Source organism: Phragmites australis, chromosome 5, assembly GCF_958298935.1.
Source record: "Phragmites australis chromosome 5, lpPhrAust1.1, whole genome shotgun sequence".
Classification (NCBI taxonomy): domain Eukaryota; kingdom Viridiplantae; phylum Streptophyta; class Magnoliopsida; order Poales; family Poaceae; genus Phragmites; species Phragmites australis.
In genome coordinates this window covers 15,046,645-15,118,733 of record NC_084925.1, presented here as the reverse complement: position 1 = coordinate 15,118,733, position 72,089 = coordinate 15,046,645, and the positions used below count along the sequence as shown (strand labels likewise).

The window sequence follows — 72,089 nt, the reverse complement described above, 5'->3', positions numbered from 1 at the left end:
GAGGAGGAGGGTGAGGACTTAGGTAAATTCAGGCTAGGGTTTTGGCAACCATTTATATATGCAAGTCATTAGTGATGGGGTATATCTGTGATGGGTTATATAGGCAGGTCATTAGTGATGGGTCATAGTTTTCACCCATCACTAATGAATAAGTCATTGGTCACTAATGACTTAGTCATTAGTGATGCATATTAGTGATCCAGATTTGACAGGTGGGCCCGACCAATTTTTCAAACGCTAGACGATCTGCTAATGATGAGAAAGAACTATGGATAGAACGCCAGACTAAAGTCCAAGAGGATGTGATAAATAGCCAATTTGAAGATACGAGCGCCAGATGATCTGGTGTTTGCCAGAGTTGAACGCCAGACCATTTTGGGAAGAACACTGAGATATGCACATCGGATAATTTGATGATGAGAAAAATGAACTCATCGGACAATTGCATAGAGGTAATAGAAAGACTGAAGGATCTCTAAATGCCAGATGTTTCACTGTATCTCCTTTATAAATTTATCTACAATTGCATAAATACATAATCATTCATAAAAATTCATCTAAATTCATAAAAATTCTTACAAATTCCTACAAATTCATAAAAATTTGTCACAAGTAATCTAAATTATATTCATCACAATACGATAACAAGTTATTGATGGGTGTCATAGATTCAAACTTAGGGCATCAGTCAACATGAAATTCATACTTGACTGAATATTACAAATATTACCAATTTGAGGTTACATGCATCATTTGGTCTGTAATCATTGTTTCTGTGCTTTCTTGACATGGATCCCTTCGTTATGGTCAGAACGCCTGTATGGAGTCTTCTTGTTCTATGCAACCTGTGGCATGATTGCAGTAGCAAAAGGAGGTATTTCATCAAAATCATGTTTTCAACTCCGACAATCCATCTTTTCCTGGCGAGAACCACATGAAGTTTCTTATCTGCCATGTAAGTCACATAAAACACCTGGGCAACTTGTTTAGCGAGTACAAAAGGTTTGTCCTTATATTTAACTAGTTTGAGATTAACGCTAGTGAATCTATCCTTGTATTTCGTAATGCCCTTTGTCCCATGTACCCAACAACATCGAAACAGGGGTACCTTGAATACCAAGTAATCTAGATGCCAGATCTCCTCTATCTGACCGTAGTATGTGCTCCTGTGCATGTTGTTATCATAAGCATCTATATGGACACCACTATACTGGTACGTGTTTTTTTGATCTTAGGCAACTGTGTAAAATGTATAACCTTTTATATCATAACCTTGATATGTTGTAATTATGTATATAGGGCTCACTGCTAGTTTCCCGATCAAATCGCTTGTAGGAATACTTGATTGATTGAGTCGATCTTGAAACCAAGTGTTGAACCTTTGCATATGTTGCTTTGCAAGCCAAGCTTGGGTCGCCCTAGATTCTCTTGAAGAAGCAACTGCTTGTGCTCATCAATATGGGGACACTTCGCTCATTTGTTGCAACACGAGAAAATGAGCTTGGTTGTATGCCTTTGGCTCAGGAGCAATTGCATGTTTCTCCAGAATGCCTTGACCTGCGAGCCTGCCCTCATGGCAAGAATGAGGCACACCAATTTGCTTATTTGGGTCCGTGCAATTAACACACCACTCCACTACCTCCTCTATAGAGTAACCCTACGTGATGCAACCCTTAGGCAAAGCTCGATTCTTTATGTATGACTTTAGTACGCCCATGAATCTCTCATATGGATATATTTGATTCAGGAACACAGGGCCAAAGAAATAAATCTCCTTCATAAGGTGAGCTGTGAGATGGACTATGATATCAAAAAAGGATGGTAGGAAATACATCTCGAGAAGACATAGAGTCTTGAAGTGTCATTTTTCTAGCTTGGCTAACACTTTAGGATCGAGTACCTTCTGACCAATTGCATTGAAGAAAAAGCACAGACTCGTGATAGCCTCTCAAACACAATTTGGTAACATGTTTCTAATTACAACTTTAATCATCTATGTCAACATCACATGGAAATCATGAGTCTTCATGCCGCCAACCATTTTTAGCTCTTTCACCGAAACAAGTCTTCTAATGTTGGTCGAGTAACCGGAGGAAACTTTCACACCCTGCAAGAACTCACGAAATTCTTTTTTCTCCTTCTTGGATAGGTGATGCAAGATGGAGGTAGGAATTTCCTTTATCCGTATCCTTAGCATGAAGCCCCAGCCATAAGCCCATTTCTTCAAGGTTAGCTCGTGCATTTTCATGATCCTTTGTTTTCCCCTTCATGTTGAGCATTGTACCAAGGAGACTGTTGCAGATATTCTTCTCTACATGCACGAGGTCAATAGAGTGGCGAATGTCTAAGCATTTTCTATAATCAAGCTCCTAGAAAATTGATTTCTTGTTCCACATTCCATTTTCATCACTCGTGGAGGATCGCTTCACTTGCCAAGGACAACATTGATATCCTTAACCTTATCATAAACATCTAGTCTGCTGAAATGGTTTGGACGTGACGTTCTCCCTTGTGCCATCAAACTGAGACTTCATTATCCGGTATGGGTGGTTCGTGGGAAGGAAACATCAATACCACATGTACACTATTTTCTTTGACTCGTTCAACCACATACTCTCATGTCATCTAAGCATTGGGGGCAAGTTTCACCTTTTCTTTTACTCTTCCCTGAAGTGCCGGTAGATCATTGATGGTGAAGAATAATATGGCATATACGGTGAAGTATTCTCGGTTGTAATAATCCCAAACCTCAATGCCTTCAGACCAGAGTGCTTTAAGATCATCTATCAAAGGCCTGAGGTACACATCAATGTCGTTGCCAGGTTTCCTTGGATTAGAAATTAAGGTCGATAATATAATGTATTTTCACTTTTTCCAAAGCCAATGTGGAAGGTTGTACATAGACAGTACAACAGGCCATGTGCTATGTGAGGTACTTATGTTACCCAATGGATTCATACCATCTGTGCTCATAGCAAACCTAATATTTCTTAATTCTTCAGCGAACCAATTGAATGTGGAATCAATGGTTCACCACTGAGCTAAATTTGCAGGATAATGTATCATTGCATCATTCTTACGACCCTCCTTATGCCATCGCAGCAATAGGGACTTCTTTTCGTTCATGAACAAACGCTTCAAATGGGGAAGTACAAAGAAATACCATATCACCTTCCTAGGAGTCCCTTTTCTCTTCCTTCCTTCCTCCATGTCGCCACCATTATTTCTACGTAAATGGGGCATTAATCCAGGTCTACATACTCTCTACGAAACAGGACAGATCCTCCTTATATGCATGTATTTTTCTATTTCTAATCCTAAAGGACAAATTATCTTCTTCGCATCATAGACGGTCTTGGGCACCTTGTTCCCCTCTGGTAGCAGGTCCTTTATCAGAAGCAATAATGCTTTGATAAAATGGTGTCTTCAAGTCTCGCACCAATTTCTGAAATTTAGCAAACTCACCATCACTATACTCATCATGCCCCTCAATGTCGTGCACTATTTGGTCCATATTCTCCACAAAATCCACATAGTCATCATTGAATCCTAATATGTTTGCATCCCTGAAATAATTATCCATATCATCGGCCGGCGGGAGTCCTTGATTCATACTGTCATCCGAGAGGACCTGATCCATTTCCCTTCCATTAAGGCCTTCCTTGTTGTGTTTGTTCCAAATGTGATATCTCTGTTTCAATCTATTCCTTAACAAGTGATCGTACACATTGTCAGGTTTTGGGAACTTCTTCTTATTCTTGCAATCACAACATGGACACCTCAGTACCGTTTTACCTTGACCTTCCATATCCGTCATCGCGCACTCATGAAAGACTTCACCCCGCGCTCATGTACTCGCTACAAGTACAACAATCAAGGTACATCAAGGTACATCCAACTTTGATCCGTCATCTACAAATTGAAAAATATTCATTATTAATAGAAACGACATAATGCATGCAATTAAATAAGTATAAAAATTCTAACTAAATTAAGCCAATTTTTTATCTAAGGCGAAGGATCCTAGCTAGCTACTTTCTACATAGGGAAAGATAGGTCATAATCTCATTCGAGGATATGTGGCCCGGATAGGTTTCTATGCTCTTGTATAGTTCTAGAGAAAATTTCGGCAATATCTCTCCACTGTTCTCCAAATACACGTCTTAACAACGAGCCAAGAGGGTGTGTATACAGAGAACAATAGGGAGATGACATTGAAATTCTCTCTAGAACCATCTAAGAGCGCAGAAACCAACTACTCAGGCCACATATACTCGAACTGTCTAAAGTTTGTGTAAATTCGGAGCATCTTCTTAGAAATATGATGAGTTTCCAAGTCATATTTATAATCAAACACTACCAAATGGGAGAAGTAGGTTACGTAAACTGGGTTCACTTTTAGGAATATAATTAACATAATTACACCATAAACATATAAAGATTTGCACCTAATAGCACAATAATAGCAATATACTTTCATTTTTAGGAATATAATAGGACCATAATTACACCATAAAGATATCAAGATTCTATTCAAAGCCTACAATCTAGGAAATAGGAGCAAGAGGAGGAGGAAAGGGGATGCAAACCTTCAAAGACCAAGGTGTACAATCCACGTGTATCCTAGAATCCACCATATATGAGAAAGAGGAGGAGGAGAGGGGGGAGGCAAACCATCAAAGGCCAAGGGATAATCCCAAATTCAAATCACCAAGATTTGGTTGGTCCGTAACAGAATCGCCAAAAAAATCACCCCATTGCCAAGCAGCCGATGGATAGACACTGTATAGTCGTACTGCTTGGTGCAGTAAATATCACTCATTAGTGACAGGTGAAAAGGACACCCATCCCTAATGACTACATCATTAGTAATGACACTGATCTCGACCAGTCAAAAAATAACACATTAGTGACGGGTGACAACTATGACCCATCACTAATCACTTTTATATTAGTGAAGGGTGTCCTCTTTTACCCATCATTAATGAGTATCCCCGGCTATGAATTAACCGCTTGAGGTCACATTTAGTGACGTGTGCCCTCTCTATCTATCACTAATAATGTAGTCATTAGTGACCCGTCACTACTATTTTTAGTAACAGGGTCATTCCCTCGCTAGCACTAATGACATCTCGTTAGCGACGGGTCTTGACCAGGTCTTAGCCTAGGCCACACATTAGTGATGTGTCATCGCTGGACCTATCACTAATAGTGCATTAGTGACGGATTCTGGTCGGTCGTCACTAATGATGTGTCTCCTTTGATGATTTCTTACATGGCGACAAACACTTTTGAAAAGGCTTTGTTTGAACATTTCATATGGGATATTTTTTCTCGAACACATAGGAGAATTGTGTATCCTTGTATTAAAGAGAGAAGGAACAAATACAAGCACCCCTCAGGGGTAACTCATACACACATACCAACACATCTCAGTTCCTTAACTAAACATAAGCACCACAGAAAGTAAACACAACCAACTGCACTACCCGACCTAGAGCACGCCATCCAGGCTATCTGGCCAGAGGGTTCTCAACAAGGTTTGTTGTTGTACAATGTTTATTCACAAATACGCTTGACTTAATTGTACATTAAGTTACTGGCTGAAGGCTTGTTTGTTTGGTTTATCATGAGATTTTGTATGTTTTCCTAAAGTAACATGCCGAAGTACTTTTCTCTCTGTATACACTACACAGTGTTTCTTTCCATTAGGTTATCTACAAAATTCACAAGACAAAAATGCTACGTACAAGAAATTATGGGCCTGCTTTCTTTGTGGCCCTGAGCGAGTGCTCACATCGCACACTCCCACGGACAGCCCTGCTTTAGCCGGATGACTGTCTGTTGCTATGAAATAAAAGAAGTCGTATTACCTTAGAACGTCAAGCGCTAATGTCGTCGAGGAACACGAATGCATGCGCTATAACACCGCAGGTCATTGTTAAGTGTCAATGGTCCATATGTTTAACACCCTAGGGCCGCCAAAAAACCTGGAATGCCACTAAACTACGCAACCTACAACTTGCCATAATAAAAAAAAATGGCAGCATCTCCTCTATAAAAAAAATAAGCATCGCGGAAGTATTAACACAGATAAACAAGATATGCAGAATATCACAATAACGGATAGAAACATCCTAACATGAACCCAAAGGAAAATATTAAGTTTAACTTCACCACCACACTTTAAACTTCACACGTACGACTCTAAGGACTAAACTTTATTTATTATTACAGCACAATGATAAAAAGAATATAGGCATGAAGTGCAAAACGTGCTGCTACATTCCCATCCCTTCACGACATGCATCAAATACCTAGAAGGAGTAATGCAAGGGTGAGACATAAAATCCCAGCAAGCAAACTTATTTTGACAAATTATTTAAACCACAAGTTGATTAACCATCGATTTAATACAGTTTTCTCAAGACATAAGACATGTTAGGATAGTATTAACAACATTAAAGAATAACTTCAAATAAAGATCACAACCACATGTGTAACTTTATATCCACAATAACATATAAATGTTATTAATTTCCAAGAATGCATATGAATGCAATGATATGTCTTCTTTTACATCGCATCTCTCCTTGGGCAACGTACGATGTGACCGGTACAGTCGTAATCTTTACGATATAACTTCCAATGCATATGCAAATGCAAGTGCATATGGTAGAAATATGCTGCAATTGCATTAAAATATACTACCAATAATACTTCAACTTCATCCTCAAGTGAAATAACAATATAGCTCACAAGAATTGTAGCAACGTAAGGATGGATATAAGTCTATGATTAAACATGCTTAAACATAAAGCATAACATAAAGTTCAGATCACCGTTAAATTGACATGATTCTGAAATAAAGGTGTAGGAGATGAAAATAACAAGTCAAAACGGTAGCAACAACATAGCTACGTTTACTTGCCTTCTACCGACGATAATAGCCAACTTCAAGTGTGAGACGAAGAACCACCACCTAAACATAACCATAACTCAGCACCCACACTCCTCATAACATGCAAATACATAAAACAAAGCGCTCCTACGCCCGAAACCCTCAATCAAGACATATCGACCAAAAACAGCACACATGCATTAGTTTGACAGGAGCAGCAGTACTTATCTTTTTTGTAACTATTTTTCTACCACAGATATAATAGCAAAAGAATACATTTTCAGAAACTAAAGAACAAGGGCTACAACTTTCGTTGAGACGACACAATTTTCTCATGCCTCTAAGGTCTCCTAAATGACATAGCAAAACAGCCATAGAAACCTGTCGTTAATTTCAGACAGCGGCCACCCAAACTTGTTTATCTCCAGAAATACGCAACAAAAATTTCTAAACTTTTGTGGACATGTAGATCATAACACAAGCTTCAACTTTTGTATAATTTTGATCTACAGAAAATATCATTATCATGGCCTAATCGAGCTCTGAACATTCAATACTGAAATTTGTCAATTGATCGATTGCAGAAAATTCAGAATAGCAGAACCGGAGCTATATCAAACGAAAAATTTCATACTACACACCATTGGAAAGATTAACAAATCCTCTACAACTTCCTAGTTATTCTGAAAAATTGGTTTGGCCTCTAAGATGCCCAAAGACGGAATAGATCTATTACTGTTCAGAATCTCGCCAGAATCTGACAGCCAAATTTAAAACTTCATATCTGCTAATCTACGCGGCCAACAATTCTGAAATTTCACTGGTAGCTAGTTTTAGAAGTTAGCTAAAACTTTCTAGTTGATTACTTCCACAGAAAAAATCATCTAGGTCACCGAAACATCAAGAACACGCACACTGCTCAATCTGCCTGCGCGTAGAACACTCAGTTCGACCCCAAACCACAAATTCCCCTAACCAAAACCTCTCAAACCAAGATCTACCGGCTATAATCATCAACCAAAACATGAAGAACAGCAGGAGAATTATTACCTTAGGGCACCACAGCAAGAAAACTCTAAAATCCCCTAGCTCCAAACCTCCTCTTCCCCTCTTCTCCTTGATTTCCTTGCTGCCCTTCCCTTCCCCTTCTTCTCCTCTTTCTTTCTCTTCTCTCTACTGCACAAGAGCAACAGCAGGGGGGGTGGCGGCATAGAAGAGGGATGGCTAGGGTTTGGCAGGGTGGAGGGGGGAAAGAAGGGGGGCGTATGGGCCTTTGGGGGAGGGGCTTGGCTAACCGGCCCAAGCCCAAGTTGGCTCAGCCCACTCTCATGGTTAAAGCTTCTCTATTTTAAAAGAAATGCACTGCTGTAATTTTGCCTCACTTTTCTCTTTTCTTTCCCGGTGAGAGCGATTCAATACCCAAAAAACCGGAAACGACGACTTCCAATTTCCTTCCAAAATTTTAGGGCATTACATTCTCCCCTCCTTTAAAGAATTCGTCCCCGAATTCAGCTATACTACGACCGCTACGGAAAAGAAACATACCAACTTAAACCAAAACTTGAAATTGACCTTCCTTGAAGAGCGCTGGATACCTCTTACGCATTTGCTCCTCGAGTTCCCAAGTAGCTTCACGTTCCGACTGATTAGTCCATAAAACCTTCACATATTTGATCATCCTCCTCCTCATGACTCGTTCTGACGTGTCCAAGATACGCATTGGGCGACACTCAACAGACAAGTCCTGCTGTACTCTGATAGGCTCAAGATTAATCTTATGCTCTGGATCCCGCAGATACTTCCTCAACATGGATACATGGAAGACATTATGCACACCACTCATAGAATCTGGTAACTGTAGACGGTAAGCCAAACTACCAACTCGAGCCATGATGACAAAAGGTCCAATGTACCTCGGGCTAAGCTTCCCTGTAGTGCCAAATCGAACAACACCCTTTGTGGGCGATATTCTGAGGAGAACCTGGTCACCTACCACAAACTCCAGCTCACGTCTCCTCACATCTGCATAACTCTTCTATCGGCTCTAAGCGGCCAACATGTTCTATCGTATTTCCCGCACTTTCTTGGCAGTCTGTTGAACGATCTCAGGACCAAGCACAGCCCTCTCACCAGACGAATCCCAACACAGGGGGGAAACACACTTCCTACCATACAAAGCCTCATATGGAGCCATCTTAATGCTAGCATGATAACTATTATTATAGGCAAACTCCACCAAAGCAAGGTGATCCTCCCAACTGCCCTTCCAAGAAAGGACACAAGCATGTAGCATATCCTCCAAGGTCTGAATGGTCCGCTCGGATTGCCCATCTGTCTGAGGATAGAAAGCGGTACTCAAAGAAAGCTTAGTGCCCATAGCACTCTAAAGGCTCTGCCAGAACTTTGATACAAACTTAGTGTCTCGATCTGATACAATCGACTTAGGCACGCCATGCAACCTCACCACTTCCTTGATATACAAGGGAACTAAATCCTGAGCTGAACTCGTCGTCTTCATAGGAATGAAATGCGTGGACTTAGTGAGCCTGTCCACAACAACCCATATGCCATCCCTACCACGAGGTGATCGAGGTAAACCAACCACAAAGTCCATAGTGATATGCTCCCATTTCCACTCGGGAACCTCTAAAGACTGAAGCAACCCCGCAGGCCTCTTATGCTCAGCCTTTACCTGTTGACATACCCCACAAGCTGCCACATACTCGGCAATATCAACCTTCATCCTTTTCCACCAGAAGCTCCACTTTAGATCTCTGTACATCTTAGTCTCACCAGGATGAATTGTATATGGAGTTCGATGAGCCTCTCTCAAGATGTCCATCTTCACATCATCTGGACGGTGCTACTAGAATGTGAAGCTGAAGAAGAAGACACTGGCTCCCAACGCACCTTCCCATTGGGATTCTTCCTACAGACCACGTCCTTGTGATCCATGCCACAGATAGAACACCTGCCGGTCCATTGACACTTCACACGACGGTGCGTGTCGCCACACCGAAAGCACACCAGCCCCATGCCAGGCTTGGGAACAGCCCGGTACTGAGGTGCGCTCCCTCCTAAAGCACTGGAATGAGAAGACTTGCCGCGGTATGGCTGGTGACGCTGGAACTTCCCCTTCTTGTGAATAGGGCCACCAGAATGGCCCTTCCTATCGCTCTGACCGCGAGACTGCTCATCACCTGAAGACTTCTGCACGTCAGCAGTGTACACCTGCTGCATCTCCACACCTAAAGCCTGTTCCACTGTAGTGCAGAAGTCAACCACTGGAAAAGCACCCAACACTTGGCGGATCGAATGCTTAAAACCTTGACGAAAGTGTTTTGCCTTCTCTACCTCATCATGCGCCACGTGTGGGATGAAGCGGACAATCTGATTGAAGCCCACTTCATACTTCGCATCTGACTTCTTATCCTGCATATAGGCATTCAGATCAATCTTCATCCTATCTAGGAAAGTCACCGGGTAGATCCTCCTCTCAAACTGCCTGACAAACTCGTGCCAGAACAACGGGCCATGTGCAGCTGTGCGAGCTGACTGCACACCCTTCCACCATATTTGAGCCTCCCCTTTCAGCAGTTGTACCCCGTAACGAACACGATCGTGAGCCAACACATCAAAAGCCTCCATCTTGTCCTCCACATACGACAGCCAATCAGCAGCATGAACCGGAGTACCACTGCCGTCAAAACTGTCTAGCTTCATGCCAACCCACTGCATGAGAGAAACACCGCTGACAGGACCATATGCAATAGGAGCAGTGCCAGAAGTAGCGCCTGTAGGGGCACCAGCAGCAGAGGCAGCCTGCCTCAACGTCCTCAACTCGTCCTGCATTGCCCGCATCGTGGCTACTAGCTCAACCTGGCCATCACCATCTGTTGTAGCCGGAGCACGCCTCTTAGGTGGCATAACTACTGCCACCAAATAAAACAAACAACACAAACATCCATTTCAAGTAATTAAGCATAAGCACTAGACAGAGCAAAACATAACATGATAGGAGCAAAGATATGCAAACCCTTACCCAACCTACATGTGCAAGTGTGTCAAACTAAGCCTTATTTCACCTAGAATCCAAAGCCTAGGCTCTGCTACCAACTTTAACACCCCAGGGCCGCCAAAAAACCTGGGATGCCACTAAACTACGCAACCTACAACTTGCCATAATAAAAAAAATAGCAGCATCTCCTCTATAAAAAAAAATAAGCATCGCGGAAGTATTAATACAGATAAACAAGATATGCAGAATATCACAATAACGGATAGAAACATCCTAACATGAACCCAAAGGAAAATATTAAGTTTAACTTCACCACCACACTTTAAACTTCACACATACGACTCTAAGGACTAAACTTTATTTATTATTACAGCACAATGATAAAAAGAATATAGGCATAAAGTGCAAAACGTGCTGCTACATTCCCATCCCTTCACGACATTCATCAAATACCTGGAAGGAGTAATACAAGGGTGAGATATAAAATCTCAGCAAGGAAACTTGTTTTGACAAGTTATTTAAACCACAAGTTGATTAAGCATCGATTTAATACAGTTTTCTCAAGACATAAGACATATTAGGATAGTATTAACAACATTAAAGAATAACTCCAAATAAAGATCACAACCACATGTGTAACTTCATATCCACAATAACATATAAATGTTATTAATCTCCAAAGATGCATATGAATGCAATGATATGTCTTCTTTTACATCGTACCCCTCCTCGGGCAACGTACGATGTGTACCGGTACAGTCGTGATCTTTACGACATAACTTCCAATGCATATGCAAATGCAAATGCACATGGTAGAATATGCTGCAATTGCATTAGAGTATACTACCAATAATACTTCAACTTCATCCTCAAGTCAAATAACAATATAGCTCACAAGAATTGTAGCAACGTAAAGATGGATATAAGTCTATGATTAAACATGCTTAAACATAAAGCATAACATAAAGTTCAGATCACCGTTAAATTGACATGGTTTTGAAATAAAGGTGTAGGTGATGAATATAACAAGTCAAAACGGTAGCAACAACATAGCTACGTTTACTTGCCTTCTACCGACGATAATGGCCAACTTCAAGTGTGAGACGAAGAACCACCACCTAAACATAACCATAACTCAGCACCCACACTCCTCATAACATGCAAATACATAAAACAAAGCACTCCTACGCCCGAAACCCTCTATCAAGACATATCGACCAAAAACAGCACACACGCATTAGTTTGACAGGAGCAGCAGTACTTATCTTTTTTGTAACTATTTTTCTACCACAGATATAATAGAAAAATAATACATTTTCGGAAACTACAGAACAAGGGCTACAACTTTCGTTGAGACGACACAATTTTCTCATGCCTCTAAGGTTGTTAATTTCAGACAGCGGCCACCCAAACTTGTTTATCTCCAGAAATACGTAACAAAAAATTCTAAACTTTTGTGAACATGTAGATCATCACACAAGCTTCAACTTTTATATAATTTTGATCTACAGAAAATATCATTATCATGGCCTAATCGAGCTCTGAACATTCAATACTGAAATCTGTCAATTGATCGATTGCAGAAAATTCAGAATAGCAGAACCGGAGCTATATCAAACGAAAAATTTCATACTACACACCATTGGAAATATTAACAAATCCTCTACAACTTCCTAGTTATTCTGAAAAACTGGTTTGGCCTCTAAGATGCCCAAAGACGGAATAGATCTATTACTGTTCAGAATCTCGCCAGAATCTGACAGCCAAATTTAAAACTTCATATCTGCTAATCTACACGGCCACAAATTCGGAAATTTCACTGGTAGCTAGGTTTCGAAGTTAGCTACAACTTTTTAGTTTATCACTTCTACAGGAAAAATCATCTATGTCACGAAACATCAAGAACACGCACACTGCTCAATCTGCCTGCGCGCAGAACACTCAGTTCGACCCCAAACCACAAATTCCCCAAACCAAAACCTCTCAAACCAAGATCTACCAGCCATAATCATCAACCAAAACATGAAGAACAGCAGGGGAATTGTTACCTTAGGGCACCACAGCAAGAAAACTCAAAAATCCCCTAGCTCGAAACCTCCTCTTCCCCTCTTCTCCTTGATTTCCTTGCTGCCCTTCCCTTCCCCTTCTTCTCCTCTTTCTTTCTCTTCTCTCTACTGCACAAGAGCAACAGCAGGGGGGTGGCGGCATAGAAGAGGGATGGCTAGGGTTTGGCGGGGTGGACTGGGAAAAGAAGGGGGCGCATGGGCCTTTGGGGGAGGGGCTGGGCTAACCGGCCCAAGCCCAGGTTGGCTCAGCCCACTCTCATGGTTAAAGCTTCTCTATTTTAAAAGAAATGCACTGCTGCAATTTTGCCTCACTTTCTTCTCTTTTCTTTCCCGGCGAGAGCGATTCAATACCAAAAAACCGGAAACGACGACTTCCAATTTTCTCCAAAATTTTAGGGCATTACAATATGGGCATCAAAGCATTTTTCACTACTACAAAATAGGTCAACAGCGCTGATTCCAAAACCTCATCGGTATCGGTTTTGGAATAGACACTGTGTAAACGGAACTGATGAGGACAGACTAGCAGTGCCGGGCTTACAACTGACACTGATGAGGTTTTACAGAAAAAAAAGAAAAAAGTCTAGGCAAACGAGCCAACTCGATGCATGGAGTCGAGCCTCCTGTCGACCCCACATGACGGACCTCATTTGTCCGTTAAAATCGGGTGTAACATGGTGTGAGTTGGAAGAGTTCTAAACAAGAAATATTTGCTGATTCAACGATGAAGGCCACGTACATAGCAACTTCTGAAGCTACGAAAAAAAATTGGATCAAAAAATTTATTTCTCAGTTGGGTGGTCTCTACTGCTTCTAGTCCAATAGACCTGTATTGTGATAATAGTGGAGCTATTCCACAAGCCAAGGAGCCTAGGTCATATTAGAAGTCCAAGCACATACTACGACGCTATCACCTTATCTAAGAGATCATAGATAGAGGTGATGTAAAGATATGCATGATGCACACAGATTCGAATATTGTTGATGCGGTTACAAAGCCTCTCTCACAGCCCAAGCACGAGGTGCACATGAGCTCTATGAGTATTAGATACTTCCATGATTAACTCTAGTGCATGTGAGAGATTGTATCACACCTATGTTTATGTGCTTTTGAATAATCGTTTATTTGGTTCTTTGTATAGTTATCATTTACATTGATCAGCAAGTATGTGACTTGTTTGTGAAACTCTTTGTTTTATTATGATGTTGTTCTAAATGATCTCTAATATCATATCATTATATGAGAAAATAATGATTTTGCATATTAACTGATAGATGATCATGTTTCACAGATCATACCTATGGAGATATCAAATCAACAATGTGAACACATGTTAGAGAACATGGTGTTGGATTGACCCACATTGAGACACTGGTAGGAAATGGTGTACCTTCAGGATACTTAGACCTGACATTGTTATTGATTCCCAGAATGTGTAGTAGGATGTGAGCGATCAAGATGGAATTTGCCCCTCCTAAAATTCCCCTCCTAGCATGGGATGTGAGCGATCAAGATGGAATTTGCCCCTCCTAGATAATAGGAGAGATATCTCTGGCCCCTCAGTGTGGATGGATTAAGAAAGTTCACGGCCATACCAATATGATTAAAGAGTTTATCACGAGATAGTAATCACAAAAAGAACGAGTGAATGGTCGAGCTATCACAAGGATGACATGTATCTTGCCTTGAGCTTGACTGATGTCATGAGGCAAAGGGATTAGTGTATGTGTGTATCAAGATTCTGCTGATATGATCTTTATGTATGTTTGGGAGTCAATATGTGCTAGGTGTCGCTATTGACTTGTGGTTCAGAAAGGGTTTTTGGGTCATGGCCATTCACACATGAACCTAAAGGGTCACTGCTTAACGAGTTGGAACATTGAGTTATTTGCATGATTGACTCTAGTGCAACTGGGAGATTATTGGTGATATGCCCTAGAGGAATCATCAATTCAGATTAGATCCGTACGTGGGCTTAATTGGATTCTAATCCATGAGGGATAAGAGTCATAATGGGCCACTAGAGTGAAAGGCCCATTAGCGTGCTCTATATAAGAGGAGGCAGGGGCCATGAGCGTATGGATTCTGCCACCCTAAAACCCTTGCTACCACATCTTCCCAACCTCCCTATGAAACCCTAGCTGGATGCGGTGCTAGCACAGCAGTGTACAGCGTTCCATCCGTGTATGTGTGGATACCGTGGAGGCACTGCTTCCGTTGTTGTGGGGCTGATTGAGGAGTGCAACACACATGCTCAGAGCTGGTCGAGGAAATACAACGCACCCACTCGGAGCTGGTCAAGGAGCGCGACGCACCCGATCAGAGTGCGAAGCATCTGCTCGGAGCTGATCGAAGGGTTGTCTCCTTTACATTGACGTGTACAACGTTGGATCAATCTACTCTAACTCTTCTTCTGCTATGCTGAACATCTAGTGGTAAAGATCTATGATCTTCTTCTAGCATAGTTTCCTAGTCAAATGCAGTGGAAAATTTTGTTTTATTCTAGCGTAACCTACCCGTTCCCTAACAGCTCAACCTGTAGAATTCAGTGTCCATCGTGCTACTTCCCAAGAAGGCCGATGTTCTACAGGTAAAGGATTATCAACCAATTAATCTTACATACAAGTTCGCTAAACTGGTAACCAAGATCTTGGCCAATTGCCTACTCCATGGCTACCTTCGATGGTTTCTGGAAACCAGAGTGCCTTCATCCTTGGGCGCTGCATCTGTGACAACTTCCTATGGGTAGAAAAAGTTGAGGCTACTACTAAAGCTTGACATAACAAAAGTTGTCGACTCCGTCTCCTGGCCTTTCTTGTTGGAGGTTCTCCAACATTTGGGATTTGACTGGCGATGATGCGACCTCTTTTGCAAATTGTTGCCTTCCTGCACCATGTTGGTTCTCCTACATGGTCAACCAGGCAAGGTTACTGAGCACTGTAGGGGACTTCGTCAGTGGGATCTAGTGTCACTGATGCTTTTCATCTTGATCATGGACATCTAGAATGCTCTGTTCACAAAGGAAAGTGAGGAAAGCCTACTCCAACCCTAGCCTCTAGAGACATTGGGCACCATGTTTCTGTATAACCCAGGTTAACTCGGGTACTTCTAAAAAGCCTATATCTGAAAATCCTATATTTGAAAAGGCTACTTCTGAAAAGTCTACATCTAAAAAGGCTAGTTCTGAAAATGCTACTTCTGAAAAGGCTACATCTAAAAAGGCTAGTTCTGAAAAACCTAATTATGAAAAGCCTACATCTGAGAAGGCTACGTCTTAAAAGGCTAGTGCTGAAAGGCTCCTTCTGAAAAGTCTAGGTCTGAAAAGGCTATGACTCAAAAGGATAGGTTTGAAAAGGGAAGTGATGAGAATGCTAATTCTAAAAAGTTTAGGCCTGAAATTGGAGTACGTATAATGTGACCAGTTTTAATAGAAGCTATCAATTTTTTTTATCACGGTTGGATGTGTGTGGGTAACACAAAGTTGGCGGTAATATTACATTGATGCCGATAAGAAAAATTCTTCTATAGGTGGACCGGGGATGTCTCCCCCTTCATTGACATGTCGCTTCACGCTCCGCCTCTTATTGTCGGTGTAGGAGTGCTTCATGCCTTTGTAGGTGTTCCTCAAGCCTTTGAAGTTCGACCTCCTACCTCCTTATAATGTCCTGTCAGAAATGATTTTTCTCCTCATGCCTCTAAAGTTTCTTGGTCTATCATTTATGTTCTTGTTTGCAGCATTGATGTTCTTGTTGCCGCTCATGCTGTGCCTCCTGCCTTAGCTGTGTTTCCTCCATCCTAATCTCGTACTTACATTTTGTTACACCCTCTCTGATATAGCTCCCACAGTATGGAGGTCTGATAAGGTCGATCCATTCCTTGAAACTACAAGACTTAGGATAACAAACTCGAAGTTAAAAGTGATGTACTGAAGTTATAATTAGGAGCTGTGGACGAAGGCAAAGAGAGAGACATACCATGAGATCGTCGTCAAGCTTAAGACACATAAAGAACTGCCTACCAAAAGTCTAGACCTTGAAAGACGTCGACATTCGAGCTCGATCGCCACACCTACACAATGGACGCTCGTGCCATTGTGTCAATCTCATAGGGTGGTTCCTCCTGGAATCCATGATGACCTATTTCGAGGTGGCAGGAAAAGACAATTATTATCACATTCTGAAAAGGCTATGTCTGAAAATGGAGTACATGTTTTATTATCACAGTTGCATGTGTGCATGTAACACAAATATTACATCATAGTAAAAGGACGTGTGCTACTTGAACACATCTATAAAAGGCTCATGTCTCTAGAAACTGAAGCCACATCAATAAATGGAGGGTAGGGCCAGGAGGGGGCGAGGAAGAAGGGGGGTGGGTAGGCCAACGGTAAGATGGGAGGGTTTGTTTGGTCCAACTGTGTATGAGGAGTCTTTGTAGAACTTTCCTTTGTAGTATAGGAGTGATTTTTCCCTCTAAGTCGCCTAAGGATGTATGAGCTCCCGAAAGAGCCATGGCCCAAGTGCACCATTCAAATGTACGATGGGAGCTTTCATGGGGGGCATTGGTTCTTCCGATGTCCTCTTGGTAGGGTGAGAACTATATCACCATGACCGTCTATGTCATTTTTTCTGTAGGCCTTCGACAATGACCCCGACAACTGTCAGTACACTAGATGAGTCGATCCTCCTGTTCTACAGCATATCCAAGATTACATGCACCACCTGTGAGTCCAAATCTTTTACTTGCAGAGGGAGGTTGATAATATGCCAAGTCTTCTTGTAATACACCTAGAGGACACTTAAGTATGCATCGATTCGTGGTGCACCTACCCATGCCACACTAGGGATGGTCCTCCTCCACCTTGTGCTCCTGCTCCTCCTCCACGAACGTAATATAGTGCTGGAGATTATTGGGACTCAGGTTCCTCCTCACAATTCACTCTAAGTCAATACAACTAGAAGCAATGTTAGGACGGCATTGTAATTTGTATATCGTCCCATCGATGTTTGGGCTTTTTACATTCCCTAATGCATGTTAGGCGAAACTCTGGTATACCACTACGGGTATTGCATATGCCATTGTATGTTCAGTTGACGTGTTTATTATCATTATTATGGAATGATCGTGGTACGATAATATGGTCCAAATAGAATCACAAAACAAAAAATGGTACATTAAAGGTATTATAACAATAACAATAACATAGTAGCATGAAGGAAGTATCAATACACTAGCACTACCATAATACCATAACACCAATAAAAACATAAGACCATAAAACTAACAATAACCTAGTAGCTTATAGATTACGTCCCCTCTTCTGGATGACCCCTTAGTCACATCGGCCATCGGGACCCTACCCCTTTGCGCTCCCATCTGGTCAGCTTAGTACATCAGCGGGTCCAATGGCACAATTATCCACTAGGTTGTGCATCAGGTGGTGGAGTGGTGTAGCTGTCCGGGGAGGGTTGTGTCCCCGTAAGTGGTGCGCGGGGTAGCTAAGACGCACCAAGCTCGTCACTTTCTCCGAAGATGCACGAGTACCTAGGGACTTGAGTACCCTCCCTAGTGAGCAACTCCATGTAGATACCATGTGTCTCTACGTCCTATAGATCATCGATCTCTACACATGGAACAACAAAGATAACATGTTATCACCGATAAAGTGTTACTTACATAACAATTGATTATGCATGAAGGTAGTATCGTACCCGAGCTGAGGATGCAAGAAATCAAAAGACTCGGGTCCATGCCAGAAGGCTGCCATGGACGATGTGACACTATAGTGGGGGTCACTAGTGCCAGACAAAGAATGCCTAACCCAGGCACCACTATGGGTCAGTGGCCCCGGAGAAGGACTACCTTGCCGAGGGGCCACTGTAGTAGTGCTGAGTAGTCAGGGTGAAAGACAGCCTTGATGGCTCAGCGGCGAAGGTCGAACATACCGGTGGGTGCTACAGCTCGGCGAACATCATAGGCAGGTGTGCCGGGAGAGGAGCGGAAGCTCGTGCTCCCATCTCAACCTGCAGTAGAGTGCCCAGAACACCTTGTTCACCTACCAGATAATCTGGTCTAACAGCGCGCTCACCTCATTCCTAGTGACCTCGAGGCCACTGTTGATCTGGTGCTTGGTCACTTGTGCCTTGACCTCAACCTCGTGCAAAATGTCCCTCTACAAAAAGTTTCATTGCATTACTTAAATTTTTTATAGCAACAAGTGTAGTAAATGAGGAGTCACGTAGTATTGTACGTACCTCAAGCAAATGAGCCTAGTCCCTTTGCGTCAGATATGTGTCACGAACATTAGGGACGTACCGCGGAAACTCAGTCGGTGTGTATGTGACCTGGGTGCACATCCTAGCCATGAACTAGGACAAGTACTCTATGTACGCCTACTCAGAGTGTGATCGTTCCTCGTCAATGATGTTCTCGATAGCATGATCCCATTTATCAACCAACATCTACACATGATTCGCAAACGTGATCGTGCTATGAGCCCCCTACATGTAAACCCAAAAAAACATAAAGAAATGAGTTAACGTGTTGCACTGTGTAAAATCAAAAGATAAGTATATTGTTACGCACTTGTGTATGTTAGCAGGCACCGTCCTAGTCATCAAAAGCAGGAACGGCTGGAACTTCCCAAACTATCATATCACGTGATGCGGTGAGTATTCCTCGATGTAGATGTCGCTGACAAGGGCGCACCGTGTGAGCCAGTACTCCCGGTCCCGTAAGCACAGCACTGAAAGTCCAAGCGGAGCGCATCGATGCACGTCCTCCTCCATGTACGGCCTCCAGCAGACGTCGTTCACCATCACCTCATCAATTGATGAACGAAGTCCAAGTATGCACGGTGTGTCTGCACACTAGACCAAGATGGTTGTGGAACCAAACTAACTTAGACAAATAACGAAAGAAAGTAATGAACATATATGTGCAAAGTTCAAAGCTCTTACCGTCCGTCTACACCACAACTATCCCATTGTCGGGCCTATGCCGTCCAAAGGGAACTAGTAGACACTATGGTCTACAATGTGCATGCCAATGGTTATGAACTCGTAGGACCACATTTGAAGCAGCAGGGGACACCCAGTGAAAATGTTGTTGTCATCCATCTTCGTTCATGCATTGCACATGCCATGGTACATTCCAGCTAGCACTGCAAAAGCCCAGTTGTATTGCGGGACCTCCCCCAGGTCGGCATCTGTCACCTCTCTAGCATAGGGGATCATGCTCCTCTAGATCGTGCTTTTGTGGGTCTCGATGAACATGACCCACCTGAACAACCACATGAGGTACGCCTCCAAGTGGCGCGACATGTTGTCGTCGCCTAGTAATGGGTGGATGTTGTCCGCCTGTCAAAAAAAGGAGCAATTACAAATATCTTCATTCATTAGTAATATACAGGATATGACAAAATAGTACAAGACATACGTACCACAAACTGAACAAGAAAGGCCTTTGTTGGTCCATGCTTCTTGGTCCTTGGAAGATGGGGTTAGGTTGTCCCTCCGTTGAAAGACGGAGAAGAATCTGAGTAGCTCATCGCACCATGCCATGCCCACGTCCATAGCCCCAACAATGGCACCCACACAAAGCAAATCCATCAGGAGTGAGACATCATCGAGTGTGAAATGTGTGCGTCTCAAGATGCCACCTGTCAACAAGGGCCGTGAGCAAGGCCCGATTGTAGCTGAACTCTGTGTCCCCCTCCAAGCCCCCAACCAATGCATCCACCTCCACCATCCGACACAGTAGAAGTAGCCCAGTAGCACACAACCTGCAAACATAACAAAGTTAGTGAAAAATATGGAAAACAATTCGTATGCAATGTTACATTGAAATTGTACAGACCTCGGGATCCAGCATGCATCAACCCTCATGACCTCTTCCTGCACACGTGGTCGTAGTACCGGGAGCTCCTCAGCCTGCATCATGATGCGGTACGAATGATGCCTAAGGTCAAGTTGTGGGTGAAGCAGCTCCAGCTCCATACCTACTTACTACACAAGTTATTTATAGTTTTATAAGGAACCAAACACAGAGTAAGAAGTAAGCATCTAGCATATATATAACATAATTGATTGTACAAAGCGTACACAAATATGTTAATGAATACCAACTTAGCAATCTCAATACTGCAACAGTAAACTACAATGTTGTGTACATGAATATCCATCACAACATGAATTACACCATATAACTCGACGAAGCCGATGATCAATGACCATGAGGACATCTCTCATTTGTAGCTAAGCCGAAAGGACCTGCTTCCGTGGGGTTAACACTTGGGACACTAATGATGCATTTCTTGTAAGTGTGCCCGGTTCCGTCATTACGTGACGCCTGGTTTTTGCTTCGTCCATATCATTACGGAGCCTCGTAGTCCTGCGCCATCCCTTCTTGTGCTTCATCTTCTCAGGATCGGGGATGAAAACACAATTGGGCACAAGTTCCTTCATGAAAGATCCATAAATCATGAAACCATAGACCCCATGGTTCCAGGTGTTGAACAGAGTTTTCTTCTTAAAGTAGTCATAGACGTACCTCCGAGTCCTCATCCCGGTCAAAGAATACGCGGCAATCACATATAAGCATGGCTTGTAACAGGTGTAAACGCACCTGTCATCAAAGATGGTGCACTCTTGGATAACTCTCCCACACTTGCCCTCCCCCCTCCTTCCTTTATCCCCCTACATAGAACTTTGTATGTGTGCTGTGCAATTCCCACGATCTTCACCTGGTGCATCTTTGTCTTCTCTGTTTTGTCTTCTATGCACGTAGTCATCTTCGTCCCATAAATCATATAAGCATCATTTAGCCCCGTGGCACGCTATTGTATAGAGTTCCCTGAAATATTTGCACCTCCCTTGAAGTATGAACTCTACAATCCCCACAAGCGATAACCCCCTCACACCTTTCATCACCCAGTTGTAAATCTCTGCTAAATTTGTAGTCATAATTCCGTACCTAGCCCTATTTGTGTCGTAGAGCAGAGCCCACTTCTCCTTCATCTCATTCTTAATCCACTCACTAAATGACCTGGTAGATAACCCGGTGTAGTGAAAATGGCCCTATTAGGCCATGACTGTGATTTTGGTGATTAATGACAACATATTCAATGGGACTAACATGTTTGTGAAGAATATATGTTAGTAGGTCTCATGGATGCAATACATGAAGAAGCCACCGCAGCCGGAACAAAGTTGGACTGAATTGGACAAGTCCCAGGAAGATTTGCCTCACCGGATAGTTCGGTGCTCTGGGTGTTGAATTCATTGGAGCATATTTGATAAATGGGAGAGAGGGCTGAAGATCTCACCAAATGGTCCGGTGTTTGAGCAGAGTGCTCACCAGAGCATTCCTTCTAGAGAGGATGCATCTGTTGAAGAAGAGGATGAACTCACCGGATAGTCCAGTGATCAGAGGAATACACACCGAAGCATTTCTACTAGAGAAGGATGCAGACGTTGAAGATCAAAGGTTCAACCCTTCGGATTGTCTGCTGTGGATGGAACGAACATCGGACAATACACCGGACGCAAAAGAGGTAGAACGAAGTTCAAGGCATCAGATGGTCTAGTGATGGAAGCTATCTACACTAGAGCATTATTTCCAGAGAGGGTTGCAGAGGCTCGGCTGGCTGAAGATAACTCACCGGATGGTCCGGTAATGATGTGATGTGCACTGAAGAATACACCAAAGCAATTTACTCAGAGAAGAAGTTGGCTCGGATGGCTAAGGGTATACTCACCAGAAAGTCTGGTGACGAAGAATAAGTATCCACCAGAGTGTCTGGTGTTCACAGAGGCTTAAGTAGGGGTTCCAACAGCTAGTTTGTAAGAGTGTACTCACCGGATGATCTGGTGTTAGTACTATTGTTCTCACCAGATCATCCGGTGTTAACAACTTTTCTGAGACGTTGGGTTAACAGCTAGTGCGCGGGTTTGAGGCTATAAATACCCCTCCACTCAGTTATTTGAGGTTGCTAGAGTCCAGAGAAGTCCTTATACACCTAAGAAGACATCCAAGCCACAAAAGTACTTAAAATGATCATTCAAGGCGATTAAGCACATCATTAGAGAGTGATTAGTGCTTATAGGCCTAAAGAGTATGTTGCAGGTGATTGTTACCTAGAGAGTGGATCAAAGAGTGATCCAAGCGTGTACCTCTTGGTACGCTGATGCCTTGGATTCTTGGTGACTCACCGGCAACTTGACCCAGAGTTGCTCAAGCTTGTTGACCCTCCGACTTGGTGTGAAGCAATGACGAGAAGCATGTATGGGGATGCGGAGACCCTTACTTTGGTGGCTCAAGTTCCGATGTAATTGCGATGGTGAGGAACCAGAAGACAGGATAGTGGTGAGAACATGCCTTGGTGGCTTGGTGGCTCCTTTTGTGGAGGCCTTATCTTTGTGATTTGGTGGCTCAAGAGCCGTGACCGGGTGCCGACCGGGAGCATATTCTTTGTGGATCTCCAACGTGGACTAGGGGTGGCATTCATGATATCAATACCACAGGGTAAATATCTTTATGCTGAGTTTGCTCTCTCTAACTTATTTACGTTTTAGCATTTACTTACTTGCAATTTACCTTCTAAGATAGGTTGGAAGCTCTTTTATTGGTAAAGTAGACACACTAGATAAGTTTAGAACACATTTAGATAGAAATTGATATAGATTTATCTTGTGTTATTTTTGGAGCCGAAATAGTTCTAGTTGTCCTAATTCACCACCCTCTTAGGTCATCACTAATCCCACAATTGGTATCAGAGCCTTGTGCTCTTGATAGGCTTAACATCCTAGAGTTGTGACGTCTGAGGTTGGGATGGATTCCCATAATGCTTCACTTTTTTATGGTACAAACTTCCCCTGGTGGAAAATTCTAATGACTTGTTATTTGCAAGCCCGAGGGTTAGATGTTTGGAGAGTAACCGAGGAAGGGATGAGGCAACGCATCACCAACAAGGAGAGCAATTAGATGCATTGGCAAAGATCATCCTTTTATCATCTATATGTGTTTATTCATTTAATCATATTTATTCTCTCACCAATGCACATGATATTTGGACTAGTCTAATTGAAATATATTAAGACACAAAGGATGTGCGCAATAAAAATTATCATGTGCTTGTTACTAAGCTTAATAGCATTAAGCAACTACCCCATGGAAGTGCTAATGATATGTATTCTCGTTTGAATATGCTTGTTAATGAGATCGATGGGTTAGGTTTGACATAAATTGAAGATGATCAGGTGGTGAGAAAAATACTTCAAGCTCTTCTTCCAAATTACAAGTTGATCATCTCCATCATCTATGACAACAACGACATCAAGAAGATGACTCCAAGTCGAGCGCTCGGCAAGATCACCACCCACGAGATGACCATAAATATGGAGGTGGAAGATTCTACCTCATCTAACACCAAGAACCTTGCTCTCATAAGCAAGCAAGCTCAATGCCAACACATGAAGGCAAGGATGAGGAGACAAGAGCAAGAGTCAAGCTCAAGTGAAGGTGATGGAGATAAAGATGAAGAAAGCGACGAAGAGGATGATCAGAGCACATCAAGTGATGAAGAAATTGATGCCAAGATGGCCAAGCTCTTCCCAAAATTGGAGAGGAACATGAAGAGGATCAATGCCAAGGTTGATCATCCAATATCCATTCAAGACTTGGTCAAAACAAATGCTCACATCAAGAAAGAGAAGAAGACCAAGATCAAGAAGAGGGAGACAAGGGGAAGAGCCAAAACATTCACAAGCATAGGGAGATGGGTGAGTGATGATGAAGATTCAAGCTCAAGCGATGGAAACCTCACCATCCACTCCTCCAAGAAAAGCTCTTCGTCATGTTCATCATCACACAAGTAGTTTTGCAAGCCATCTCAGAAGTGCCTTACAGCCAAAGGTATGGATAGCGATATAAGTGATGATGAATCCGATGAGGATTCTCCCTCCTATGATGAATTTCTTCATTTGATCAATGAGCAACAAAGGGCCCTTAAGAAACAATCTAAAGAGGTTAAGAAATTCAATGCATTTAATGACATTCATGCCAACTTTGTTTCTAATTATGAACAATTATTGTGCAAATTCAATTTGCTAAACAAGGAGCATGAAGAGCTTAAGGCCAAATTTGAGTGCATTGAATCTCAAACTAAGGTCTCTTTGAAGCAATCTACTTCTCTTTTTAATTACAATCCTAAGGTTGTGATAATTTATATGCTTTATCTAGCTCATTCCTTTGCAATGAGATTTGTGTTGAGAATGTCTTTGTAGAACAATCTAAAGAACTCATTGCACAAGAGAATGATGAACCTCAAGGAGGACTTGGCGAGATTGAAAGGCAAAGGACATGTCCAACCTCCTCATGATAACCACGCTTTTATGGTGAAGAAGCTTGCGGGTCAACCGTAACACGCTTCAAATGCCATCAAGAAGGCCACAAGTCCTTCCAATGCAAGCAAGTGAAGAAGGAGACCAAGGAGAAGAAGAAGATGGAGAACCCCAACAAGATCTCCAACCTCTACACTAAGCTCAACTACAAGGTCAAGACCAAGAGCAACCACTATAAGCTCAAGAAGAAGAACAATGGCAAGGTAGTTGCACACATGGTTGAGAGAAAGGACCGGAGGCGGAACCAACTCATTTGGGTGCCCAAGGAAATCATCATCAACATGAAGGGACCCCAATTTGTTTGGGTTCTAAAAAAGACTTGAAGCCCAAAGTGGCTTGGGGGATTTGGAGGCTTGGCTTACAAGATGGAGTGAAGATTCACGCAAAAAAAGAGCAAAGTGTACAAGATGAGCGCATTGATAAAGATCATGATCATCACATACCTAAATTCTCATCCAAAGGTAAAAGAGGTAATGAAAGCTAGTTGCAAAATCCTTTCATTCGACGTATCTCATTTACCTTGACTAGAATTGCATATGCTTATTTAAATATATTGCAATGCCTAGTATATATTTTCATATGGTAGGTTATTTGTGTTTCTCTCTAATCCATGAGCAACCTACATCGTTTATTAGTTGTAGGTTTCTTATATGGCACTAGTTTTACATTTGATATCTTTATATGCCATCATCCAATGTATAGGATAAATCCTCAATTTTATCAATAACAAGTGTATATATCTCACAAGTATTCAACACTTGTATGCACACATTTAGGAGTAGTCTTTCCTATAGGTTGTGATTTTGAGACTAACATGTGTTGCTAGTGATATGTTTTATAGTCTCATGGAGCAATCAACATGTCCCCGGAGATATGCAATGATAAGGCTTCAATTGGTATCATTGTCAAATCTTGTGTTCATTTAAGCTACCTCCATGCATAATATAGCTTAAACTTCCTATCTTGACATATTGTTTAGTTGTGCATATGTTTCTTTCTCATCATATGTATGCACACATATAGAGGGATTTTAGATTATAGTCTGCGAGTTTCATGAATTTTGATCCATGTGCTTTCATTTCAAGTGGTATTCCTTCATTTTGCATCATTTTATTGGATCATGATTTGTGAATCTCTCTCCCTTGTGCTCTAATGCTTTTTCCCTTGAGTTCAACATGTGTTTATAGCTATTTTTGGGTTATTATGTACAAAGGGGGAGAAGTTTGATGACCAAAGCAAGATGCAAGTTGCAAGATGAACAATATGGGGAGATTGTAGCAACAAGGAATGTCGAAGTTGACAAATAGGGAGGAGAAGAAGAATCTCTTGCATTGGTCGATCAAGGGAGAAAGTGGCAATGGAGAAAGGGAGAGCCACAACAAAGGACGACAAAGTGGTAAGAATATGCATCCAAGTAATGTGGTAAGACTTTGTGCTCATTTATGATCTTTACAGTTGGTATCATTTATTATTTCACTTTCTTTAGTTGTGTTGTCATCAATTACCAAAAAGGGGGAGATTGTAGCGAAAATGGCCCTATTAGGCCATGATTGTGATTTCAGTGATTAATGCCAATATAGTCAATGGGACTAACATGTTTGTAAAGAATATATGTTAGTAGGTCTCATGGATGCAATACATGAAGAAGCCACCGCAGCCATAACAAAGTTGGACTGAATTGGATAAGTCCCAGGAAGATTTGCCTCACCGGATAGTCTGGTGCTCTGGGTGTTGAACTCACTAGAGTATATTTGAAAAATGGGAGAGAGGCTTGAAGACCTCACCGGATGGTCCGGTGTTTGAGTAGAGTGCTCAACAAAGCATTCCTTCGAGAGAGGATGCATCTGTTGAAGAAGAAGGATCAACCCACTGGATAGTCTGGTGATTAGAGGAATATACACATCAGAGCATTTCTAAAGATCGAAGTTTTAACCCATCGGATGGTCCTGTGTGGATGGAATGAACATCGAACAATACACCAGATAATGAACAGTGTAAAGAGGTAGAATGAAGTTCAAGGCATCAGATGGTCCGGTGATGGAGACTGTGTACACTGGAGCATTATTTCCAGAGAGGGTTTCAGAGGCTCGGCTGGCTGAAGATAACTCACCCGATGATCTGGTGATGAGGTGATGTGCACTGGAGAATACACCAGAGCAATTTACTCAGACAAGAAGTTGGCTCGGATGGCTAAGGGTATACTCACCGGAAAGTTCGGTGATGAAGAATAAGTATACACCGGAGTGTCCGATGTTCATAGAGGCTTGAATGGGGGTTCCAACGGCTATTTTGTGAGAGTATACTCACTAGATGATCCAGTGTTAGTACTATTGTTCTCACCAGATCATCCGGTGTTAACAACTTTTCTGAGTTGTTGGGTTGTGCAGGTTTGTGATTAGCCCATGATTCCTTCAGATACGATCAATACTATTAATATTCCTTAAATCATGCGAGGTCCAATTACAAGAGTACGTGCGCGATAATTAAACCAACAGGTGAACTCATTCCTTGCTGTTCATGCTTCCTTGGATGGATTACTACTAAATTCTTGTGATATTTTATTGCTTAGGAACGTTGGAGAAGCACCACAATCTTACCCGGACATCACCCCTCAAAGGCCAAGTCTACTCAGACTTGAGGCTGAGCTCTCATGGTCAAAGTCGTGTTCATGGTCATGGTCATGGTCGAGTCTCAGGACAACACGTCAGTAAAACGGGCATAACTCTCTCATACGAATTCCATTTTAGGCGATCTTGGACATTCCGAAAAGCTTATGACGATACCTTTCCTATGGATTTATGCTTGACCAAATATTCCTTATAGTTTAGTTATATTCAAAGAAATAATGTGATGCTTCATTATTTTGGACTCTGTTGGGTCTTGTAATCGTGTCGGGATCGTAGTCCAGGTTATGCACGCCTCTTTCCACGGTTGCACAACCCTAAATTGACCTCCTAACGTCCTCCTATATATGGACAATAGCCATCATAGTTTAGGTTTAGGTTTAGCTTAGATTATTCTATTTTAGACAATTTTGCCATTTATTGGTTTGCTGAACTCCAACTCGAGTACTTCATTGGTAATTAGCAATATTCATATTGCATGTACCTATTCTTGCTTGTGTTCTCGATTCACTTGCAGGAAAAGCCTCCTTGGTAAGGTCAACCACGTATTGGCACAGTTGATAACCACAGAATAGTTGTGTAGTGGTTGCGAGGGTTCTCGCTCTGTTCCGGTCAGAGCCTTTGGATCATCAACGTCAAAACTCCACCAATCGACTTATTATATTATCTTCGGAACATCAAGCAAACGCACATCAGTTTGAGGCTATAAATACCCTTCCACTCAGTTATTTGAGGTTGCTGGAATCCAAAGAAGTCCTTATACACCTGAGAAGACATCCAAGCCACCAAAGTACTTAAAGTGATCATCCAAGGCGATTAAGTACATCATTAGAGAGTGATTAGTGTTTATAGGCCTAGAGAGAGTGTTGCTAGGCAATTGTTGCCTAGAGAGAGTGTTGCTAGGCAATTGTTGCCTAGAGAGTGGATCAAGGAGTGATCCAAGCTTGTATCTCTTGGTACGCCGACGCCTTGGAGTCTTGGTGACTCGTCGGCAACTTGAGCCGGAGTTGCACAAGCTTGTTGACCCTCCGACTTGGTGTGGAGCGGTGACGAGAAGCATGTAGGGTGATGCAGAGACCCTTGCCTTGGTGGCTCAAACTCCAGAGTATGCACGGCGGTGTGGAACCAAAAGAAAGGCTAGTGGTGAAACCTTGCCTTGGTGGCTTAGTGGCTCATCCGGGTGGAGGTCTTGTCTTTGTGACTTGGTGGCTCAAGAGCTATGACGGGGTGCCGATCGGGAGCATATCCTTTATGGAGCTCCAACATGGACTAGGGGTGGCATTCATGCCCTTGATACCACGGAATAAACATCCTTGCACTGAGTTTGTTCTCTCTAACTTATTTACGTTTCCGCATTTACTTACTTGCAATTTACCTTCTTAGATAGATTGCAAGTGCTTTGATCGGTAGAGTAGACACACTAGATAAACCTAGAGTACATTTAGATAGAAATTGATATAGGTTTATCTTGTGTTGTTTTTGGAGACAAAATAGTTCTAAGTGTCCTAATTCACCCCCCCCCCCCTCTTACGATGTTACCGATCCCTCACACCCAGTCCTCCGCGTTATGCCAGCTTCATTATGTAGGTACTCAAGAGGTATTAGTTCATCCTTTAGTCCCCTCATGGGTCTTCCTGCACGCTCATGTGTTTGCTTCTTCATCAACTCATCCAGTGTCTTCCAAAGCACATCAAACTTCCACTGCTGGTTCTGACCTTACAACCTCTTGAATATGTTCATGAGGTTTCTATTCTTGAATTAGCGGAAGAAGTTTGCTCCCAAATGCCTCATGCACCACCTACTTTCCAGATCTGGCCACACAGGTCCTATCATGCCATCGTCCATTCCATTTTATAGATCCTGAATTACTGCGAACATCCTAGCATGCTAGTCATGTATAAGTCACATGTTTGGTCAAGCATCAACAATTATAATCCTGGTATGGTACAAGAACTAATACCAACTGGTGGTGTTCTCACTCTCCACAAATGCAAAGGCCAACAGCAAAACTTGGTTGTTCCCATCAACCCCAATAACAGTCAGGATCTATCTCTTGTACTTGCTGATAAGGAAAGTATCGTAGATGCATAGGATAGGCCGACAATGATTGAAAGCTTTGATATATGCTTCTAATGCAAAGAAGCATCGCTTCTAGATATACTTGTCAGGTTTGAAAAATAATGAGTACTTATCAATGTCATAATACGCCCTCAGGTTCCTTCAAGCAATAGTCTCCAGCAAGTGTGGAAGATTGTAATATCACGCTTCATAGGTCCCGAACCTCATCTCAATTGCCTTCATCTTTGCCCTCCATGCCTTGTTGTAGCTGATAGTGTACTTGTACTTCTCCTCAATTTGTATGATTATGGACCATGGTTCATAGTTTAGGTTGTTCACAGCCTAGGCATACATCACATTGACGACAAAGCCTGAGGTGATGTTCATATGGCTAGGCTCAAGTTCATCCATCGTGCAAGTGTGGTAGACCATAATCGACACCTCCCAATACTCAACCCACTTCCCCTTGAAGTCGTGCATCTATCACGGGTAAGCCTCTTTCACGCACTTGACATCATATTCCTTCTTACTTGACTTGACAACATAAAACTATCATCGAAGCGATGTTGCCCTTGAGTCACAACATCCTTCATCGTCTAACTGGTAGGATACCTGGCACCCTCACTGACTTCATTCTACGTATACTCCTAGGGCAACTGATTCCCGTCATTGACCATAAGGTTGTTAAAATTGGGATTGTTCCCGTTCGCGAGAATAGGAGCATTGTACTCATCATCCGAGATATCATACTCTGGAGATTCGTGAGTCTCAAGATCATCCTACTCCATCTGTTCAATTAGAGAAGAGATTTGTTCCTCCTCGTCTACCTTGCCGATCGGATCAGTAGGATAATTCGATGAATGTGCAAAATCCAGATCACCCTCCTCCTCTGCGTACCCCTAGCCTGCATCTCCCCAACTACCTCCTTATTCTTCCATAGCAGAAGCAACATAGAAGGTCAACCTGTGTGCACAATATCATGCAGGTACCTCTTCCACACTACATCTTCCCTGAGCAGTACACCTCTCGGTAAACACCATCTCTCACTCAGTTGCCCACAATGCTAATGGTCAGCTCTTGAATCTCGGGGTCTATTTTGAAATGCCACATCAACTAGGCATACAAGTGTCTGACACTTTTGTGCATAGGTCTGGAGATACACTTGTCCATTGACTAAAATACAAACAATACTACCCCTTCTGGACCATATAATGTTTCACTGTTCCCATAAAAAATGCTAAACAAACATAGATCCGACATACCTGCAACCATCGATAAATACCCTAACATTATTGCGATAGAACAGAAATAATTATGTAAAATGTCTAAATACTACATCTAATTGCTAAAATATGCGTACAAATAAGATCTAGTTGTTAAACTATGTCTAACCCTAATTATAAATATAGATCTATATTCTAATCTATGCCTGGTAGTTATCCTACCGGTTTTATAAATAAAAAAATCCTAGATCTAACCTTCGACCTATGTCAAAACCTAGCACTAGTGGCTATCCTACTATGTTTGTAAAAAAACAGAGAAAACAAACATACCTCTTTACTTCAGCATGGCTTCACTGCAAATCTTTTTTTTTCCCTCCCCTCTCCTCTCCTCACTCTCCTCTCTCTCTCTCTCTCTCTCTCTCTCTCTATCTCTCTCTCTCTCTCTCTCATCTGAATTCGAAGCAAATAGGGGCGCTGATGTCGGCAGGGCCATACCAGATGAATTATATGCCCAAAAAACCTCGCCCACTGTTCGAACAAGACCTTTTGGGTGGACTACGAATGCAGCAATGAAGAACTCTCCCGTTCAGTGGGCAAGACCTTGAGGAAAACCATTTAATAAGCTCTTACTGCATGGTCCCACAAGGTCTTGCCCATTCAACAGGATGAACGGGTGATGGTAGCCTATTCATGTCATTTCTTGGAACGGATGTGTAGTCTTCCAAATATATATATATAGACACACACACTAGCAGCAAGCCAACGCGTTACTGCAGGCGATGGCCCGATGATGGAAGAACTGTATTAGGTCAATAATATATTTTAGCGCAGCATACATATTCAATTGGAGGTGTGTGTCCTGGTAAATGGTTATAGATATAGAATAAAAAAGTATGCATATATCCCAAGCACAAACGGAATGTAATGACGAACCCTTAGAATGCTTTTAGGTTCATCAAGCAACCAATATGGCCACTCAAAAGTATGCAAAAGGAAAGAAGAAAAAGAAAAAGGTACCTACCATTATAGATCCGGCTTATTTTTTTCCCATGACCACGTTATTCTGAAACACAATACTAATATAGGTACTTTGTACACTGAACAAAAGACCAAAAGCATAGCTTTGAGATTTAAAAGGCAAAAGGGAATAACCTAAAGAAATGCTAAGGAAAAAAGGTCAACATGGCCAAAGAAACCAACAATCAAGCCGTTTCTTCCACTATTCTAGTCTTGCTGAATAGGCAGAACATCTGTAAGTGGTGAAGCCACCAATAGCTAGATACAAATATGCAGGTGGAATCATAAAAGAAAAACACAGCTACGGTACAGATATACAGTGATGCAGTTTCAATAGCAGCGGAGACGCCATGGATAGAGTGATAAGAGATAAATATTGGGTACACGTGGAAAATATCAGCGAACTAGGTTGGCCCCATGGTAGTGGCGATTGTCTCTAAAATATTAAGGCTCAAATCAATAATAGTATACAAACCTTGGAGACTAAGGAGTATTTGTGTTAAAGCATCATGGAGACCATTGTTTGTATATCACAATTTGCATATAAAACAATTCTTATAGAGAAAAATAGCTGGAAAAAAACATTTGCTTATAACAATTCTTTTTGCACTTTGTGTATGTAGTCTGAATGAAATAAGTTGTCAAGAATAAAAACTGCATTGAAGTTCATATCAACACAGTTCAAATCTGATATAATCATTATCTTCAAATATAGGTATTTTGCAGGCCGCAATATTATGCAACAAATGGTAAAACTCCATCAAGGCAGGGAAAGATACCAAAACAACATAATGGCAGTACTTAGAGAAATTATATGAGGTGTACGGGGAGGAGGCAAATGAATAACATGCAGGTTAAAAAGCTGTCCATCATTCTTAACATGATCTACATGCTTGTATGAACTATGTGACATGTATGCTTGTATGAGGTCTTGGTATGGAATGTTGCAACACAGGACTATGAAAGTTGAGCAAAGGACAATCAAATAGCAAGAAGTACGATAGAAATATGTATTTATAAACTTTTGTAGGATGGAAAAACTTGCCATCAATGCATCGGGTCCTTGTATTGTTGTTAGGAACTATATAAATGCACTAGGTACTAACAGTTGTGAAGGATATGATGCATTTGTAGAGTGGAGCCTATAACAATGCGAAGTTACACAGAATCAAATGAAAAAAAATAGTAATGGGGAGGACATAACCTTAATGAAGAAAAATAACATGGAAAAGGCACAACACTGAAAAAAATGGATATAGAAAGGATAGAGAGCTAGATAATGGCGATGGCATGTAGCAGGTAATGTGTGAGGTATGGGTGCATTCGAAAATTCATGTAAGCTGGATAGGTAGTATCATGCAACAAATTTTGGATAAAAATGACTAACTCATTGTGTATGCCACAAACAAATTAAATGAAAGCGAAGCACGTGTCAATATAATGTCATTTGAAACTATGTCTTGCATGCTGCATACCTTGACAAAATAGTAGTAGATGAGCCAAAAAATTTGCCAAATGGGAAACGAAGATAAGAGTAGCAGAAGAAATAAAAGGAGCATATTCACCCAGCAGTAAACTTGGAATCATCTCCAACAGACTGAAAAAGGATGGTATTTTTTATACAGGGCTACAAAATTAAGATGATAAGAGTGATAATTGGACTAAATATGAAGCAGCAAGAGAGAAGTTCCTTTTGTTGTTCTTGGTTGCTTGAGAAACTGAAATCAAATGTGTGCCATAATATATTGTGCATAGAAGTACCAATTAGGCTTTAGCACATTATGACAACACCCGATACATTCATATATGACGATGAATAGTTCATGTTGTGCGTGTTAAAACTTGAAATCTAGGTTACAAAATGAAGCATACTACATACGTGATTAGCAAGAATACGGGCTTTAGCTGGACTACCAACATCAACAGCAATTAATTTGACTCCAGCTGAACCGAATCTCTCCTTCGTCTCCCTCAAAACGGAGGCCAACTCCCAACTACATGGGGCATAAGCAGTGCTGACATTAGCCCAAAGAAAGTAATTAAAGAAATAGTAACAAATTCATAGCAGCTAATGCATATACATACAAAGGAAGTTGCCTCCCTCACTAGAAGTTGAGGAATAAAGATGTATAACATGGTAAATAAAGAGTAGATGTGAATAAGTAATGCAAATTATGCATCAGGTGCAGCCAACATGTGACATGACCTTGTGAATCTACTATGAAGCATAATTGAATAAATTAATGTAGCACAGGTAAATAAGTGCAGTGGCACTACAGTATGGAAATAGATGACCATTCAAATACAAAATACAATGAAAGGAATATCCATTATGGTGTATGAAGTGAAGTTTAAGATATACGAGTGAATACCTAGAAGAGATTAATCACGTTGGCTTGATATATCATTAAAATTTTCATTGTACACGACATTATGTGTCTTTGCTTCAAATCCTGGTGACATGTCCTTGATGAGGACATGAAGGCCCTTTGGTGATGTAACACGGGATAGTGCCACATAGAGTTGTCCATGGGAGAAAATAGGGCTTGGCAAGTAGACACCAACTTTACTAAGTGTTTGCCCCTGGCTTTTGTTTATAGTCATGGCATGTGAAATGTAGACTGGGAATTAGCGCGCTTTATTTTAAAATGCCATTTGGGGTCAGTTGAGACATAAATTATTCTTGGAATATAAGCTTTGGATCCTTCAGCTTTTTCTGTGATTATCTGTGCTTCAATAATATGATGAATTAGTTGTGTGACTATGAGCCTGATTCCATTACATAAGCCTTTTGATGGTTCTAGATTTCTAAGGAGTATTATGGGGACCCCAACTTTAAGTTGCAAGTGATGATCTGGAAGCCCACTCATGTGTATTGTATTGAAGAATTCGGAAGGGTAGAGAGACTCAACAGTGTAATAATTGGCTGTGGTATCGTCAATTGTATCGCAGCTATAGTATGACATTTGTTTAGTAGCAATTTGGTTGATAATCTGTGCATTTATGGTAGTAGCTACCTCATTAGTCGGTGCCAAAATTGTTCTTTCACATAGATAACTTGGTGCTTCAGAGACATGTGGTCCTGGCCCATAAATAAAAGAGATCAGACCTGCAAAATATCTTTGTTCTGCCAGTAGTAAAAGGTAGTCTGGGATCTGAACCCTAGTAGTGTTAGGCTTGTCTATAGATGTTTCTCCCAGTACTGTACCATTAACTATAGCAAGGAGCCATTGAGCAAATTATTCGAGCTCAGTTTTGTCAGAGGGAGAAAGTGTCGAAGATCTAAGCCTCATATTTTTAGTTAATTCAAGGACCTTACAACGCTTCCATAAAAGAGAGTGGGTGATGGAAGCAACAAGGATTTCCTTTTCTTGCATTTGGAATCACTGGAATAGTCTGTCTAAAATCACCACCTAACACAACCATTATACCTCTGAATTGTCTATTTATTTTATCATGATTGGTTGATGACATAATATCTCGAAGTGTATGATCAACAGCTTCAAAACATTATTTATGGTTCACTGGCACTTCGTCCCATATAATCATCAATGTTTTCTCAATCAACTCAGTTAGATGTGTGTTTTTCTTGATGGAACACACTGAGTGCTCTTGGATATCCAATGGAGGTTTAAAGCGTGAGTGTGGTGTGCGACCATAGGTAGTAACAAAGCTACAATACTAGAAGATGCAACTGTCAAAGCTATTTTCCCTTGAGCCCTGATACTATTTAGCAAAGTATTCCACAGAAATGTCTTACCAATTCCACCTTATCCATAGACAAAGAAGGTATGACTGTGGTTGTTTAGAACCGAGTGCTCTATGGCATCATAAATAGATTTCTGGTTTCCATTCAGCTTTCCTAGTTGTTCCCTAGCCTTTAACATTGTATCACTGGAAGTGTAAGCAAGCTCATCTAATATTAGTCTATTCTCAAAAATATGAGAAGCATTATATTTTGGTTGAGGTAAATGAAAGTGAGCCAAAGAATATCCAGCATTTTCAAGCAATTTTTCCAATTCAACTAGCACATGTGATCTAATTCGCTACTCAAGCGATGGTACAAGAATACCAAGTGTTACCTGGCTGGCACGGTACCTTATGCCATCTCCCATTACGTGTGCATATTCATCAAATAGCTTGCTTGGGTTTGTAACTTGGCAAAACAGAAGCAGAGTGACAAATACTTCACGGAGTTGACATGGAAGTGCCTAATGAGCTGCATTAGCCATAGCATGGGACCACTCATGATCATCACCAAGTAATCCAATTGCCTCACATGCAGCATGGAATGTTGGGTATCACTAACCAACAACAGTGCATACGTAAGTAAAAAGCTTCTCCTTTATTAGGTCCAACATTGGTTATACAACCTACTTTTGTGCGGTGATTGCGCCTTGGTGCCCAAAATTTACCACCAGCATGCCATGTGAAATACTCAGGGAACTCTACATATGTGTGTTGGCGGGCTCGCGGATGGAATCTATTAGCATCAAACCATGCATTTAATTTGGTTATGGCATTACATGGATCTTCAATAACTTTCTCAAGGTAGTCATATTAAGTGAACAAAACATTATTTTCCAATGGTAGGTGGACCAAAAGCCACTCCACAGAAGGATTAGTGTGGTGGATATCAAATTGAAGCAGTCGTTGTGCTACTTCACTAGGAGTTATAGTTCAACAGTCAAGATATTCTTGTATCTCATGAATTGGGTCGGTAGAAGGATCAGAATGGCTTCTCTTTATCTTTGTTCCAACGATGGAACAATCTAGTCCTTTTTTGTGTGCTTAAAAAGGTATTTTCCCATGCCATCACATTTAACAGCTTCAACATTAATGTGAGCTTCATACTTGACCAACAAGTCAACATTGTGAGTAACCACAAACCGGTTGTCGATGCTAACATCATTGTTTTCTGTGGTAACACCAATACCTGGCCGAGCGTACCTAACACGACCATTTGGTAGAATTTTAGTTTTGCCCTTGGGATTAAACTTGGTGCATTTTCCATCAACCATGCAAGGAGAGGTAGTGTTTAGGTTACCGCAAGGGCTGTGTATCATGAATTTTGAGACAGACTCATAAGCTATAGGATCAATACATGGATCTGATGGCTGTGCAGATATGAAAGCATCTATTTGGTCAGCATCAAGAGGATTTTCTTTTTTGAGCCATAAAATCAAGTGAACGTGAGGAAGACCACATTTCTGAAACTCGATTGTATGGACCACTGCACACAAAAAAAGTGCAACTTAATGAGAATAAGTAAAGGTATAATAATAAGTGGTTACGGGAACGTAAGGAAATTACGTCCAGTTATAGGGCCCAAAAAAATGATGCTTCATTATATCATCCACAAACAGTTTTAGTTTCGTTTCGAGAACTCTATCGACAATATCAGGCCGATCACATGGGTGTTGGCCTGGTATGATTGACAAAGCTTCTTCTATTTTTGGCCATGCAGAATTGCACGTGTATGTGATGAAAAGGTCCGGACATCCAAATATATGACAAAGGTCCACTCAATCTTGATAATTTTGGTAGTAATAGCGCGGGCTGCCAATATGTGAAGATGGTAAAACTTTTCTCTATCCTGCAGAAGAAGCACTTGTAATACCACTATTGACTGCATGAAGCAAAGGTTTATACTTGCTAGTTCTGTATTTGAGATGAAATGTTTTTTTCTATAATGGCTTAGTCGTTCATGTTCAACACAATAGTAAGCATCAACATCATATGATTGGGTGAGTCTCTAGCATCACAAAGGAGTATTAAGGTCATCATCTCTGTCATGTAATCTATATGCTTAGTATTCTACCATGGTGACATTTTTGTGTTTAATAGCATTTGAGCGGCGGCATCACCGATACTCAAGGTTTTCATGAAAGCCATCTTCTCCATAAGGAAATAACATAGGGTATTGCACTGCCATAAACTTACAATGAGTTTCTTTTACCCTTTGTAACTGGGATGCATGGTCCTCTACTATCAAGTCACAACCTTTATCAATGGTACCCAGGTCATTTACTACCAAAACAATCACCTCCGATGGAACTGGAGCATTATAGACATTGCCATGTTGGTTTGGGACAGCAAATAACTTTATACAATAATGACCATTTGGCTGGTCCAATAATCTGTCATGTGAAGTTTGGAAAATCATAACAATTGGATTGTGAGCATCGAACATGTCTATCAAAGATGCAACAATAACTTCATTTGGCTTGAAATTCTTTTCATTATGTGAAGCTAAAACCATCCGATTTTGAACCTCATTCTCAGCATCAAAAATTTCAGTTTTGCATCATGTGGCGGTATTAGCGATCCAAATCGATGACATAGCTGGCCAGTAATCTTGAAAACATAGGAACCTCGACCATCATTAATTGAGTCTATGGCATTGACACCCATACATGTCATAGAAAACATAGAGTTGTAACGCCGGATATTATCATAGAAGTGTCTAGAAAGTGCATGATCTTCTCCAGTTAAAAGACTAAGTAATGGCTCTGGTGGAGGTCTATAGGGAGGCAACAATGGGCTCCCAAGGTGAAGGGGTGCAAAAATAGTACCTAGGAATTGCAAATTAAAAATGGAAAGAGTGAATTACACAAGGAAATAGGCTAGGTGAACGAAAGATATTTCTGATAAAGAACTAATATAGATAGGAGGTAGTATCATCACCATATATAGATAACCAAGTATTGAGGCCAAATATTATTATCGAATTTCCGAACCAAGCTTTCATCTTGAGTATTCAGGTCGAGTATATGAGAGGGATCTTTCAGCCAAAATTTTAGCATTGTTATTCAGTATGGTTCTATAGTTGTGCTGACTGAAAATCATTGCCAATTTGTGAGGTAGGGGAACAATATAGCCTTGGAAGCATGATATGTAGATGGAGAATAGTGAAACAAACATTAGGGAGTGTAAAAACTTACAATGATGTCGGCTGGTTCATATGTGGGTAACACTTGTTGGCATCAACGCTGTAGAAGTGTCTCATATGGTATTGTTAACAATATTAAAGTAGCAAAACATAAGTATAAATCTATTACCATCATTGACTCCATGAGAAATAGTTTGGGAACCACGTTGTTGCTACCTTGCATTTGTTACATTTGGGGACATCCGTGGGAGACAGTTAGAGATGAATGAGAAGCACCAGCAGCACTGGATTCTACAATGTCACATACATGAAATTAAAGAGCTGAGAAGAAATAGGATTTCATAATGAAGATTCATAATTATTGTGAAGTGCAACGAATGAGTAAGACAAGCTATGTATACCAATATAAAGAAATTGCCTCAAGTGGGAGTGAAAGCAACTAAATTAGATATATCAAAATTAACATATCACGATAGGGCCCTTCAAATTGAAATAAAAATCAAGAGTAGCACATTTACATAGGGAAATCGAACCATATTGGGTAGGGCACGTGTCATCGTTAGGAAGAGTACTGTCAGCTCCTGGCGAGTACATATCAGTAGGTGTAAACATAAGTTTGTGGCTGACTTTTTCTCGTGGTGGTAGGTTAAATCCTAGCATGAACGTTTGTAGCTCAAAAACATGTAACAGAAAATAGTTGTTCCCTCAATTTAGCATGTTGGTGCAGGAAATGCTGAATCGACACACCTTCCGCATCATGTGCAGCAACATGTTTCCATTTCCGTTTACGATCGGTCGATATCGGTTGTATGAGTGGACCTTGTGTCGCTGCCAAAGACAATCACATTCAATCGCTCATCCCATGTCACATCTACACAAAAGCAATAGCACTCTAGAATCAAAAACAGATCGTACTCATAATTAATTGATGTGAAGAAAATAAGTTCTGGATCCCTTAATTAATTGGTGTGGTGATTACCTTGTTTTACAAAAAGCTAGTACTATATATACCTAAGCTAGCTTGTACATCAACTTTTAATTAAGGCCAGTACGTGATTAAAATGGATATGTGGCCACATTTATGGGTGGTTAGGAGCCTGAAACTGAAAGCAAACACCACTTGCACCCTAGTTCATGCATGTCATTCATGGGACAACAAAGGAGAGTTTTTTTATTTTGATGGAAAAGACCCAAAGAAGCTGCCTTTGAAAATATGCTGAGATTTGAGAGGCAAGGCAGGGTCCCTGTAAAGGATCGATAATTCAAAGATGGCTAAGGAAAACCTAAAATCTTTTCCTTTTTTTCTTTTCTTTCAAGAACTTTGAGTTGGACAGGCTTTGGTCGAGCTGGTCGAAACATATATCAAATGCTTCAGACAGATATATGCAGGTTCCTGATTTGATCACCTGGCATTATCTATATAGAACACTAGTTAATTATAGTACCATCAAAGTCCTAGTATCGAGCTACAAATCCATCAAACAAAGGTTCTGAAATATCCGAAGCACATGATAAATGCGATTATTATTGCAAAGTCCTTGAAGGATTATGTTGTTGCCGCAAAACAATAGTAATATTGCAACTCTGAAAGTTATGATTAAGAGGAAAAAATCGATAAGCAGCCACACATACATTGGGTTGGCCAACCCTTGATTGGACAGGACTCAGGCCACACTCAGATGGTGGTATCATCGAGTCGGTGAGTGGAGGCATGGGAGACAACCCTTCCAATGGAATAGCCATGCCTATTGCACAGCATGGGCCAATCACTCGAGCTCGAGCGTGTTGACTTAATTATTCAGTAAAGTCATTTCTAGCTGTCCATACATGTTCTTTTCTCCGAACTGGATGCTACTAAAGTCCTATGATATTTTTCTTGTGCTTCAAAACTTGGGAGAAGAACCAGATGGGAGCAGGAGTAACCAGGAGCAAGTTCGGACCACCAGCTCGAACCACTGGATAGCGCCATTTTCAATCGGCAATAACTCTTGACTCTGGAGGGTGGAGGAGGCTCATATGTATTTGATGGAAATATCTCCTCGTCTACTTTCAGATGGATGTGACCTCACCATCAAATTCCACAGAAGTTGTTTGGAATTGGCCAAACAATGTTCGGACCATATGTTCAAACCCTCCAGCTATTGTCATTTTGAATCGGCCATAACTCTTGACTCTGGAAGATGGTGGAGGCTCATGAGTATTTGACGAAAAGATCTCCTCATCTACTTTCAGATGGATCTTACCTCACCATCAAATTCCACAGAAACTGTTTGAAATCAGCCAAAGAATGTTCGTACCATATGTTCGAACCCTCTAGCTATGGTCCTTGAGCCTTGTATCCAGTAGAGCCCATGTGGGAATGTCTTAAGTTAGTATTTGCACCTCCTAGTGGTTTCCTACCTATAAATACCACCACCAGCCACCACTTTAAACTTGGGTTTTGTTTTAGAACTAAGATAGCTTCTGCTTCTTACATGTAAATGCGTGTGCCGGCTAGACCACCCGATTTACTAGATTGAGAACCCCACCTTGGTGTAACTGATTAAACCCTATGGCTAGATTTGTGAGTTATCTGCTTGTTCATCTTGTTCTTGCTTGTTCTTCGATTGCTGGCAGGTTCAAGGTTGTTCTTGGCACGGCAAGAACAGCAACAATCCAAAGTTGGTATACCGGTTGCTAAGGCACAGCGCCCCTATGTTCATTGTAGTCTGACCGCCAACATCGACTCCTCCCCAAATCAAAGTTATCCTAGCTCTCGTCAAAAGATTAGGAACCCCTGTCTACATCAAGTGGTACCAGAGCTCAAGGATGTTCGATGAGAGATTTTTTTTGTTCCTTGCTTTTACCCACAGTCCAGAAAAACCCCAAAAATAGGTTAGTTCTAAGTTCCAAAACAAGTTGAGCCTTTGTTGTTCCGCTTATTCCTTTGCTTGTTAAGTTTTCAGACTGCATCGTCATGTCAAGTGCTGGTTCTTAGTGTCTAATCCTAGAATTTTGAGTTTTGTTCACGCCACCATAAATACCCACCGATTCAGATTTGTGGTTTGATTCGAGTAGTCTTCCGAGCACCTTTGCAACTTGGTGGACTAATTTGAGAAGTCTCTTGTGTAGAACTCAGATTTGGAGTCATTCATGAATAGCTGATCCGAGTGTTCTTAATTCAAAGAGAGAGTTCTTCTTTTTACCTTTTTTGCCCCTAGCCAAAAATGTGTATGCTATGAGTTGCATGTTTTTTTTAGTAACTTATGTAAATTTCAAGAATTTCGGGACCCCTGCAAAAAAAGAAATAAAAAAAAGAAAAAGAAGAGTGAGAAGGGATTGAATCTTTTGTCTTCTTTTTGTGCTCAACTTTGGCAACCTTGTGTGATTACTCTTTTGGTGTCTAGGCTCGCATCTCTAGCATGGTTTAGCCTCGGACCAGCACAGTACCATCGTTGAGGGCTTATTCAACTTAATTTGACTAATGTGGTTCTAGCTATTCCTTGTTTCTTACTTGCAGCCACCTATAGCTCCACATATTTGATTACCACATTATGGGTTGTGCTTGTGACCGGCAACGACACACTCTAGGATTGTTTCTATTCCTGCTGGTTGCCTACACCATTTGCAAAGCGTGGTAAGAATTTGTAAGAGCTCGGTTGCACGAGATTGAGAGAAATGGAATCTGCCATCACCTAGTTCCATTAGTTGATAGGCCATATCTTCTTGTGAATTTTTCTGCTATTTACTAACCATGTCAGAAGGTGCGGATGGTCCTCTGCCACATTCATCACATACGAGGGGCATCATACAACACTTTGAGCGTAAACTGAGGCTGAACGTTGAAGGCCTTGATGAGGATGTTTGGGTCACCAATGACCGCCTTGGTCAGTTGGAGGCGGCCTAGATTGACACAAACGCCAATCTCTCATTGATGGAGAACTCCCTTGGAGCTGTCAACACCACTCTTGTAGGTATTCTGAGCTGCCTTGAGAGGATGGACCAGTCTGGTCATGACGGTTCAGCTCGGTGCTACAACAACAGCCACAACACCGTGGGCAGCGTCACGAGTGAGGATGAAGTCGAATATTCTACAGACACCGAGCTTGAGAACAAGGTAAATGGTCATCCACATCGATAGTAGCACTGCAACCACCATGGCAAGGGTGCTCACCCACCATGGCAAGAGGTACGTGATACTGATAATTCTTTAGGAAAGATCAAGTTTACCATGCCCTCTTTTGATGGGAAGTATGATCCAGATGCATACCTTACTTGGAAACTAGCTGTTGATCAGAAGTTTTCTTGTCATGACTTTCCAGAGAACAAACATGTTAGTGTTGGTACTAGTGAGTTTACTAAAAAAATTCTATTTGGTTGAGTGAGGATCGTCGCACGAATCTAAATAATACTCCACAAACCTAGGATTCTTTGAAAAGGATCATGCAGGCTAGATTTATGCCTTCATATCATGCATGTGACTTGTTACATAAATTGCAGCAATTAAGACAGGGCAACAAATCTGTAGAAGAATATTATCAAGCATTGCAAACTGAGATGCTTTGCTGTGGGTTAGTAGAAAATGAGGACACTGCTATGGCTAGACTCATGGGTGGTTTGAACTAAAAAATTCAGGACATTTTAGCCTACAAAGAGTACAATTTTGTCACTCATTTATTTTGTCTTACTTGTAAAGCTGAAAGGGAAATGCAGGGATGTCAAACAAGCATGCGAATTAACACTCCTATAGGTTGTGCTAGCTCTTGGACGCCATCCATTGCTGATGTTCCATCAACTCGAGCAGCTGCACCATCTTCCTCAAGTAGCAAGCCATGTCCTTCTACATCAAATTCAGCACCATATACACTTGAAGCATCAAAGGGAGTAGAGGCTGCACTTGCTAAGAGTTCCTCATCCATGGCATCTTCAGGAAGAACACGGGACATTCAGTGCTGAAAATACAAGGGGTGCGGTCATGTGCGCAAGGACTGTCTAAGAAATCGTGTGCTAATTGTGCGGCCTGATGGTGGTTACTCTTCTGCTAGTGATTTGGATGCAGATACATATGCTTTGTTTGCGACTGATCATGTAGGTGGAGATGAAGCACATAATCAAGCTGAAGAGCACATTGGCACAAAGGATGCAAACAATTATGAAAGTCTCATGGTGCAGCAAGTGCTGAGTGCACAAATGGAGAAGGCTGAACAAAATCAGCGCCACACCTTGTTTCAAACCAAGTGTGTGAACAAAGAGCGTTCCTGCCATGTGATCATTGATGAAGGGAGCTGCAACAACTTGGCAAGTTCTAAAATAGTAGAGAAACTTGCATTAAACACCAAACCACACCCGCAACCTTACTACATTTAGTGGTTTAACAACATCGGCAGGGTAAAGGTAACACAGTTGGTGAGAGTTAGCTTCGCTATCGGTTCGTATCATGATTCTATTGGTTGCAATGTTGTGCCTATGCAAGCATGTTCTATGTTGTTAGGTAGATCATGGTAGTTTGATAGAGATTCCTTGCATCATGGTAAAACTAATCAATACTCATTTGTGCATAATGACACGAAATTTGTGTTGCATCCCATGTCTTATGAAGCTATTTTGAAAGATGAAATTGCTAGAGCTAGCAAGTTGAAAAATCAGGAGCATACTAAGAGTGAAAATCAGATTGTGGCAAAGGAACTCGCACAACATAACAAGAAAAGCTCTAAATCTGTTCATGATAATAAAAATGAGATTAAGCTGAAAGGATCTTGTTTCATTGCTACCAAATCTAATATGGAAGAGCTTGATGCTAGCACTACTATTTGATATGCTTTAATTTGCAAGGAAACTTTGTTTTCACTTGCGGAAATACCTTCTTCCTTGCCTCCCGCTGTCACTGACCTTTTGCAGGAATACATGAACATTTTTCTAAAGGAGGTGCCGCCAGGGCTGCCACCGCTACGAGGGATTAACCACAAAATTGATCTCATCTGGGGAGCCTCTTTGCCAAACCGTGCACCATACAGAACCAGCCCTGGTAAAACCAAGGAGATTCAACGCCAAGTGCAAGAATTGCTTGAAAAAGGTTATGAGCGTGAATCTCTTAGCCCTTGTGTTGTTCCCGTGCTTTTAGTTCCTAAGAAAGATGGATCATGGTGAATGTGTGTGGATTGTAGAGCGATTAATAACATTACCATCAAATATCATAATTCTATTCCTAAGTTAGATGATATGCTTGATGAATTGAGTGGCTCTATTATGTTCTATAAAGTAGATTTGCATAGTGGATACCACCAAATTTGCATGAAGTTGGGAGATGAATGGAAAACTGCTTTCAAAACTAAGTTCAGTCTATATGAGTGGTTAGTAATGCCTTTTGGTTTAACTAATGGACCCAGCACTTTTATGAGATTAATGAATGAAGTTTTGCGTGCTTTTATTGGCAAATTTGTGGTGGTTTATTTTAATGATATCCTGATCTATAGCAAATCTTTAGAGGAACATCTTAATCACTTGCGTGCTGTTTTTTATGCTTTGGGCACTACACGATTATTTGGTAACCTTGAGAAGTGCACCTTTGCCACGGATCTAGTCTCTTTTCTTGGCTATGTTGTTACACCGCAGGGAATTGAAGTTGATCAAGCAAGGTTGAAGCAATACACAGCTGGCTGATCCCAGAAATGGTCACACAAGTGCGCAACTTTTTAGGACTCGCTAGATTCTATCACTACTTTGTGAAGGATTTCAGCATCCTTGCTGCCCCGCTGCATGACCTTACTAAGAAGGGTGTGCCATTCACTTGGGGCAATGCGCAAGAGAACGCCTTCCACGCGCTGAAAGATAAGTTAACACATACACCTTTGCTCCAACTTCCTGAATTTAATAAGACTTTTGAACGCGATGCTAGTGGAATTGGATTAGGAGGTGTTTTGTTACAAGAGGGAAAACATGTGGCACACCTTAGTGAGCAGTTGAATGGGCCTAGTCTAAACTATTCTACTTATGACAAAAAACTATATGCTCTAGTTTGGACTTTAGAGACACGGCAATATTATTTATAGCATAAAGAATTTGTTATCCATTCTAATCATGAATCTTTGAAACACATTCAAAGTCAAGCAAAATTGAACCGTCGACATGCTAAGTGGGTTAAGTTCATAGAATCTTTCCCTTATGTCATCAAACACAAAAGGGGAAGGAGAATATTATTGTTGATGCTTTGTCTAGGCGTTACACCATGCTTTTCACAACTTGACTTCAAAAATTTTAGCCTAGAAAAAATTAAAAAAACAATATGCCTGTGATGATGATTTTAAGGATGTGTTGCTAAATTGTAAAGAGGGAAAAACTTGGAACTAATTCATCTTTCACTGACAAGTTTGTGTTTAGAGCTAACAGGCTATGCATTCCAGCTAGCTCCGTTCGTTTGTTGTTGTTACAGGAAGCACACGGAGGTGTGCTGATGAGACACTTTGGCGAGAAGAAGACAGAAACATCCTCGTTGATCATTTCTTTTGGCCTAAGATGAGAAGAGACGTCGAGCGTTTCATTGCTCGCTGCACGATATGCCAAAAAGCTAAGTCACGGCTGAATCGCCACGGTTTGTATATGCATGTACCTGTTCCTCATGCGTCTTAGGAGGATATTTCTATGGACTTTATTTTAGGATTGCCTCGAACAAAGAAGGGGAGGGATAGCGTCTTTGTTGTGGTGGACAGATTTTCTAAAATGGCACATTTTATACCTTGCCACAAAAGTGATGATGCTACACATATTGCTAATTTGCTCTTTTCTGAGGTTGTTCACTTGCATTGAGTGCCAAACATCATAGTTTCTTATCGTGACACAAAATTCCTTAGCCATTTTTGGAGAACTTTGTGGGCTAAGTTGGGGGCTAAACTTTTATTTTCAACTACTTGTCACCTTCAAACTGATGGGAAAACTAAGGTTGTGAATAGAACTTTATCTACCATGCTTAGGGCTGTTTTGAAAAAGAACATAAAGATGCGGGAAGAATGCTTGCCTCGTGTTGAGTTTGCTTATAATCATTCACAACATTCTACTACTAAGATGTGTCCTTTTGAGGTTGTTTATGGCTTTATACCACATGCCCCTATTGATCTGTTGCCTCTGCCAACTTCGGAGAGATTGAATTTTGATGCTAAATAATGTGTTGGGCTGATGTTAAAAATGCATGAAACCACCAAAGAAAACAAAGAGCGCATGAATGCCAAGTATAAGTTTGTTGGTAGTAAAGGAAAGAAACATGTCACTTTTGAAACTGGCGATTTGCTCTGGCTACATTTGAGAAATGATAGGTTTCCTAAATTGAGAAAGTCTAAGTTACTCCCACGGGGTGATGGTCCCTTCAAAGTGCTAGAAAGGATTATTGGTAATGCATACAAGCTTGAGTTGCCTGCAGTTTATGGTTAGTCCCACATTTAACATTGCAGATTTGAAACCATACTTAGGAGAAAAGGATGAACATAAGTCGAGGATAACTCAAATACAAGAAGGGGAGGATGATGAGGACATCCCTTCCAATGGAACAGCCACACCTATTGCACAGCATGGGCCAATGACTCGAGCTCGAGTACGTCAACTTAATTATCAGGTAAAGTTGTTTCTAGTTGTCCATACAAGTTTTTCTCTAAATTAGATGCTATTAAAGTCATGTGATGTTTATCTTGTGCTTCAAAACTTGGGAGAAGAACTAGGTGGGAGCAAGAGTAACCAAGAGCAAGTTCGGACCGATGGTTAAGACCACTGAACAATGCCATTTTGAATTGGCCATAACTCTTGACTCCAGTGGGTGGTGGAGACTCATGAGTATTTGATGGAAAGATCTTCTCATCTACTTTCAGATGGATCCGATCTAACCATCAAATTTCACAGAAGTAGTTCGAAATCGGTCAAAGAATGTTCGGACCATCTAGCTATTGTCATTTTGAATCATCCATAACTCTTGACTCCGTAGGGGGGTAAAGGCTCATGAGTATTTTATGGAAAGATCTCCTCGTCTACTATCAAATGGATCTGACCTCACCATCAAATTCCACATAAGCTGTTAGAAATCGGCCAAAGAATGTTTGGACCATATGTTCGGACCCTCTAGCTATGTGCCTTGAGCCTTGTATCCAGTAGAGCTCATGTGGACACGTCTTAAGTTAGGATTTACACCTCCTGGTGGTTTCCTACCTATAAATACCACTAGCAGCCGTCATTTTGAACTTGGGTTCTGTTTTAGAACTAAGATAGCTTCTGCTTCTTACTTGTAAACGTGTGTGTCAGCTAGACCACCCGATTTACTCGATTCAGAACCCCACCTTGGTTTAACAGATTAAACCCCGTGGCTAGATTTGTGAGTTATCTGCTTGTTCATCTTGTTCTTCGATTGTTAGCAGGTTCAAGATCGTTCTTGGCACGACAAGAGCAACAATAATCTGGAGTTGGTGTACCAGTTGCTAAGGCGCAGCTCCCATGTAGTCGTTGTAGTCGGACCGCCAACGTTGAGTCCTCCCCAAATCAAAGTTATTCCAGCTCTCATTGAACGACTAGGAACCCCCGTCAACATCACCAAGCGTCAAAGGGGATTCTCAGCCGTGCATTCGAGCGCAGAGCAAGCTAGGAGCGGCTCACTGTGGAGCACCCGTAGCGTGACGCGGTGCGTCGCCTCGGCGCACTCTGGGGCCCCAGGCAGAGGACAGTGGTGTCGTGGCCTAGGAGTGGAGCTACGGCAGGGTCGCTCCGTCACTCGCGTGTGGGGGGGCGGGGATCAAGTGGAGCATGATCAGATCAGGCAACGGCAGTCAGGGCAAGGTCGTGGAGCTGGCTTGTGGGTGCATAGGAGGACCAGATTCAGCGGAGCGCGGCCGGATTGGGCGGCGGCAGGCACCGAGGGTGGGGGACGATGGGATTGGGATGTTTCTTGGTCAAAATAGGCACGGGTAGCAGGGGGATGAGAGAGACGGTGGCACGGGCGCGAGCACCAAGGGGCGATAGGATTTGGTTTTGTTTGATCTCTCTAGAGAGTCCCTCAGTGGATCCGGTTGGATGGCGTCTAAACGATATGGAGGATCGGACGACTGGGGAGTGGGGTTGGACTATAGTTTCTATAGTAGAAGGGAGGTTTTACACCTATGGTGTAGCGTATTATTCTATATCTATTGAATAAAATTTTAGTAGTAAGTACTGAAATTTTGTTCAATAAATGTAGAATAATATGCTATACCTATTATGTAGAATAACATTTGTATATATATATGTTCACTATTGAACAAAATTTTAGTAGTAAAACGTGATTTAGTAGTTACTACTATTGAAAGTATAGAATAATACTTTGTAATTCATGACTCAACTGGATCGGTCGTGGGCAGAGCTAAGCCTGCTGCCCATACAAATGCCCGAGCCCTATTCGCCATGTCGGAGACCCCTCTGGTGGGCAATGGGCAGTCCACATTGTTCTAGACATGGCATATCGCTGTAGGACCGTGCTCCTACCCTGCTGCCGTTCATTGTAAAATGAGTTGTAGGCAGGCGTCTAGTGAAAGAGTGTGAAAATCAGAGGGCAGAATCTTTGGGTGAACGCCTGGCCTATTCCTGGCCGGCGGCTTCGTGTTTTATATGCAAGGAAGAGCCCCTTGCGTGGCGTTTGCATGGATGCCAGGAGATACGGATATCGGCCAGAGGTTGTTTCCAAATACAAATCTATCTATAACAAACAGATACTTTACCAAACTATACAACAACTACTAAAACAAACCTCCAGCCAAATCCTTCTCTCAAGGCAACAGACATCGATTACAACTCGATTGATATCTATCTGTCTAACAGCCCCCCTCAATCACAGCTGAGCTAGGTTGAGATTGTGCTTAAAATTTTCTAACTGCTTTACAGGAAGTGGCTTAGTAAATCCATCTGCTATTTGATCTCCTGAAGGAACATAATCAATCTCGAGTAATTTCCTGGATACTCTTTCTCTTACAAAATGATAGTCCACTTCTATATGTTTGGTTCGTGCATGGAACACAGGATTAGCAGAGAGATATTTTGCACCAATATTATCACACCATAATTTAGCAGCAGGTGGGCATTGTATACCAAGTTCTAACAATAGAGTTTGAATCCACATTACCTCAGCAGTAGCATTAGCAATAGCCTTGTATTCTGCTTCTGTACTGGATCTTGAAACAATCGCTTGCTTACGTGCACTCCATGAGATCAAGTTTGTTCCTAGAAAAATAGCAAAACCTCCGGTAGATCTTCTATCATCCAAAGATCCTGCCCAGTCTGCATCTGAAAAGGCACTGACAAGCAAAGATTTCGACCTGCAAATTTTCAATCCAATCCTTGTACATTATTTCAGATACCTCAGTATCCTTTTTATAGTAGCCCAGTGTGTTGTTGTTGGAGCATGCAAGAACTGACACACTTTATTTACTGAGAAAGCAATATCAGGTCTAGTGAGAGTCAAATACTGTAAAGCACCCACAATGCTTCTGTGTTGTGTAGCATCATTATCATCAAGAGGTGTTCCATCAAAGATAGACAATCTTTCACTAGTTGATAGAGGAGTACTGATAGGCTTCCAATCAGACATACCAACACGTTTAAGCAAATCCGAAGCATACTTATCTTGAGTTAAAACAATTCCATCACATACCTTGCTTACTTCTATACCCAAGAAATAATGTAAATCCCCAAGATCTTTTAAAGCAAAGTCTTGCTTTAGACTGCCCAATAAACCTGCTGTCACCTCAGGTGTTGAGCTTGCCACTATTATATCATCAACATAGATTAACACGAAAATAGTGACATTATTTTTACTGAAATAAAAGAGTGAAATGTCTGCCTTTGAAGCACTGAATCAAAGATCATGTAATTTGGCACTTAGCCGAGAATACCAGGCACGCGGTGCTTGTTTTAAACCATAAAGAGCTTTATCTAACTTACAAATATAGTTAGGTAAAGTTCTATCTTCATATCCTGGTGGCTGCCTCATATACACTTCTTCTTCTAAATATCCATGCAAGAAAGCATTGTGAACATCTAGTTGCCTTAAACTCCAGCCCTTTGAGATAGCAATAGACAAAATAATTCTGATGGTAGCAGCTTTAACAACAGGGCTAAAGGTATCTTCGTAATCTACACCGTATCTTTGCTTAAACCCTTTTGCAACTAGGCGAGCCTTATATCTGTGTAAGCTTCCATCAGCCTTACGTTTGATTTTGTATACCCACTTACAGTATATAATATTTCTTCCTTTCTGAGGTGGAACTAGATGCCAAGTTTTATTTTTCATGAGAGCATCATATTCAATGTCCATTGCATTTTTCCAATTCTTATCACATAAAGCTTCACTGACACTATGTGGTTTCGCTACCAGAAGAAGCAAGACAGCCATAACGGATAGTGCCATCAGTGTATACCTTTGGTTTGCGAATGCCATGCTGAAGTCGAGTCTGAGGACATGCCGAAGTACCTGGTTCAGGCGCTTGGAGATGAGCCGAAGTAGCTGATTCAGGCGCAGGACGTGCCGAAGTAGCTGATTCAGGCGCAGGCAGTAGAAGCGAATCCTCCTCAACCCCCTCTGTCTCTGCATGCGGCTGATGCTCGGGAAACGGGTCCAAGGATTGGCCCTGGAGAACCGCAGTGCGGGATGGTGTCTGCGCGCCTACAGAAACTGATCCCGGAGAGTTCATCTCAACAGGAAAGTCCATCTCGGCTATGGGGCCTGGACTGGATATACCAGCCATAGCTTCTTCTGTTATGTCATGTGAGTCCTGTGCATCTCCAGGGAAAAAATTAGTATCCAAAACATTAGGCAATTGACCAGCTATAATTTCATCCCCAGTCCTAGGATTAAGCAAAGTAGGAGGAAGGAGAAGAGTTTCGAATCTCAAATGAGCGCCAACATTGGGGTGAAGTTTGGAGAAAGGAAAAATATTTTCATCAAAGACTACATCCCTGGATATGTAGATGCGCCCTGTAGAAACATCTAAGCACTTGAATCCTTTATGCATATTGCTATAGCCAAGAAAGACTCATTCTTTGGAACAAAATTGAAGCTTGCGACTATTATATGGGCGCAAATTTGGCCAACAAGCACACCCAAAAATGCGCAAGGAGGAAAACTCGGGCTTGATGTGAAAGAGGCGCTCTAAAGGTGTGGAGTATTCAATAACTTTACTAGGTGTACGGTTGATCAAATAGGTGGCAGCAAGGAATGCTTCGTCCCAGAACTTGAGTGGCATGTGAGCATGCGCAAGGATGGACAGACCTACTTCGACAATGTGTTGATGCTTGCGCTCAGCAGCTCCATTCCGCTGATGAGCATGAGGATAGGAAACAAGGTGAGATATACCAAGTTTAGAGAAAAAATCATCGAGTTTCCTATACTCACCACCCCAATCAGTTTGCATTGCAATAATTTTGTGATCAAAGAGTCTTTCAACAAGAACTTGAAATTCTTGGAATTTTTGAAAAACCTCAGATTTAAATTTTAGGAGGTACATCCAGGTGAATTTACTAAAATCATCAATAAAGCTAACATAATATTTGTATCTTCCAACAGAATCAAATGCAGGCCCCCAAACATCAGAAAACACAAGTTGTAAAGGATGATTTGATACACTGTTGGATTTAGGATATGGCAACTGATGACTTTTTGCTTGTTGACAAGCATCACACACAGAGTTTTTATTGGACTCATGCAAACAAGGAAGATTAAAATCTCTAATGACTCGCTGAATGATGGGAGCTGCAGGATGACCTAGGCGATTATGCCATCTGTCAAACGATGGTTTATTGACTCCAAAAGCTTGCTTGATGGGTGGTGTAGAAGGAAGAGGATAAAGCCCTCTCTGACATGTTCCTCTAACCAGTGTGCTTTTCGTGTCCTGATCCTTGATCAAAAAGAAATTGGGTGAAACTCTAAAAAGACATTATTATCAGAAGCAAGGTGATGAACTGAAACAAGATTTTTCTTAGCCTTTGGGACATGCAGGATATTTTTAAGACTAAGATTACAACTGGGAGCATGAATAATAGACTGGCCAATGTGACTAATGTTTATACCTGCACCGCTTGCGGTGTGGATCTGATCTGTGCCATTGTATCTATCATGAACTGCTAATTTCTCTAATTCCCCAGTGATATGATTAGTAGCACCAGTGTCAGTGTACCAATTTGTATCCACCGTGTAGGAGTTTGTTGCAGCGGTTGCCACGCTTCTCTGATCTGGAACATATGATTCATCGTACCTGTGCCAACACTTGTCGGCGGTGTGGCCGGTCTTGTGGCAAACCTGATAGATGGTGCCGGTCCTGTTATTGCCGCGCCCCTGTCTAGTGTCACCACGGCCTTGATTGTCGTTGAAGTTGTTCTGGGCGACATTGTTTCCATTGCCACGACCATGTCCTGGCGCGCGTCCACGACCAAAGCCCCGTCCATGGCCACCACGTCCCCCCCCCCCCCCAGTTTGCCAAATTGGCCGAAGACCCGGAGGGTTGGTGATCACTGAGGAGCTCCATCCTGGTTTCGAAGGCAAGAAGCTGCAAATAAACTTCGCTTACTGAGACAGGATCCGTTCTTGCGAGAAGAGCGGACACAATTGGATTGAAGTCGTAGTCGAGTCCGGTGAGAATATATTCTACCAGTTCTTCATCTTCCAAGGATCTCCCAGCGGCAGCCATCTCATCCCCGAGAGCCCTCATCTTGCCTACGTATTCTGCGATCGTCTGGCTTCCCTTCTTGGTGGTTGACAAGGCGAGTCACGTGTTCACCGCACGCACCCGCATCTGCGGCGAGAACATGATCTCAATCGCCTTCCATGCCTTTGCTGCAGTGTCATGCACCGCAACCTGGGATAGGACATCCTTCGATAGGGATCCGAGGAGAAAGCTCAGAACCTGTTGATTTGAGGCAAACCACTCCTCGTATGCTGGATTGGGCACCTTTACCGCCTTGTCACCATCTTTGCCATCGAGTTCAGCAGCCGGTGCAGGCTTGGTGCCGGTGATGTGTTCGTGGAGACGAGCACCACGGACAGCAGCAAGTACTTGTGCTTTCACATTGCGTTGTTGTTCTTGGATAGCTTCTCTGTGACGGTCAGGCCGAGCAGAGAGCTCATGCCGAAGCCGGCAGAGGAGGAGGACGCCATGGATTGAATCTTAGGTGTATGTGGCTCTGGTTACCATGTGAAAATCAGAGGGCAGAAGCTTTGGGTGAACGCCTGGCCTATTCCTGGCCGGCGACTTCGTATTTTATATGCAAGGAAGAGCCCCTTGCGTGGTGTTTGCATGGATGCCAAGAGATACGGATATCGGCCAGAGGTTGTTTCCAAATACAAATCTATCTATAACAAACAGATACTTTACCAAACTATACAACAACTGCTAAAACAAACCTCCGGCCAAATCCTTCTCTCAAGACAACAGACATCGATTACAACTCGATTGATATCGATTGATATCTATCTGTCTAACAAAGAGGCACTACAAGATCGCGCAGGTATGGGATGCAGTTGAGGGGTCACGCTGCAGGAGGATGTTCCTGATCGACACGTCTAGAATCTGTCGGCTTCAGGGGTCTTCTCTCAATCTGCGTACATGCGATTCTTCACTGGAGGGATCAAATTTGAGCTGTGGAAGCGGCTGTGGAGATCATGGGTGTCGTCACGCTGCAAAATCTTCATCTGGCTCGTCACCCTAGTCCATGCTGGACGGCGGATCGGTTGGCGCGTCGTAGCCTAGAACACCCAGTGCGCTGCCTGCTCTGTGATTAGGAGGAGATTGTCCAGCATCTACTCACTGCTTGCGGCGGATCGGGATGCAGGCCGTGGCACCGGCAATGCAGGACGAGGTGTTCTAGGAGTGGTGGCGGCAAGGGCAGCCATTTGTACACAAAAGGCAACAAGTTGACACGTTAGATATTTGTTAAAAAGAAAAAACTTAAAAGCCGTTCTTTGGTAAGAAATTGGAACCTTAAATCTTCTGAACTTGTTAATGACACACTTTGGGCCTCGTCACACTCTAGAACCTCCAATACATACCGCGTGGGATGACTCATTGGATCGCTATTTCATCGTACTAAAAAGGTTTCTTTCTTTGCCTTTCGAATTCAACTCAAAATGCCACATTAATCATTAAAAGACTATACATATCTTCTGAACTTGTTCACTTTTTTTCCCTGTGTTGGGTACAGCCGTACAGCAGTGAGGATAATCCATTCATCCTCCTTCGCCAACTGCCAAGATGCACTACACATTCTTCTTTCTTTTTGTCGTCAAAATAAGCGCCTGGTTGGTTCTCAAGTTTGATGGGCAACGGAGGAAAAGTCCAAATACTAGAAACATTGTTGTTGGACCAAATCCTCACTCAAAACCCATTTGGCCATCTCCGCTCCGTTCCATGTCTCCGCTTTGAAATTCAGACCCACCACAACGCTTGTCCGTATCCCACCCCTTGCCGGCAATGCTTAGCCGGGGAGGAAACGGGAAGCGGACGCCACCCCAGCGCCCGTCCGCGTCGACTGGCTGTCGAGACATCAAACTCCACCACATCGCGAACCCAAACGCGAGCAAGCAAACAAACTCGCACGTCGCACGGCATCGGCCCCCGCCGCGCCACGCGCCCCCGCGGCAGCCCATGTGACGAGCCCCTCAGCCGCCACGTTTCCCACACGGCCACCACGCCCCACACACGCGGCGGCAGTGGTAGTACTACCGGTAAGGGTGGCAATAGCCTAGACGGGATCGGATGGAGTAAGAATATATCTAATTTGAAATCCAAAATTTAAAATCTGATTTAGATTTGAAGATCGGATGGGATATAAATCTATAACTATCCCCACCTCTGAAGGGGACCCGAGGCATGATGGAGAAGCCATAAGACTAAGAGAGGGGAGGAGATGACGAGACATACTTGGTGGGCGCTGCCGTCGAGTTCCACAGTCCGTACCTCTCGCAGTTGGGGTCATGCATGAAGCCGCTGCATGTAGCTGATGACACCGAGTCGTCGTCGACCGCTATGTCGAGGTAGTGCATGATATGGATCAAGCGGCGCATGTCCTCGACGTCCTCCCTGTGTCGTACCGAGCTGCCGCCGATATGCCTCACGCCCTTAGGTAGCCGTCGCGCTGCATGTAGCCACCGCCAGTTCATCACTTAGGGTTAGGGTTCGTGAGGTGTGGTGTGGCTGAGTGGATGGTGTGATCGCATGGGGTGTGATGGGTAATCTTAAGGCTATTGAGAAGATGAGAATAGATAATAAGTATAAATAAATTTTGAGATTTTAAGATCTATAAAATAATTATAGGTAAAAAAACAAATCCAAATCTAACTCAAATTACAGCCTTAACTCCATAATCTTATTAGACATTTTTTACCCCCGCCCCCGCCCCCTACGTCTAAAACCCACCCTTAAGTACTACTTGTATACTACTACTATTTCCGTCGCGAAGGTGAGGCGATGCTGATTCCCGCATCCGCAGCTCGGGGCGCGGTCGGCGAGTGAGACGGAAGTGAGGCAGAGAGCCTCCCGTCCACATCGGCTGCCGCGTCGGTTATTTTAGCCCGGCGGCCCGCCTTTCCACGCGCCGACCTCTGCCTTCCGCTCGCCACTTCTTGTCCCCGCCGCCCCGCGGCCTCGTTCCGCCCGGCACGGGCATGCGGAGCGGCGTCGGTGCGTCCTGACAAACAGAGAGAGAGACCGCGCGAGCGCGCGAGCGGTCGAGTGGAACCAGTAGACCAGAGGCGGAGGTTGCCGGCCGGATGGATATCACGGAGGTCACGGTGGTGCACCACGCCGCGCTGGTGCTGGCGGCGCTCTGGGCCGCCGTGGCCGCCGGGTGGACGTACCCGGTGCTCTTCCTCGCCGCGCTCCTCTACATCTTCGCGGTGAGTCCATGCTCTCGATCCACCGCCGCCCGTGCCTTCCTCCCCTCTTGCCTAGGATCGTTTGCTTCCGCTGCCGCGGCGGCGCTGATTAGTTCCTGGGGACTGCATGCCGGAACCTCTGGGAACTAGTCAAATCTGCCCCGTTTGTTACTGTTACTGCATTTCTATGTTCGTTGGTTGTTCCGCCGCGGGTCTGAAATGGGAGCTCGCGCAAATCCATGTTGAGTTTTTGATTTTAGGATTGTTTCCCTCATGCGATTTCTTTTCTTTTTCTGAACTGAACTGCATTGTTGTGCGCCTGATTATTTCTACATTCTCTTTCTCTCTCTGGGTTAGTGGGTTTGGTGCCTCATCAAGCTATTATTTCTTCTGCTCCGTCTCTGTCGTATGGAAACGTCATGTTTGACCAAATAGGCCGCCGTGACAATTCTGATGAAAACATGTGGCTGTCATATTTTAGTTGGTGAAAATATCTCTTCCTATAATTTTCATCGATGGAACAATGGTGCACTCTCTTTCCATTCCAGTTTACATCGAAGGACATGTATTTAGGAACAGAAAAAAAAAGTTGGAATAACATGTACTATATTTGGAAATTGAGGGAATACATTGAAGTATCTCAATTCAATACCGACCAAATGAGCCACTCGAGTCAGTGCGGCACGGGCTCAGCTCGGCATGGCCCGACTCAATAGGTTCAGCTATTGTAACAGGTGGTGCCATGCCGGCCCGCATGCCGCGCCCTCGGCCCATCTAACATCGTGTCGTTCCGGGCCAACCCGGGCAAGATTCTAGCATGGTGGCACTGTCGGCACGACAGGCCCGGCGGCACGGTAGGGCTTGGTGAGCACGGTGGTAGCTTGGCGGCACGGGAGGGCTTGGCGGGCACGGTGGCAGCTCGGCGGCACGGCGGCCCGAAGACATGCTCAGCCCGGTAGCACTCCGAAAATAGAAAAAAATCAAAAATAATAGCTATAAAATTCAAAAAAATCAAAAAAGTTATAGAAAAAAAAAAGAGCTTTATTGATTGGTTGCCTTGTTTAAAACTTTTCTACTAGAAGGAAAAAAGAGTATAACCTATGGCTATGCTCTGAAAATTATATGATTTCATTAGAAACCTTAGAATTTTGTTTGCAATATTTAATATACTTCCTCAAGTGTTCTATTCCATTTGGAGATCTAGCGTCTAATTCATGGCTGCATATATTACACTTAGTAAATCTTACCTGTTAACCGTTAATTTCTCTAAAGATCTTTTCAAAATGTTGTCACACCCATGACCATGCACGCGAGTTTTCAGCGTCTTGATCCATGAATGGAAATATGGAATTGATTTCTTGAAGTGGGCAAGTGGCTACTGGCTAGCTAGTAAAAAAAGAGATGGATGGTCGATGGGATCATAGAGAGTTTGAAACGGTATTTATAGACCAAGACGAGAGAGGTGGGTGGCAGGTCGTTTTTGAAAATAATAAAGAAAAATCATTAATAAAATAAAAAAAACTTAGAAATAATAGGGACATATAATTAATTCTAAAAATGAGCTTTATTGATAGGTTGCCTCATTAAAAATCTTTCTAGCAAAGGAAAAAAGAGTACAACCTAGCTCAGAAAATTAAAAATTACACGTTCTCATCAACATCTAGATACAAATTTTGGAATGAATCTTCAAGCTCAGTATTCTTTACAGTGTGTTGCATTCGTGTTTCAGCTTGTTCCCAATTTTTTTACTATGGTGAGTATTTCAACCATCTCACTTGACAGATTTTTTCTTCTCTCTTCGATTATCCTTGTAGTAAGACTGAAGGCAGACTCAGAAAAAACTTAGATACGAGAACCGTTAATAAATCTCATGCTAATAGTGAAAGCACTGAATAATTCGTCTTGTGCTCATACCATCATTGCAGTATGTTGAAATTTTCTTGTTCGTAGCTGATAACATCGCTGTCGATAAAGGTGGTCAAGAGCATCACCTAGAATCGCGACAACTCTATAGAAAGCTACAATTTTAGCTCTATGATCTAAAATAAAGGCAAAAACGTACAACAAAAGAATTTCTTTCCAATACTTTAAGAATTTAGATTTCATATGAACTACATAATCTCTTAGAAGATTGTTATTTTCATAGCTGTTTAAATGAGTAGTAATTTCAATAATATTATGTACTACTAAACAGGATATTGGATAATAAACTCATGATAAACTAATAGTTGAATCATAAAAAAATTCAAAAACTCTAATATCCTTTCAGCAACATACCAATGTGCTTCCGTGAGTAAAGTTTGACCCCATACTGATGATAATGTGTATGAATACACACACCAAATATGCTCTTATATGGTATAATATTTTTAGATCAAGAAAGTAGAGTTTCATCTTATCCGTATGTCTACAACAAACTTACGTGGATATACACCCATTGCAACACAGTATTGTTTATATGCTGCAATTCATTGGTTAGAAGAGTTCACAAAACATATTGCACTACAAAAATCGTCTAGGTATTGCGACAACCTCTTCAAACCGGATTTTACTATAAGATGGATAATATGACAAGCACAACGTTGATGTAACAAGAAAGATTCAACATAGGTACTAAATAATGGAATAAGAATATTCATTGCTTTAGAATTTGCACCGGTATTATCTAAAGTAATAGAAAATATTTTATTCGTGAGATCAAAGTCTTCAACTACTTGAGATATTTTTTCAGCAATATTTTCACCGGTATGCGTGTTGTCAATCAACCGAAAAACTATTCTTCTCTTTTCTAATTCCCAATCATTATTAACAAAATGAGCAACCACACTAAGATAATCCTCTCTAGCCCTACGTATCCATATGTTCAAGGTCAAAGCAATTGGAAATGTTTGCAACATTTCGTTAAGCTTGATACGACACGCATTATAGTATTTTACCATATCCTATTAGTTGTCTGTCTAGAAACATGCGTGAACCTAGGATTATGAGCTTGCTTAATGTAATATTCAAATACAGCAGACTCACCGATGTTGAGTGGTAGATCCGCTCTTGCAATGAAACGGTATAGCTCTTTTCGAGCATTGGCGGAGTCATACTCCCAATGAAGAACAGAGCCGTCGGGGTTGTACTGCAACACCATCTGCTTCATGACTATTTCACTCTTTCGCTTGCAATTTGTGGTGTGCCTCTTCAAGTGGCCCGTTCCACCTAAGGGCTTTACAGATAATTCATGTTTGCAAATATAACATCTAGTATACCTGACACTTACCCCATCTTTCTTTTTGTAGAACCTTTCAAAATCTTGCTAAATTTCGGAAGTACCGGCTTTTGATCTTTTAGAGCCAATGCTTGCTAATGCGTGCGCAATTGTAGAGCCTGACAATAGAGGTGTTGCTACATGTGAATCAACTGGAGGTTCACCTTCGGGTCCTTCACCTGCAACACTTTTATCAAAGGGGCCGTAGTCCCCTATGAGTCCTTCAAGAACAAAAATCATGATCGGTGTGCGTATTATCATGATCATCAGCGTCCATGACTAATGTCAAATGGCACTAAAAAAATTCAAATATTCGGGTTAGAAATAATCAAATAATAAAACAAGATAGAACAACGATGCAAAAATTCACCAAGATTTCTTCGAGCCAGCAGGATGACAGTTTTGAATTTTCTCGGATTTTTGGCAACAATTCAAACTAATTTTGCCAAATTATTGCAAATTCTAAAGAATGAGAGTAGGAAACAAGAGAGCAAATGTTGTTACTGGTGTGGAATGGAAGAGCAGGGTGGTCCTTATTTATAGGTGAAACATAGTAATTTTTGCAAAAAATAATTGAATTTTTGGAGCCCAAACGGTAACAAAATGGTTAGAAAATTCAAAAATAACGGGTTAACAGATCAAACAGGCCGAGCACAACCCATTAACCCGGGAGTGCCCCCGCGTGCCCTCTCGTGCTACCCGTGCCTAGTCGGGCCGGCCCCACGCGCCAACGGCTCCCGGCCAGCTCGGGCGGGCTGTGCCATGCCGTGCCTAGACAGGCCGGTTGTGTCGGGCCAAGGCGTACCGGCCCATCTCAGCCAGGTCGTGCCATACCGGTACATCGTGCTGCACGCTAAGCCCAGGCACTGCCCGTGGCCTCGTGCCATGCCGGCCTGGCTCGGCTCGGCTCGTGCTAGGCCGTGCCTACAGTGCCAAGCCGTGGGCCAGCCCAGTAAGCACAGCCCATTTGGACGTCATTAGGTATTACTAGATTTGTCAGCAAAATTCTGTATTATTATCAAAGTTTCACGACCTTATAATTAGAAAAGGTAATGGTTGGAAAAGTGACAAATGACCATAGATCAGTTGGCAAGATGCCCTTGTTGCCACCGAGCCCACCACCGTACGAACCTCGGCTCTGCGTTGGTGCTCACCCTCTTTCTTAATGAGTACGCCAGAAGCCTCTACGTTGGTGCTCACCCACTTTCTTAATGAGGATGTCAGAAGCTCTCTGGCCAAAATTTTTTTAAAAAAAACAAGTAAAAGGATAGGAAAGCGTGAGTGGGTTTTGAATAAATGTCCTTGGTAGCAGGACCAGCTATGACATAGGCTTATTTGATGTCTCATGTAAGGATTTGGTCAAGATTGGGGTCTGTAATTCTCCTGACTTCAGCCAAAGTAATCAAATAGGTGTCCAAGCCAAGGGGATATTTTTGTTCCTCCTGCCTTGCATGATAAAAATTAAAGGCACACTTATTACCTATCGAAGGGACAAAGAACTCTGGGAAAACAAAATGATTCAGGAAGAAAATATTTGCTTGCAGAATAATCAGTTAGTATCGAACGCAGTTTTCCTTTTTTTACTAGATTACACTGAATCAGGGTTCACATTAGCTACATCTCAGTGGAACAGTTGTGCAAATATGGAGTAGTTAAGGTTGGAGCAGTTAAGTCTGTTACTGGTCAATCGTTCCTTCTATTAGAGAGGATGTCCGGGCCACTGTTTTGATCATGTGACTTGCCTCAGCCAAAATTTGGCTACTCAACATGGATTTAGTTTTTTTTTTTTGTTTCGTTTGTTCTGCGTCTTAGTTAGAATCATAAGAAATCTCTTGGGCATTTATGTTCATAAGCAGCTACTCAGTTAGCATCATTTCAAAGTTCAGATTGATGTTTCAGAAGTAACTGAAATTTGGCCAAATAAATGTAGACCGTTGAACAAATCTTTCTACTAATATGAATCAGATATTCTCTTTTAACATGGCCTCTCTTCCTAGAACAAAATTCCTCATGCATTATGTCAGATTTGGTTTAGACTTCTCTATACTTTTAGGGAGTGTTACATTTGGAAGTCAAGTTCTTCTATTTAGTTACTTCCTATAAGCTGGAATTTTATATTTGCTACATTTTTTCCTATACAGCTGAAAGTCAAACTGTTATTTTATATTGTATCTATCTATGCTAGCGTTTGTGACCATAAATAGAATATACAACACCTGAAAGAAATTAGAATAGCCACAATGTGCTATGGCCATCCTAGTACTATCGACCAAAAAAGAAAGTGCCCAGCAAAAATTTCTCATGAAGGGCTAGGGACTTGATAATCCAAAACAGATACAGTATTCAGTATCCAGTGTCTAGTCTCTATAGTTTTTCAGTCTTTCAATTATTTCATCTGTAGCATGAATATGGTTTTAGGTGAATGAACGGTACACAATGAGACTGCAGAGACGGCTACAGTATGAGGAAAGGAAATGTGCCAATCAGAGAAAGGTAACCCACATTTTTTTCATGTAGTTTGCTAGTTTGGCTTTCATGTTGATCAAAAAGCCTGCTTTCACTTGTTGTCACTCATTTTATTTGTGGATCAGCTTCTCTCTGATGCAGAGACTGTTAGGTGGTTAAATTATGCTGTGGAAAAGATCTGGCCAGTTTGCATGGAGAGGGTTGCATCCCAGCAGTTCCTTTTGCCAATATTCCCGTGGTTCCTAGAGAAGTTCAAACCATGGACAGCAGTAAGTATGGAGTTTATTAAGAGCTAGTAGTACCTATAAGCTAACTTTTATTATATTTCTAGTCGCATTTGACATGTTTTCTTTGGAGTTCTAAATTTCAGAAGCAAAACAAGTAATCTTCTGTCAATCTGTAGTCTTATGATATATTCTTTTCAGTAATGGCTATATACCTTATTCAAAAATCCATTTTATATTGCATTTGCAGAGGAAAGCAGTTATCCAAAGCCTTTACTTGGGTAGGAACCCGCCAATGTTTACAGATATTAGAGTTGTTAGCCAATCAACTGATGATGACCATTTGGTGTGTAATGTGATGTTCTCTTTTTTTTTTCCTGAGATGCCTTTTCTGGGTCATTTCTCACTGTATGGACCATGAAATGGCTAAATTATATATATATATGTGTTAGGTTCTGGAGATAGGGATGAACTTTCTTTCAGCCGATGATATGGATGCAAGAATGGCTGTGCAACTAAGGAAGAGATTAGGATTTGGCATTACAACAAACATGCATATAACTGGGATGCATGTTGAAGGAAAAGTAAGCTCCCTGATATACAATACATTGCCTTCTTGCACTACTCTAATCTTCATACGCAGGGGGAACAAGTGGTCTTCTTTTAACACACTCCACTGAGTTCTTAATGTGATGCACACTAATATATTTGCATTATACTGGGCACCGATATGGATCGGAGCAGCAGATAGGCTTTTAAAGAAAAAAATATGCATGGACAAGAAAAATGAGTCCCACAAGAAAAAAAATGAAAGGTGGATATTCCGCAATAATTCTAATATTTGTTAGTGAGTTTCATGTTTGCTTCCTTGATCTTCATGGAATATGTAGAATTTAGGAATAGTTGTGTCTGATCCCACCGGACACTCACACCCTTTATTTATAATGCTAGATTGGATTACATATGTACTCAATTAGGATTCTATGTCTTACTAATTAGAACTTGAACTGGGACTCTTATATCTAAGAGCATAATAGCATGAGATCTATGTTTCAGACTGTGTTATGCTTACTAAACATGTCTAGTGCTCATGTGTAGGTCCTGGTAGGGGTGAGGTTTCTCCAACAGTGGCCATTCATTGGTCGTGTAAGAGTTTGCTTTGTTGAGCCTCCATACTTCCAAATGACAGTGAAACCTTTATTCAGTCACGGGCTTGATGTAACTGAACTTCCAGGAATTTCTGGATGGCTTGTAAGTCTACCTATTTCAGTGTAATTTTTGTTACGTGCATTAATGTAACTACATTTCTTTTAGGCACTTAGTTTCCTTTATCTTTCAATTTTTGCAGGACAGAATGTTGGATGTTGCCTTCGGGCAGACCCTTGTTGAGGTTAGATTTCCAGAGTCATGCATATGAAAACAAGCATGTTCTCAATTATGAAGTTCCTAAGTTGTTGCATCAAGGCTAGTCATTGGTTTTAGATCGAACATACTTTTTATCTGCATTGGTCAGCCACTTGTTGAACAATGAAGGGAAGAGCATATTTTATGGGCTTATATATTTAGAATTTTAGCCTAATTTTGTGCGGTGCACCTGCAATGGATCTATTCATTTGATAGCTGAGGGTAGTCATTGGTTTTAGATCGAACATACTTTTTATCTGCATTGGTCAGCCACTTGTTGAACAATGAAGGGAAGAGCATATTTTGTGGGCTTGTATATTTAGAATTTTAGCCTAATTTTGTGTGGCGCGCCTGCAATGGATCTATTTATTTGACAGCTCTTTTTTGTAATATTCTTATACCAGAATAATCAATAATTTCTTAAAAATATTTTTTTTGCAGCCTAACATGCTAGTTATTGATCTGGAAAAGTTTGCCTCCGAATCAACAGGTAGTATCCATAAATTGGATGTTATGTTGCAATTTGTTTCAACTTTATCAGTGGGTTTCGTTTCCACTTCACATTTTAAAACTCAGGTTCCATTAGTTACTTCTCACACCAATTTGGGCAGTTTGTTCCATAGTTCCACTGACTTCTATAGGATTGCCCCATTATAGTCATATTACTGTAGCTTTGGTGCTTTGTTGTGTTGTGCTTTGATTCAACTTTTTTTCTCGAACGCACAGGAGAGCTGCGTGTCATTTCATTATATGAGAAGAAAAATAAAGTACAAAAACACATCACTGGCAATCTGAACATCACGCCACTAGCACTAGATTGGGTGACCAACCGCTACCATCTATGGACCAAGGATCAGGCTCCCAAGGTCCTTAGCTTTGGTAGTGACCCATAGCGAGTCTTCCTCTACCACTATCCACACCACCCTATCCACCCTTGGGGCAACACTATTGAAAACACTGTCATTGCGGTGCTTCCATAACTCCCAAGCAACAAGTATAAATAGGGAATTAATACCTTTTCTGTGATGCTTGCCGACCATTCTAATTGACCGGCACCACCAGCCCAAGAAGGTCGTTGTATCCGGCTGAGGAGTCACAGGCTGCGGACCAGCCTTCACGAGGATGGTGTGCCATACTTGTCTTGCAAACACGCAGGCAATCAAGATATGATTGATGGATTCATCCGATTGATCACAAAACAGACAAGAAGCAGGATGGGACAGCCCATGCTTGGTCAATCGATCCGCTGTCCAGCACCAGTTAAGCACTACAAGCCAAAGAAAAAACTTACATCGCTGCGGTGCCCGGGTCCTCCATATGCTTTGATTCAACTTAAATAATGTATTTGCGAGGTTCTTCAAAGGTAGCTTTTGTGTCCATCCAGTGGAGCCATCAAAGAGATTTTCAACCCAGGCTAATTTTCTGCATGCTGCTTTACTCCTGTGAGAAATGTCTGAAATTGTTCTAACTTCTTGTCCAAATATATATGTATATATCAGAGAGCTGGTTTAGTGTTGATGAGAAACCACCTATTGCACATGCCAAGGTAGAGATCGTGGAAGGTGCTGACATGAAGCCATCTGATCCAAACGGTATGTTCTCAAACACTGTGTAGTTTATTTAGACAATTTTGAGGAGACTGAATAAGTGGTGAGTCTATGCTGAGGACTTCCATATTTATATGTGAGTAATGTTCAGCCAATTGCTCATTGTTGGATCCATGTGCAGGACTAGCTGATCCATATGTGAAAGGTCATCTTGGACCCTACCGTTTTCAGACAAAGATCCATAAGAAAACTCTTAACCCGAAATGGCTCGAGGAGTTTAAAATACCAATTACTTCATGGGAAGCAATCAATCTTCTTTCTCTTCAAGTTCGAGATAAGGATCCCATCTTTGATGACACTCTGGGGTTGGTCTCTTTTACTCAGTCTCTCCATGTTTTCCTCTTTTTTGTCACTCAAACAGTGATGCATTGCATCATGCTAATTGTATTTTGCACTTACAAAATGTCACAAATCCTTGAATTACATATTTGGCAAGTACCCACCATTCTAATTCCTTTAACTATTTTGAGTATGTTAAAACTTATAACTTGCTCTCCATGTAGTGATTGTTCCATAAGCATCAACAAATTGAGAGGTGGACAAAGGCATGATATATGGATGGCACTAAAGAATATAAAGACGGGGAGGATTCACATTGCTGTAACTGTACTTGAAGACGAAAATGAAAAGGTGAGATCAGGGTTTATTTGGCCCTGGTAGTAGACCAGTTTGCAGTATCTGGGTGGACGTCTGTTTTTTTTTTATTAATTGGACACAGGCTGGGATTACATTTTTTGGCCAGCCCCTGATCCAGCATATGTTTACAAATTGTCTAAACTGAAAGAGTAGTTCAGATCGAGTGACAACTGCTGTGTGATATACACTGATTGCAGGTTCCTAATGATGAAGAGGAACAGTGTGGGACACCCAAGGGGGGAAAAGCCAGCACACCTATGTCCAGCATTTCATCCAGGACCAACGCTGAAAGTGAATCTTCCGATGAATTTCGAAAGATGTCTGATGAATACGAGCCAGTTGACATCGAGGGATTGGAAAAGGCTGATGTTTGGGTACATCGCCCGGGCAGCGATGTCACCAGTACATGGGAACCTCGGAAAGGACGTCCTCGGTGCCAGGATTCCAAAATCCACCGGGAGAACGATGCTTGCAGCGATAGCCCAAGGTCATCAGTATCAGAATCTCAGAGAAGTGACTCCAGTAACGAAGAACCTGCCAACGATAGATCGCACCGTCACCTCCACAAGGTCAAGAAGGGTTTGGGCAAACTAGCTGGAGCTGTCTTCCACAGGAGCCCAAAGAAAGAGAGTGATGATGAAGCTTCCCCATGCTTGACGCCTCACCCAAACATTCGGCCAATTGGAGAAAGCAGTGTTTCGGTGACATATGTGGTCGATCAAGATCCTGGGAATAACAGAACGCAGCAGAGAGCAGATGACCAGCATTCAAGCCCTGAGGCAGAGGAACTGGATAGCCCAACCAAGAAGCACCTGAGGAAGAAGGCAGCTGACATGGTGAAACATGCAGGGAAAACCGCTCATAACCTTAAAACCATGTTCAGCAAAAAGAGCCTTGACAAGAACAAAGAAGAATGCCAAAATGATGAGAAAGATGATCCTGCTGCGACGAAAATGGACATGGTGGAAGTGGATCCTCCTGCGCCAAGCAACGCTGCGGTAGATGCACCAGGGCCTGCAGATGATGGCAATGACAAGGTGTAGTGAAACATATCCTGCGCTCTGTTACTTCTGTATGCTGTTACAGAAGACCGTGGGTTAAGCCTGTGTAGGTAGTTACCAGATAGTAGGTAGTTACCCTGACAACCGACACAGAGGTCAGATCTTGAGAGTACTAGGTTATGTTTTTTTTTTTCGTGTGTTCAGTGCTCGTAGAGTAATTTCTGTAAATATCCATGTAGATTCCTGGAAGTGTTGTTTCATGGCTTAAACGCACCACCTCTACACAGTAAAAGTACAAGTTGACAACATATCAGAGGGTTGTTAAACATGATTAAGCCTTAATTAAGAAGATCATTAACCCTAAAACAAACACAATCTTAAGCGGAAGCGCATAGATGTATACCTGCGTTCGGTGACACCATTAGAGGTTGACGATGAAGTCGGAGACCGTCGGTGTAGATGCAGATGTTGTCAATGGTGATGCCGGCGGCGGCCTTCGCTTCGCTGTGGCGTTTTAATTTGATCGGCAGAGCGTGTGGATGTTTGGGAGAGATAAACCTCACAAGATTGTCACCTGTGAGGTGCTGCCTTCCCCTCATCTATATAGGTGCAGCACGGAACGGGACCGCAACCACAGTTGGTTGGTTGCGCCACGATCACGACGCTAGGTCAAAATGAGACTCCCCTTTTGTCGGACGTCAGTTAAGGTTTGTTAGAAGAGGAGGTTCAAGATCATACCCAACATTCTTCCCCTTGATCATAAGGCTATCATCATAAGCACACTCTCAATGAAATAGCCCACCAAGGCAAAAGATTACAGCGACTATTAAATACCATTGAAACCCATAAACCTATAGTATACCACTCCATCTCGAAATGGAAATTCGTTATTCCTAATGGGAGTTGGTTTGCATTATGGTCATCTTATCCAGAATCATAGGTTTTCCACTAATCCCATGCTGATAGCATGATCATGAAAAATATGAGGTGGTAAGCCTTTAGTAAGCAGATCCGCAAGCATTAACTTAGTACTTATATGCTTAACATTTATTGTTTGATCCTGGATTCTATCTTTCACTTTGTTTGATCCTGGATTCTATCTTTCACAACATGATACTTAATGTCGATGTGTTTGGCAGCACCACTCAACTTGTTGTTACTTGTATAGAAAATTGTGGGTTGATTATCGCAGTATAATGTACTGGCTTTGAAATACTGTCAACCACTTTTAATCCTGGGATAAAGTACTTTAGCCATACAGCCTGTCCGGTAGCCTCATAACATGCCACAAACTCAATCTGCATCATTGACGATGCCGTCTGTTTGGAGCTTTTCCCCGAGATAGCTCCTCCAGCGAGGGTAAAGATATAACCTGTCGTGGATTTCTTAGTGTCTACACACCCCGCAAAGTCTGCATCCGAATAACCAATGACTTCAAGGTTATCGGATTCTCTAAATATGAGCATGTAGTTTTTAGTGCCTTGCAAATAGCGAAGGACTTTCTTAATGGCTTTCCAGTGGTCTGATCCTGGGTTTGACTGATATCTGTCAAGCATCCCAGCCACGAAAGCTAAGTCAGGGCATGTACATACTTGAGCATACATAATGCTTCTGACAGCTGAAGCATAAGGAACCGACTTCATTTGATCAATTTCATATTGCTTCCTTGGATATTGAAATGTCCCAAACTTATCGCCCTTAACTATAGGAGCAGGCGTAGCAGAGCATTTATGCATATTGTATTTCTTCAGTACTCTATCAATGTATGCCTTTTGAGACAAACCTAATACTCCTTTGGACCGATCTCGATGAATTTCAATGCCAAGAACGTAAGAGGCTTCACCGAGAGCCTTCATATCGAAATAAGAGGAAAGAAAACTCTTGGCCTCAAGCAGCATATTCTTATCGCTGCTGGCCAATAAGATATCATCCACATAAAGAACTAAGATGGTGAATTTTTCCCTTTTAAACTTTACATAAATGCAGTTATTAACTTTATTTTCTTTAAAACCAAAATTTCTAATGACTTTATCAAACTTGAGATACCACTGCCTAGATGCTTGCTTTAGACCATAAATTGATTTCTTAAGGCGACATCCTAAATGTTCATTGCCTTCCATAACAAAACCTTCCGGTTGAGCCATGTAAACGTTTTCTTCCTAGTCACCATTAAGGAATTCCGTCTTTACGTCCATATGATACAGCTCTAAATCATAATGTGCTACAAGCGCCATAATTATTCTAAAGGGATCTTTATTTGATACAGGAGAGAATGTTTCATTATAATCAATCCCTTCTCTTTGTGAGAAGCCTTTATCTACAAGCCTTGCTTTAAACCTTTCGATGTTCCCCTTAGAGTCATATTTAGTTTTATAGACCCATTTGCAGCCTACTGTTTTAGCTCCATCAGGGATTTCTACTAGGTCTCAGATATCATTATCGCTCATAGACTTTAATTCATCCTTCATGGCATTAAGCCACTCAGGTGAATGCTCACTCATCATGGCCTCTTTATATGAGTTGGGATCTTCTGTCTTCCCTATGTCATTAACATCCTCATTCATGTAAACAACATAATCGTTCAAGATGACAGGTCTCCTGTCATACTGTGATCTCCTGATCGATACATTAGGCACTGCAGGAGATTATTGAGGCTCATCGTTAGATGTATCATTAGGAATTTCAGAGACCTCAACAGGGGGTGCATTGATCTTAGTTTCTACTGAAGGTGCAACCACCTGGGGCATAGGGATGTAAGGCTCTTAGATCAGCGGTGTAGGAAAAAAACCCGCTTTTCCTCGAGATCAACTTCCCTGGGCTCCAAATCCCCGTTCTCAAGAAACACAGCATGTCTTATTTCTACGAACTTAGTGATCCTATCTGGACAGTAAAAGCGATACCTCTTCGATTTTTCAGGATAACCGATAAAATGACAACTAACTGTCTTAGGAACTAATTTTCCAATATGTGGATTAAAGACTTTAGCTTCAGCTGCACAGCCCCACAAGCGTAAATACTTTAAAGAAGGTTTTCTCCAGTCCATAATTCATAAGGTGTTTTTGGAACTGATTTACTGGGAACCCGATTAAGAATGTGGTGCAGTTGTCTTAAGTGCCTCCATCAACAGTCCAACTGGTAAACTAGAATAGCTAAGCATACTTCGCACCATATCCATAAGCGTGTGGTTGCATCGCTTAGCTATCCCATTCTGCTGAGGTTCACCAGGTAAAGAAAATTGGGCTACTATGCTATTTTCCTGAAGGAATCTGGCAAATGGACCAGGGATTTGCTCGTATGGGGCATGTCTCCCATAATACTCTCTCCCACGATCTAATCTCACTACTTTAATCTTTAGATTGTGCTGATTTTCTACCTCAGCCTTAAATATCTTGAATTTATCGAGAGACTCAGATCGATCTTTAATGTGGTAGATATAGCCGTAACGAGAGAAATCATCAGTGAAGGTAATGAAAGAATCAAAACCGTCAACTGATGTCACAGGAAAAGGACCGCAGATGTTCGTGTGAATTAATTCTAATAATCCTGTGCTCCGAGTGGCTCCTTTCTTTATTTGCTTAACGTATTTTCCTTTAATGCAATCTATGCAGTGGTCAGAGTCGGAGAAGTCTAAGGGTTGGAGAATCTCTTCCTTAATGAGACGCTCCATTCTCCTCCACGAAATGTGGCCTAAACGACAATGCCACAATTTCGAAGAAGTTTCATTAGTTGTACTTCTCTTTCTCTTATGGCTTACATCATAGACATTCATCGACATAGAGGGTTCATTAAGAGGAAGCATATAAAGTTTGTCTTATCGGATGGTAAGACCAATAACATCTGAATTAAATTTAAGAATACATTTATTGTCTCCAAAATTACAGTGAAAACCATCATCATTTAACATCAAAACTGAAATGAGATTCCTCATCATGGAAGGAACATAAACTACATTATTCAGTCTAAGAGTGAAGCCGTTGTCAAGAACTCATAGAAGGGATCCGACAGCTTGAACTTCAGCTTCCTTCCCATTGGCCACTCTAAGACTTCGCTCCCCCTTTCCTAATATTCTCGCTGTAAGGAATCCTTGTAAGGAGTTGGTAACGTGCATAGTGGCACCTGAGTCAATCCACCATGAATTAAGGGAAAATCAGCATAAAGAGATTCATCAATGAATGTTATTAAATCATTACCCTTCTTTGTGAGCCACTTCAAGAAACCAACACAGTCCTTTTGGTAGTGGTACTTCTTGTGGCAGAAGTGGCATCCGTCATCTTTACATTCTTGAGAGGCAAAAGCAGAAGGAACATGTACCTTGGGTGCTCTCTGTGCTGCCTTGTCGTGTTTAGCGACGAAATACAACTTCTTCTTAGACTTGAAATCCCCTTAGAATTTTCTTTTATTGTTGGGGTTGCTAATTTGATTCACAAAGTCTTTCTTCTCAGCCCTCACCCT

The 72,089-nt window shown here is 41.9% G+C and overlaps 2 protein-coding genes and 1 non-coding gene across 5 annotated transcripts; 1 reads left to right on the top strand and 2 right to left on the bottom strand.

Annotated features, from left to right (window-relative positions):
- Positions 1-9,745: 9,745 nt before the first annotated feature.
- Positions 9,746-10,762, bottom strand: LOC133917841 (uncharacterized). The gene has a single exon (XM_062361675.1). It carries the CDS (start codon positions 10,760-10,762, stop codon positions 9,746-9,748), a length of 1,017 nt encoding a protein of 338 aa, XP_062217659.1.
- Positions 10,763-53,704: 42,942 nt separating this feature from the next.
- LOC133920262 (small nucleolar RNA Z247) lies at positions 53,705-53,843 on the bottom strand. The gene has a single exon (XR_009910076.1). It is a non-coding gene; the product is annotated as a small nucleolar RNA Z247 (small nucleolar RNA).
- Positions 53,844-56,610: 2,767 nt separating this feature from the next.
- LOC133918841 (C2 domain-containing protein At1g53590-like) lies at positions 56,611-67,945 on the top strand. Of its 3 annotated transcripts, none has more exons than XM_062362918.1 (12): positions 56,611-57,064; positions 62,718-62,792; positions 62,891-63,034; positions 63,240-63,335; positions 63,442-63,573; positions 64,088-64,240; positions 64,338-64,379; positions 64,835-64,883; positions 65,893-65,985; positions 66,122-66,305; positions 66,504-66,630; positions 66,834-67,945. In XM_062362918.1, exons 1-12 carry the CDS (start codon positions 56,939-56,941, stop codon positions 67,677-67,679), a joined length of 2,067 nt encoding a protein of 688 aa, XP_062218902.1. In that variant the 5' UTR covers positions 56,611-56,938; the 3' UTR covers positions 67,680-67,945. The 3 variants fall into 3 exon arrangements, with proteins under 3 accessions (XP_062218902.1, XP_062218903.1, XP_062218904.1); XM_062362920.1 differs by having other exon boundaries at positions 56,925-57,064; positions 62,701-62,792; XM_062362919.1 differs by lacking the exon at positions 63,240-63,335.
- Positions 67,946-72,089: the final 4,144 nt, after the last annotated feature.

Bases quoted from the DNA above. Each gene is read 5' to 3' on its own strand.
- LOC133917841 (XM_062361675.1), bottom strand. From the start codon at position 10,762: ATGCGGGCAATGCAGGACGAGTTGAGGACGTTGAGGCAGGCTGCCTCT.
- LOC133918841 (XM_062362918.1), top strand. From the start codon at position 56,939: ATGGATATCACGGAGGTCACGGTGGTGCACCACGCCGCGCTGGTGCTG. The intron at 63,336-63,441 runs GTGTGTAATGTG...TATATGTGTTAG, and splicing joins CAACTGATGATGACCATTTG to GTTCTGGAGATAGGGATGAA. The intron at 64,380-64,834 runs GTTAGATTTCCA...TTTTTTTTGCAG, and splicing joins TCGGGCAGACCCTTGTTGAG to CCTAACATGCTAGTTATTGA.